General features: G+C 35.6%; 3 protein-coding genes across 3 annotated transcripts; 1 reads left to right on the top strand and 2 right to left on the bottom strand.

Annotated features, from left to right (window-relative positions):
• Positions 1-5,162: 5,162 nt before the first annotated feature.
• On the bottom strand, positions 5,163-35,926 carry LOC143613267 (homeobox protein knotted-1-like 2). The gene is made up of 5 exons (XM_077087023.1): positions 35,627-35,926; positions 35,214-35,333; positions 34,991-35,126; positions 6,114-6,355; positions 5,163-5,591 (listed from the first exon to the last, which is right to left on the bottom strand). Exons 1-5 carry the CDS (start codon positions 35,924-35,926, stop codon positions 5,430-5,432), a joined length of 960 nt encoding a protein of 319 aa, XP_076943138.1. The 3' UTR covers positions 5,163-5,429.
• Positions 11,998-13,769, top strand: LOC143613275 (ATP-dependent zinc metalloprotease FTSH 12, chloroplastic-like). The gene is made up of 6 exons (XM_077087029.1): positions 11,998-12,067; positions 12,718-12,998; positions 13,071-13,148; positions 13,229-13,471; positions 13,576-13,716; positions 13,758-13,769. The coding sequence occupies exons 1-6, from the start codon at positions 11,998-12,000 to the stop codon at positions 13,767-13,769; spliced, it is 825 nt and encodes a 274-aa protein (XP_076943144.1).
• Positions 35,927-38,830: 2,904 nt separating the features above from the next.
• On the bottom strand, positions 38,831-40,346 carry LOC143613274 (uncharacterized). The gene is made up of 3 exons (XM_077087028.1): positions 39,400-40,346; positions 39,195-39,245; positions 38,831-39,071 (listed from the first exon to the last, which is right to left on the bottom strand). The coding sequence occupies exons 1-3, from the start codon at positions 40,214-40,216 to the stop codon at positions 39,022-39,024; spliced, it is 918 nt and encodes a 305-aa protein (XP_076943143.1). The 5' UTR covers positions 40,217-40,346; the 3' UTR covers positions 38,831-39,021.
• Positions 40,347-61,285: the final 20,939 nt, after the last annotated feature.

The raw sequence follows: 61,285 nt of genomic DNA, 5'->3' as shown, positions 1-61,285 counted from the left end.
ATTGCATTCCCTGTAAACATATGAGACACATAAAAAGAACTGGGTTCCTATTTAGTTGTTAACTTTAAAATGATTAATTTAAATTCAACCATGTTTTGGGAACCTAATAAAAAATTTTATTATACAAACTCGTCTTTACCTTAACTTTGTTTGACGCATTAGCTTAACCGACCACCATAGAAGGAAAGCATGTATGAAGTCGGTTTCCTGTTTACTTATCAACTTGAGAGTTCTCTTTTGAATAGCTTCAAAATGTCGCCTTTTTAACACCATCCAAATCCACTTTTTATTATACTTTCTGAATCTTTCTATCCATGACGAAATCCTTGAATTGGCTGCAAAAGAGGTTGCAAGTGGAATGCCCAACTTACTGGCCTTTGAATAAACCTTGCCAAAATGCAAATCGTTGGTCATCATAGCCTCTGGGACATTAAAGAAGTTAAAGTCTAACCACACAATTGACAAAGGAAACCACAATAAATCAGAAAAATAAATAATTCCCAACATACACACCTGATTTAAATCGAGCATTTCATCAAACACCTATCGTGCATTGTTCAAAGATTGACATAAGACAATACAACTAAAAGATTTACACACAAGTGACATTGCTAATATGGCATTAGCACCAATCACAACAGAAAATAACTTTTATGCATGAGTGTGACGTGTTCATAAGTTGATGAAACCGATTTATAAAATTTAATACCTGTTGTTTGCACCAGCCTCATTCATTTACAGTTCCATCAAGCCCTTGAACCGTCAATTTTAGTTTGTTCTATGGGATTTTGTTAAATAAAAAAGATTAGTATGATCAACGAAACAAAAAACTGAGCTTGCACTTTAATTAACAAATGATGAAAGGAAAGTTAAAAAGTGCAAATGACACACCTTGCCAATCAAAGAAAGGGAGGGGGGGGGGGGGGGTTCCGATAATCGAGATGACTCATTAGACAAAAAAGATAATCAATCTTAAAAAAGTGAATTACAGATTCAAATACTACGCCCGTCAAACTAACCCCAAATCATCATAAAATAAAATTGTCATAACCCTAAAACAATAGTTAAATCAAACTGATGTTAGGACTCAATTTCAAGGTCGAAGTAGAATTAATGGTATTTGATTAAACTATAGATCTTAGCCCTATATAAATATTACCTTTTGTGTAACCAGTCTCAAGTGACTAATCAGTAGAGGAGGTTTATGCTGGATTGAGGTAACGACCCGCTCTGAATAAGAATCGTGAGACCCATTCAGCAAAGGTTGGCGATGGTGTATGTCGTGAGGGTAGGGTTTAACAAATAAAGGGTTATTGATATTTGATATGTAATCACCAGTATAAAGCTAAAACGGGTTAAAATCGGGTTAAATCAATAAAAATTCACCGTTTAGAAATAAAGCAATCTGGTGGCTTTCATAAAAACAGTGACGACCACATCGCGATACGTAGGATTTTAGGGTTTTCGTTTATATATATTATATAGATTATGGATTATAGATAAGTTGTAATTAAGTAATTAATATTTTAAATCTTTGGGTAGGGGTGACAAATGGGGATTGTGTGAAGTCAAGAAATTGTGTGAAGTCAAGAATGGGTATTACTATTGGGCCAATTTTAGTGTTCATAATTTTAGACTTTTAGTTTTACCTGCACTTTGAGCTTTAGTATTTAATTATAACTTCTAAGTGTGATACAAGAGTATTTTGCAAAATTGCAAAAACTAACATTTATTCTTCACTTTCAATATCTAAAATTAATAAATACTTCAATTATAGGGGAAGGGGCACTCATGGGTATTACCCAAGCACCAGCCAATCCCATACTACCATATCATTTCTACCCTCATGTACCCACAAATCACAAATTCACCGGCGGCATCTACCCACAAGTACCCTAAAACATTTTTATGTTTTTGTTTTTTAAAATAATAATTAATTACTCATTTATTTTTTCAATTGCTATATATTCTTCATGGCAAAGGTTTGCCATGAATTGCAATTTGACAATCTACCCACATAGTTAGGGGTGGGTTTGCTATGTGGTAAACTACCCATGAGCCTTACGCATATTAGTGTCCCTTTCCCTCTTATAAATATAGCCCTGTTATAATGAAAATACTAAATTAAAAATAGATTTAATGATTCAAGTGTATTTTTAGACTTAAAGCCAGACTAATTTAACTTAATTCCCTATTAGCTAATTTTGTGAATTGATCACTTTTCACCCTATTAAAACAGAACATAACTTATAACAATCGGCTTATTTATAGCCAAATAGACTGAAACTAAACTCTTCCATATACAAACACATACTATACAAATAAACAAACACCATACAACAAAACAAACACTTATACCTCATAACAAGGCGTTAGTCAACGCTTTGACCAGACAATTTGCATCAACTAATGACCAATCAACACTCTCTCTTTTTCATTCTTTCACAACGATCCATTCCATTTCTCCCATATAACAAGCATTACCTAAAAGGTAACCACCAAGAGATGCATTTTTGCTTCATTTGCGTTTAGTATGGAGATTGTTATATATTTTCTAGATGTGTAATCTCCCTATTTTGATTCAGGTATAGTTATATCTTGTTCTAAAACCAAACTAAAGTTGGAAACTTAATCAAACCGAACATGCATGTATGTTTATTATTGGATTTTTAGCCCATATCGAAAGTTTGAGCCCCAAGTTCATTAATAAGTGGTTATAAATATTTAAGCCAAATTTCTATGTCTAAATTTATTATTTTAGACCAAATTTTCTCAAACCCAAACACTTTAGGCTTAAATATACAGGGGCGGAGGTACACAATTGTGATTAGGGTCTCTCGAACCCAATGCTTTTTTCCGGTTATATTAAAACTGACCCAAAATCGCCTAACTTGTTTTAATTATTTGATTTAATGGCTAGATTCATATTTTGGACACACATTTTAGACCAAAGTTTATTAATAGGTGGTACACAAATTTAGTTTAAAAGCTTCACATCAAAATTCGTTATTTTGGGTCACTCTTTTCAAGCCTAAATGTAAAACTAAACTCGAATTGAAGAGATTACCTCAGAAATGGGCCCGTTAAGTGAGAGGAAGAAAGCCCAAAGGCGAGAACATGAGGTAACAAGCTCAAAAGAGGATAAACCAAAATGCCAAAGCATGACTTATGAAACTAGAGGCCTGGAGCTAATCAGCTAACCTAAGGAGGAAACTATATGTCTAATATCTTCAGTACACTGCACTGAAGAAAGTAGATGGGGACAGCCATGCTTGGAGATCAAACCCATGCTTACTTTCATAGATAGGACTTGTCAAGAGTATGGTGAATCAAGAGAAGATCTCAAGATTCTGGACCTTTGGGTTATAATTTTGGGATTGATCTCATGCGTAATAAATTCTTCCTTCCATTATATAAGGAAGGGAGATCGTTCACTCAAATGGGCAGAGGAGAAACATTCATAAACACTTGTAATAAAGATCATTCATGTAATTCCTATACTATATCAATAACACGATTTGGCCATTGATTAGAGCATCTCCTGAACCATCTCGGTTTTATTAGCCGATTCACTTAGGGTTTCAACATTGCCACCATCCGTGGGACCTTAAGCTCCGGCAAAAGGTTTCCACCCACAACCTCTAAAGGATGTCCGACGACCACCATCAAATACATCGCCGCCGCCGTTGTCTCGTCGGCGAAAGGTTCTTGGTGTTGTCCGTCAACTGTGTCGGTAAACAAGCACCAACCCAGTTCAGATTCTCCGACTTTGTCTCCGTTGTCGGAATCTTTTTTTGACTCTTAGGAATATTCTGTGAAGTCAAGAATCTTGAAATATTCTCCAGCGAGTCTTGAAAAGTCAGACATGACGACTGCTTTCAACCAACAAGATACATACCCGTCTTCTTTTACTAATTTCAACCACTCCGGCGACATGCCACCGCAATCACCGGTTCCATCGGAACTGGCATCGTCACTAAGTCCATAGTGCCCACAAGTTCACATCCGTACCCTGAAGGCATGAAAGACACCACTGGACTGGTGTTGATCGAGAATGAAGATGAAGAAGATGATATGGAAGTCGAAGGCGTCACCACAGAAAGACCGAAAATAACATCGAATTTCATACGAACCAATAGAGACGCCTTAAAGGCATACATTGAAAAACAAGAGCGTGAAGAAAAGCTATAAGCAGTGTGAACCTGGCTCTCTTTCGAAACCCCCCACTCTTCTAACCAGGCGTACAAGTTGTTTCGGTCCCTTTCGTACAAACGTGTTTAAGTCGTTTCTTACAAATGGCATATCTATCCGTTCCGCGGGTTCTACGCCACATTCAAATCCACGCAAGCCCAGGTTCATAATCTCCTAATCGTATAAGGTGCCATACACTATAAATGTGTGTATTATGTTTACTTATGTTTCACATCACATGAAGTAACAAGAATTGTTTGAGGTTATCATAGAAGCTTGAAGTTCCACCAAAACATATAAATAAGAATTTCTATCTGAAAATAAAATAAGAAGTAAAAGAAAAGAAGAGAAAATTATGGTCAAACTTTATATTTATCTATTTTTTTTGTAAAGTCATAACTTTTATGTATATTAAAAAGACATTTGGGGGAGACATAGTCACATGGTGGTGTAAGCTTCACGATTTTCCAGAACATGAAAAATTGATGGGAAATGTTGCTCTTAAAAAGGTGATGTGACCATACATACCTAAATACATCATTTTTAACCCTCTGGGTTAACTCTTGCGTATCTTTTGCATTGTTTAAATATTGTTTGTGTATTACATATCATACAAAACCTTTAAGGTGAGACATCTCTTAAGAAGTCTCTTCCTGATCATGTCTCTCAACAACGAGACTTTTATTGATGAATCATTTGATAAAAAGGCCCCGTATGAGCATCTCAAGCCAAATGTAAAATTGAGAATTAAATCAAACACATAGAACCGAAATATTAGAATCTGAAACCATAAATTTTTTTTAATAAAAAAAATGAATTTTAGCTTTACTTTGGTTTGCACACAAGATCGACACATTCACACAACAGGTAGTTATAATCCCACATAATAAAAGGATATATTCAAATAGTTATATCGTCAATGTGTTTTTAGAATCTTATAACAATAATTGTGTTTTCAGTGAATACGGAAAATATACTATTAAAACACCTAGATATGTAGTTATTGACCTAGTAAACAATCAAACAGATTTTAAACAAATATTCAACCTGTTTATAAGATAATGCATGATCATCCAAGTTAACCCATCTACATTTATTAAAACTATATTCAATATAAATATACTCTACCATTACTAGATTTAAAACCAGATTGACGATGGAAGTAGCCTAAATGTATAAGATTATTCATAATATTGATATGATGTCAAATTAAATAGATTCGGGATTGCCCGGCCTCCTCAGTTGTTGACCAGAAACGATGATCCACATAGATTATCCATGACTGCAAATTGCATATTCTCCGATGGTTTCCAATGATGTTTCCTTTGATTTATGAACCAGTTGTTTATTTGTTTTTGGTCCAGCCCTGTTGATTCCGCCAATGCTATTTTGTCTGCTTCCTGCAAGAACCCAACACGAAAATAATTTGTTTTAACCTTAACTAAACGAATTATGTTCAGTTCGAACTAAAACTAATAATGCCCCCACATTTAAAAATAGAATAAAAGATTAAAAAAATATGTAAGTTTAACTCGCCATCCAGTTTAATTTGTTAAGCACACCAACTTGTTTGACTCATTTAGATAAATGGTTCCTATCGGTCGTATTGTTTTACACAATTTTAAGTGTGTATGAGTTAGGGCAGATGCCCCTGACATTTGTAATTGATTGGTTTTGTGAATTGTACTAAAAATTAAAAGTCGACCTGTTTAAAAAAAGAGTGAAAAATGAACATATTTTAAATTGTAAGTATAATTTGCCAATCCGTTTGACATATTTAGATAAACACTTTACAAGATTTTAAGTGTGTACAAGTTAGAGTTAACGTGTTTGACATTTGTAATTGATGGTTTTGCTTTTATTATTGAATTTGCTAATTTCGGATATTGTAAAATTTTACAAGCTCAAAAGAAGTTACTTACAGTCGGATATGGCCATCTGTAGTGAATGTTCCACCATTCAAGAAGTAGTTGTCTAGCCTCTTTTGGCAGTTTTCCTTTCTTCTTCTTGTTCGAGAATTCATGCTTCAGAGAACTAATGTATTTGCTGTATTTTTTTAACAGTTTTTCTTTGAGAGAGCGGTCTTCATTTGCCCAGTCGGATTTCGGCTCTTCTGAAGCCTCCACCATACTTAAATCTTCCTCCGATCTCTCTTCAGTTTCATCTGGTTATCATAAAGTTTATGTAGTTTCTTCAGTAATATTGTTAAGACGAATATCAGTTATCACAGAATTTATGTAGTTTATTGTATTGTAATCATGTAGCAGGCAGTTCCAAAAGGTATCTAGACAGACATGCAGTTATATATGTTTTCTTGTAACGTTTTGATAAAGAAGGACAAACACCAAATTCACTATCTTAAACATTCCATACGGGTACGTTTTGAACATATGGTTCAGCTGGATGAACGCTAACTTAGCCCGTTTTTGGTCCCATGAGTAGAATAATGAAAACCAGCCGCGTTATGTATCTTATCTTATCTTACTCTACTAATAAACAAAAATAATTATGATGATGTGTCATAACCACATTAAATTCTAATTTCTAATCTTCATTCTCCTTAATCCATGCTATCCATGGGTTATGGGTTGAAATCATTTTGGCAACTGGGTTATAAAATAGTAAATTTACCATTCTAATATTCCATTTCATTCATACTTGCTTTCAATGGGTCATGGGCCAAAACAATTTTGACAATTGGGAAATAAAATAGTCATGAAATTGAAAGCAAAATATTAATTGAAGGTCAAACAAGTAGAAATATAAAAACAAGTAGAAAAAAATAAAGAACAATCTTTTCCTAAGGTTGCTTTGTATGTTGCATTTTTCAGGGTAACAACAGATATGGTCTAATTTTTTTATATTGGATGACGATTTGAATACTTGTGATAAAACAACACATGTTGTATATAAAGAGATTTTATCAAATTTATAAATTTAAGATTCCAGACTTCTTATTGTTTGTACAGTGTATTTCATTTATTTTTTACCTTTAGTTTTATTCATTTATTTCAAATAGCAAACCTTGTTTTTTTTATCATTTAACAAATCCCGTGTAATACACAAGTTCAAAAGCTACTTATTAATAAACTAACAAGATAAATAGAAGAAACATAATCAAATACTATATTTTTATTATGGCAACACTATAATAATCAAGCTCTAATATTATATTCTATAATATTCCCCCACAGTTAAAGCGGAAGAAAATTAAACGCTCAAACCAGTGACGGATCTAGAAAAAAAATTCAAGGGTAACCTAGTTTTTTTTTCTTTCTTTTTTTTTGTTTTTTTTTACCGTGCATTCATACAAGGCCTTCTATGAGAATTCAAAAAACCCTCAGGCCCTGTCGAGTGGAACAGCGAGTCCCTAATTTTTTATTTTCAAAATTTTTAATTGGGTTTAACGTCCAATGACTGGTTGTTTATAACATCATATTTGACCCAACTCGTTTTGAATAAAATTTTCTTTGAAACGTAGACTGGATTGCTTTAAATAAACTTTATATTAAAACATATATAAAAATAAGTATGTCGTAATAATATATATCAGAACATAGAAGACACTATGTTTTAAAGTTATAAAAAAATAATATAAACAATGTTTCAATATGTGGGCAAAACATAAATTTTTAACAAGACTAATTTATATTAGTTACAGACTTACAATGTGACAACACTTTTACTGAATTAAAAAAATATAAATAAAAAATAAAGTAAAAATATTAGAGTCTAGTCTAACTGGTCAGAGACATAGGGGCTAGTGATGGAAGACTTGGGGAGACCCAAGTTCGATTCTTGAAGCCAGCTTGTTTTACCACAGGTGGGATAGGGACCCTATTAAATGCCAGTTGCAGCCTATGGGTTCTCCCGATTTGAACGCCTTAGCCTTACCTTAAACCCGCGGGCCCGGTTCAGACAACGTAAGTGGTTAGGTGTGGGGTGTTGGGACTCTCGACATGCTCGGGGGTGCGATCCATCATATACGAAATTCGCCGTTCAAAAAAATAAATAAATAAGATCACCTATATTAAGGTAAAAATAACAAGTGTAAAAATAGATAATAAATTAAAGTAAAAATAGCAAGTGTATATAAATACATAATAAGTAGAAATCCAAATTCAAGATAAAGTTTCTCCCTGTTACCAATTAAAAATATTTTATACTAGTTTTAGAGCCCGTGTTACACACGGGATAATTCAAATTATAAAATTATAAGTAAAACAAATAATTACATAGCGTATATGAAAAAAATATATTACATCTATGCTTGTATTTATACAATGTGTACATAAATTGATTTTATTTACATCACAAAATGGTTTTTTTAAATGAACTTAATAAAAAATGTCTGTACAAAATCGAACCCGAGAATGCTTCTTTCTATTGAAAAATTCATTCTCAGTGTCATATATATATAATTGAAAGAATTTTGGTTATGAACCAATTTCGAAAATAAGACTTCTCATACGATAATAGTTCTAACCACTCAACCTAAATACAAAAGAGGCGTTACCTTTATTGATATATTTATCAATTTACCACCCATCAAAGGAAAGTAGGATATTAAATTGTAACAATGGATGTTCTTCAAGAACTATGTTTTTCTGAGCTATACCATAAAAAAGATGTTGATAAGTTTCAGAGGGCTTTTCGATTTTGTCATAATGACAACATAAAAAATAACATATTAACCCGTTCAATTTTGTGAATATTTTGTTTCATTTGAGCATAGTTTTGCATGACATGCTTCCCATACAACGTTTTAATCATCATTGAAGGAAAAATTAATGTTGACATATATAAATATTTGAAATTTGATAAAAGTTAGAAACATTGATAGGGATGGGGGTGGCATGTCGAAAGTGTCACAATCTTTTCTTAAGTTTTAATAGTTGAGGGAAAAATAGTCAATTTGCCAAATCCAGAACCTTTTGATTATTTCAAAAAATGCCCTTAAAAATAAACTTGAAACCCGAATCATGTTTAAAATTCTAACTTTCATACTTTTGACAATTTAAAGTCAACACTTTGAACCCATAACAAATTTGTCGATAAAGCTATTTTGTATTCTCAAACTTTTAAAAATACTCAAAATTTTCATTTTTGACCCGTAACAAATTTGGATATAAATGTAGTTAACTTGTACCAAACAATTTATTCACCAACTTTTGACCCATAAAATCAAATTTAACTTCCACAAAAAACCCGAAACAATTTTCATTTAAGAAACATGATTTGTTGTTGATTTTTAGAATTTACCAAGTATTTTGAAATATCTAGTAAAATAGTATGTTAATATTTATATTTATAAAAATATATAGATATTATATAAATATAGTGTAAAAGGAAAGTGGATAATTATTGATTTATTACATATATTAGGGTATATTAGTTTTGTATGGAAAAAATTATGAGAATTAACCAAAACATGGCAAGTGTCCTCATTTATTTTACTATATTAGAATATATAGATTCTTAATTCAATAAAAAAACAAACGAGTGGACATGAAAGCCTGAAAGGAAAAAGTTGTAGTCGTTGTTACATTTCTTTATCTCGATGAACTTAAAAAAAAACTCTAGAAAAGTACAAAATAAAACCCACCATCTTCTACCTTGTCATCTTCTTTCTATCTAATGAGCCTGTAACTATACATCACCTGAAAAAAAATTCTAATGAAGCGTTTCGTACTTCTCTCTTTATACAATGTTTGCTCAGAGGTAACCTAAGGTAGCGTTTGGTATACAGGAATGACAGTAGGAATGGAATGATTTATTACGTGGAATGAAAAAGTGGTGTTTGGTTGGTCAATGGAATGGAATAATCCATTACACATGGAATCCCATTCCATCAAAACCATTCCTTCCCACCCCCTTCTTTTTTTTTTCATTCCATTCCTCCTTCATCCTACTTTCTCAACAACACTACCACATAACAACCACCACCACCATTACCATTGGCACCACCACCAACTCCGCCGACACCACCACCGCCACCACCATTTTCGTAGCCGGAGCTACCACCATCACCATTATAGGGTTTTTTTTGGTTAAAAAATATTTTGAGATAGGAGTGTTCTTATTATTTGTATTTCATTTCTACAATTTTTTTGGATACCAAACAATAAAAATTAATAATTGATTTTATTCCTATAGGTTAACTAAACAAGACAAATGAATGGTAATGATCCATTTCATTCCCTTATCCATTCCATTCCTTCTCTCATTCCATTCCCCCTTCATTCCATTACCTCCAACCAAACATACCCTAATTGTCACTTGGGCGTATCCCGATATATAAAACCGTAAAAATAAATAAAATTTTGAACTGCGCAACAAAAGTGAGAGGTTACCCCTGGATATATGGTATGTCCGCCACTGGCTTAGACTATAGCCAAGGCTTTTAAAGATACATAATTAGCTATCACATAGAGCAGGAACTCTATAGATTGCATGGCTGAGTATGCATAAGCAACTTTGCAGCACACGAAGTCAAACTTCTTTCAATATTAACAATAACAATATATAAATAAACAAATATAAACCATTGTTTAATTAGACAAAATAAGCAAAAGACAAAAATTAGAAGAGAAACAAAATATTAAACGGAAAAAAGTACGAGAATAAATAATAAAAAAAAATGGTTCTACAAGTTTAAAAGTGATTCTGTATTACGCTAATCGAAAGAGAGAACTAGGCAGTTGGTGATGTGTGGTGTGGGGGGCAGCAGGGCCGGCTTTGGCATGTGCAGGCATGCAGCTGCGCAAGGTCAAATTCCAGTAGAGGCCCATGATTATTTTAAATAAAAACCCATTCATTAAAAACTAATGAAGAGACTCCTATAAATATTATATTGGGCTTGGCCCAAACATAAAATACATGGAAGAGTGGGGCTATGAAAACTCTGATGGTGAACCAGCTTTATTATTTCTACCTTTTCTTTTGAAATAAGTTGCATATATATTGGTTGTTCATTGTAAAATATATTTTCTGCAAGGTAAACATTTTGCTATAATAAATTGTTTTTAATCTAACAGTTGGAACTTTATAAAATGGACATACTGCCAGTGGTAACTTTATGGATTATGTGTATTACTTCAATAATCAAAATAGTTATTTTTTGTTGAGAAATGTTACTTGTTACAGATAAATGAATTCATTTAGGGGGTGTTTGGTAGAGGGAATTGAGGGGTGAGAAATGGAATTGGAAAGAATTCTTTTGTTTGTTTATGAAAGAAAGAGGCGAGAAATGGAAATAAACCATTTCCATTTCTCTGATTTCGTTTCTCTAAAAAAAGCGGAGAATTGGATTTCCAGGGTTCCATTTCTCAGTCTCATTCCAGGGTTTCCTCCATCGATCTGCTAGGTATGATTCTTCCATCCTCTCCTTCTTCTTTAACAACATATCTTTGATTTTTGAAACCCTACTTTACGATTTTGCTTGCTTCTGCTCCTTCACTCTTCCGTCACATTAACATGTTCTTTATAACTACGATTTCTTCATCTTCGTATCAGTTTCTCTGTATATCTATTTGAACCAAGGATGAAAGCCATTTTATATATGGGGTTTCAGTATATTACCCATGACCCAGGTACTTTTCATTCTTACTTGATACATAAAGTTGTAACATGAGTAAATGGTCGATTACAAGGGCTGTGTGCATCCGGCGATTTAAGTTCCTATCAAGTAACACGATTTAACTTAACTTCAATCTTCATCCAATTTGGTTAGAAAAAAGTCACACGTACATAAATTTATAGTTTTGTGTAATTTGTAGCTTTAAAGGTGAGGATGAAAATGAAAACATGAGCTTTCAGGTTGTGAAATTGAAGACACAGGATAAGAATAAACTTCAGGAAGAATTAGGGCTTTCAGGTTAGTTTTAGAAATGCCATTTTTGTATCTAATGTTTAGGCCTTTAAATGAATCGAATGAACACAAACGGAGCATGTTCATGTTCGTTCATTCATTTAGCTTTAACCGAACAAGCGTTTGAACACGAACAAATAAATGAACAGGGTTTTCTTGTGTGTGTTTGTTTGTTAAGAAAATGAACGTATTCGTCTATGTTTGTTTGTTAACAGCATAAAGTATAAACGAACGGTTCAGGAACTTAAACAAACAAACATAACTGAACATAGATGAACAACATAACTGAACTAAAACCTATTAAAAGTAAATGTGAACAACAATGTTTGTGGTCTAAAAAGTTATTTAGACTAGAGTAAACTTTAATGGGCCTAAAAATTTAAATGAATATGTTAACGACCTAAAAAATTCGTAAACCAACGAACATAAAATAATTTAAATGAAAAAACGTAAACGAACGTTCATGAACATAAATGAGCGAACGGGACAAGTAATCATGTTCGTTCGTTTAACTAAATGAACAAAACTTTGTGTTCATGTTCGTACGTAAATAAACGAACATAAACGAATGGTTCACGAACTGTTCATTGAGCGTTTGGTTTGTTTACAAGTCTACTAATGTTTAGTAAAAATATCTGATGGTTTTCTGTTGCTAGATAATAATCAAGAAACTAAAGGAACATGGCAAGAAAGCCTGCAAATATGGAAAGATATTCTGAGAAGGGAGCAATTAGCCGAACAGTTAGATTCATCACGTGCTAAATATGCAATTGAATTTGACATGAAAGAGGTTGAAAAAAGTTTTCGTGAAGAAGATGCAAAGGCGAAAGCCAAAGGCACACAAGGCGTTAGAGCACTTTGGATATCAAAAAGATGGTGGCGTTACCGCCCTAAACTGCCTTACACTTATTTTCTTGAAAAACTTGAACATTCTGAGGTCAGACATGTGACTTTTTCTTAGATTTCTCTTTCTGAACACCTCATTTTTCTCAATATAGAGCTTTGACAGGTGGCTGCTGTTGTGTTCACTGAGGACCTGAAAACATTATATGTAACAATGAATGAAGGGTTCCCTCTAGAATATGTTGTAAGTTTCATACTTTTAATATATTAAAAACTCTGCAACTTTTTCCTTTGACTTTGACTGATTCGGGTTGTTTTCTATAGGTTGATATGCCTCTTGATCCATACCTTTTTGAAATGATCACAAATTCAGGAGCTGAAGTTGACTTACTTCAAAGGAAGCAAAGCTATTACTTATTAAAGTTTATAATTGCATTACTTCCCGGAATCTTGGTTTTGTGGTTTTTAAGGGAATCGCTAATGCTTTTACACATTACTTCAAAAAGATTCCTCTACAAGAAGTATAATCAGCTTTTTGACATGGCTTATGCCGAAAACTTTACCATGGTAACGTTATAATCTTCATATAAAACTTACTTTCTTGTTAGATATATACATATTTCATGGCCAATTTTTTTTATTTTTATGTTAAATTTATTTTACAACTGCAGCCAGTTAGAGAAGTTGATGAAACAAAATCAATGTATAAGGATGTAGTGTTAGGTGGAGATGTTTGGGATCTTTTGGATGAATTAATGATTTACATGCGGAATCCTATGCAATATTATGAGAAAGAAGTCAAGTTTGTTCGGGTAATTTTAAATATTTTTGTATGATCAAATATTTGAAATAGGCCTGCAAATGAACTGAACGTTCAGTCATTTGTTCGGCAGGAAGTTCGTTTCATTACTAAATATTTGGTTGGAATTTATGCATCTTTTTATATGTTTTTTATTTTTTAATAAATATTTGTTATGAAAAAAATACTTGTGCTAATGATAAAGTTGATATAATTCTCTGTTTATTTCCTATGTACCAAACAAGAGAAATGATTCTCAGCTATATTTCTCTACTGAAATCTCTGTACTACCAAACAGAACAGTCAATTCTCATTCTCCATACCAATTCCCTTTCTCTGCAATTCCATTTCTCTATTCCATTTCTCTACAATTCCATTCTCTGTACCAAACACCCCCTTAAGGTAATAAAGAACTCATATTTAATTCTTTTAATTATGCCTTTTATAAATATAAAAAAATCATAGAAGCTTATTTTTACTATGCGTTTCTAGTAATAATAATTGATGGCATTATTCTTTTAAGGCAAATTGGATTCTAATAATCCCAACTTAATGCAGTTGGTCGATAATAATCTTAACTTAGAAAATAGCTGTCACCGGTCCCAACTTTCACACTATTTGTTTTCATAGGACCCCCGTTAAAAAAAATTTAACGGCGTTAAACTTTTTCCAAATTTCAAATTGTTGTTTTAGGGATTTTGATCGGAATGAGAATATGAATCGATTGATGTAAAACATAACTCAAAACGGTGCTCCAAACAACTTGATTTTTATTAAATAAAAGTTTAAACATCGAAATTGAAGCATCCTTTAGTCGTTTGGACCACCGTTTTGAGGTAAGTTTTACATCAATCGACTCATCTACTCATTCCGATCAAAACCTTAAAATATCAGTTTGAAATTTGAATAAAACTTAACGTCGTTAAGTTTTTTTTAACGGAGGTCCAATGAAAACAAATGATGTGAAAGCTGGGACCGATGACAACTATTTTCTAAGTTGGGATTATTATTGGCCAACTGCATTAAGTAGAGATTATTTAAATCCAATTTTGTCTTTTTTAAACATGGTTTTGAAAGATATAAAGGATATGCATTATATATTTAAGATGAAATTGTTTATAAAATAGTGTCTTACATTCAAAACCTTCAATGTGGGTTAGAGTACTATCATTTATGTAACTATTTAAAATAATTTATTTTGCTACAGTAGTATTGTTTTGTTTGATGTTAATATGCCATTCTTATCTTTCTATTACCAATTACATGTGCATATATAAGTTTATGTCAGAACTCATTTTTTTTTCAGGGTCTATGAAGACCAAGGTTTTCTAAGAGATGGCCCTGGTGGCAAGGGGCGACCAAATCTTTTTAAAGGCCTAAAGCGAAACGAGAATTCGATGCCTTATATGATTTTTAATGTTACAAAGCAAAACAACAACTAACAACGAGTATATTTGTCATTTTAAATAACTTAAGGGTAATTTTCATCATTTAGTATGTTCTTTTGTCTAAATCGGAGGCTCTATTCAAGTGGGGGGGGGGGGGGGGGGTATGACATTTGTCAATTTCGGGCCTTGTTTGTATTCGTTTTTGTATTTGTTTATTATGTAAACCGACCCGATTTGTAAACCGAAGCTTATGTTATAATCAACATGATGGATTTATGTTACAATATTGTTTCACACTTGTTGGGTCTTGAAAACATCCTACCTTTATTTTTATTTTTATTTATTTATTTTATCATTATTATTTTTTTGTTTTGTGTTTTTGTCTTGATCCATTTTGCATGAAAACTCTTATGTCTCACACCCATATTTGACCACCAACATTACCCTATATATACACCACCTTTCCTCTTCATTTTTGCTACAACTCCAAAAAAAAAAAAAAAAACTCTCTCAAACATCAAAGATTCAAGGTTATCTTCTTAAGTGTTCTTGAAGGTTTTTAGTCTTTCATCTTAATTAGTTTATGTAGCCTTATTAATACTTGTTTATGGTTGTGAAACATATATATAATATACACCCCCTGTTTACCTTTGGTAGTTACTTCTCCGATTCCGGTCGGTGAGGTTTCGAACCTCATAAAGCAAGGCTTCATGGCGGACTTCGTGTCCTTGATATATATACATCTATATAACTTGTTCATACATATTAATCTTGCTTATTTTAGTTTGTTGGTCATGTTTACAAGTTCCATGGTTATGGGTTTTTAAGAGTCTATGCTTCGGTTTAACCGTAAATAGCTCTAAACCGTAAACCGAACTTTGTTACTAGTTTTGTTAAATAATTGTTTAAACATGCTTATTGTTAGATCTAAGTTTCTAAAATCATTTTTACAAATTCTATGGTTATGGGTTTGTAGAATCTTACCTCGGTTTTAACCCGAAACACGATCCGAACCGAAAACCAAACTTTTGTTTAAAGACTTTATTGTTAACTTTTGGTTGTAAAACTTAAAGTATTTTTTTAATTGTACATTATTATACAAGTTCTTTAGTGGTTGGACATGTGGAAACCAAACCGATTCTTACTCGCTTAAGACACACAAGTGTGTTTTGATTTAGCCATCAAGACTTGTATATTTCTTTAAAAATAGTTACAAATTGATTTTTAAATATTTTCTTAAGTACTTGGAAATGTTGGATCCAACTTGATCCGGTTTCGAGCAAACTTACATTTTTAAAGGGTTATTATTATAAATTCTTAAATAGTTACATTTTAAACCTTGAACTTTAATTATTTACATTTGTCAACATTTATTTTGTTTAAAACCTTTCTAAATTCAAGACTTCTTTTCTTTTTAGGCATTGTGCGTTAAACTCGTCGTTCTGACAAATCTCCAAATTATCATCTTTCAAGTTTACTACTTGAAGGTGAGTACTTCATACCCCATTTTCCATCTTTTATTTTGGGGCTGACATTTCATACTTATTCAACAAAATGCTTTATATTTGAATCTTAAACCACAAACGTAGTTGTATACTTTACCTAAATAATTGCTCGATTTGGTGTTCTATGCTTATATGCGTATGTGTTTATCGCTTTTGGTTGGTGGAACTATAAAATCCTAGACTGTTTGGCATCCCCTTATAGCAAGGTGTCGTTAACGTAATGTAATTAACGATAACTATAAAATCCTAGACTATTTGGCATCCCCTTATAGCTAGGTGTCGCTACTGTGTTTAGCGATATCTATTTATCCAAATTACCACTTTTATTTATCGTTTCGTATGCAAGTTTTGTGGCTATCTTTATTATATACTAATATGATTAAACTTATGAATTGCTCACCAACCTTTGTGTTGACAAACTTTATTTTATGAAATGTTGCAGGTTTGCACCTTGGTTGATTTATGATTGTGAAAATAACGACATCAAAGACCTTAGGATATTAATAAAAATGAACAATATCAAATTTGCCATGTTTTGTGATATCTTGTTTATGGTTATTTTATGGATAATTGTTATGTGACATTTTCGATGTTGTGAAATGAAATGAGTTTATTAAATACTGTCACTTTAATTAGTGTCATGTGCTTAAGGACAATCGTTACACCTCGGCATGTTCCGCCGCCTTTGGTCGGGGTGTGACGAGGGGGGGGGGGTGCTAAAGACTTGGCTTGAGTTTATTCTCCCTAGAGCGCAACTTAGGTGGAAGGCGAAGAAAACATCCTTGCACCGGGAGGAGGGGGGACAATTTTCTAATAAAAATGTTAGAAGAAAAGAACCCCCCGTTGATAAGTGAAATAGAACAAGAAACCACAAGCTCCCAAGACCCGTGTGAGGACCATGGAGCTCTGATCGCATGCCTGTTGAAAAATGAATAAGCGGAACTTTAGGTAAAGGAATTGCTCGAAATGCTACAAAGATATAAGTATTCTATTTACTTATTAATTTTATTGATCAAATTGCATTTTTCTCGCCTTTTGGAAAGAACTGCTAACTTGAGTGATGAATGCTCCTTCTATTTTTCCAAGCAAAGTGTGACATTTGTCAATTTCGGGTTATTTTATACTTGTATTCTTAATGTAAACCCGACCCGTTTTGTATCCCGAACCTTTCGATATTATCAAAATGATGAATTGTATGTTAAATATTTGTTTTATAGTTGTTGGGTTAAAAAAAACACCCTTTTCGGTTCTTAAAATTCCCCGAAAACGCTCAAAACGAACTCCGGGGACTAAAACTACCAAAATGGAGACTTGAAGGACCCGTAGTTTGTGATTTCTTGGGTCTATAACTAACCCATTTTCATGAAACACCCTTTATGAAAGACCCATTCAACTTACTCTATATATACACACCCATCTTCTTCATTTGTGCTTGCTCATTTCTTCATTTCTCTCTCAAATTCTTGAATTCTAAGGTTGTTCTTCATAAGCTAATCTTTCATTTTAACTAACTTCTCAATACTTAAAGCTTGATGTTACAACATATATATAATATACACTCCTTGTTTACCTTCGGTCTTTCATTTCTCCGGTCTCGGCCGGTTGAAACGTCGGACTAGTAAGGCAAGGTTACATGGAGGACTTTGTAGTCCTTGTTTATATATTTAACAAATCTAACTATATAACTTGTTATACTTCCTTAAATTCTACATATTTTAGTTTATTTTTCATATTTGTCAAGTTCCATGGTATTGGGTATGTGGTGACTAGCCTCGGTTTCATCCCGAGTTGAGAACCGAACCAAAAACCGAACTTTTGTTTAAAAGCTTTATTGTTAACTTTTTGAATGTAAAACTTGAGTATTATTATTTATAAGTTATTTTACAAGTTCCATGGTAATTGGGTATGTGGTAACCATCCTCCGTCTTATTCCGAGTCAAGGACCGAACCAAAAACCGAACTAAACCGAGTTCACTCGCTTAAAACAAGTGTGTTTTTAGCCACCAAAACTCATATTTTTCTTCAAGATTATATTTTAAATCAATTTTAGTTAATTTCTAAACATACTTGGCATGTCGGTAACCAACTTGATCTTATAACAAGTTCGAACCGATAAGGTCGTATACTCGCTTAACGAACGTTAAGGTTCTTCACAATAGAACTGCATACTTGGTTAAGTCTATTTTGATTTTATTGAGCTATCTCATAACATTTATTATTTTGGGAAGTTAACTGTGAGCTTGGTCAATTATCAAGTCTCGAACCGACAAACCCGAACACTCGTTTAAACTTCGTTTTGGTATTCTTATAACCAAAGGTTTTGCAATATCGCATTTTAACCCACATTATTACTTAACATAGGTTGAGTAAAAAAAGAAAAAAACTAATGAATAGAATACCGAGACCCGGTTTCGAGTAAACTTATTTTACAAAACGCGTTTCTTTAATTTCTCAAATATTTACATTTTAAATCCTAAACTTTATTTATTTACTTTATTTGTCATGTATTTTATTTTAAACCCTTCCAAGACTACCTACTAACACAAGACCCGTTTAATATAGGTCTTGCTCGTTAAACCGATCTCTCTGATTATTCACGACACTATCTTTCAAGTTACTTGTTAATGAGGGTAATTTTTCATCCCCCGTTTTCCATCTTTCGTTTTGGGGGTGGCATTGCATACTTATTCAAATTCAAATGATTTATACTTGAGTCTTAAACCACAACACGTATTGTATATGTTTACTTAAATAAATGCTCGATTTGGTGTTATATGCTTTACATGATTATGTGCAAATTCTTGAATGCTAAGGCGGGTAGCCTCATCAAAGTATGATCATACGTTAATTCCGAGTATATATGGTATCCCCATATAGAAAGGTGTCGTCAATGTATTCTTATTGACGATTTCGTTATTGTCGTCAATGTATTCTTATTGACGGTTTTATTCTCTAAATTGTTGCTATTATTTATTGTTTTCATATACTAGTTGTGGATTTCATACTATATACTTATTGTCCAAAACTATGAAAATTGCTCACCAACCTTCGTGTTGACAAACTCTATTTTATGCAATGTTACAGGTTTGATGTTAGCTTGATTGGATTACTTAAAGAAACTTATTATCTTGGCTTTAGGATATTAGAAAATAAAAGAACAAGTTATTTGTTTATCTATCTATTTGGCATTTTGTATGAACAATTGTTATGTTATTTATGATGATATGGATTTAAATGAGTTGTTTAAATATTGTAACTTTATAGTGTCATTGTGCGATGAGCAATCATGTCGCGCCTCGACGTTTCCGCCTTCATTGGTCAGGGTGTGACAGATTGGTATCAGAGCCATCGACTATAGGATAGGTGGTTAGACGTAACAGCCTAGTATAGTTTATGCTCTAGGGTCCCTATACGTGTGCTCATACGTGTTTACCCTACTTGATTGTTTATTGCATTTATTAATTATTTATAAACTTGTTTAAAAATTTATCTCATCATAAATGTACACATACACACACTTTCAATAGTATTCTAAGGTATTTTTACCTTAAAACAAAACATTAGTTTTTATATTGTGTTTTATGGATCACAAGCTTAACTTTGATCTCGTTGTTTACAATCTCCTTAAAGCTAGATTCTATAATTTGTTTTGTGATGACCGTAGGGAACGAAACACTTGATTCGATCATTTGACAAAAAGATTCCAAGAATCAAAGGTGATTTACTTACCTGGGATGATTGGGTTTAGTGTTGGTTTCTAGGTCAAGCAACTCGAGTTATATGAGCCGACACTTTAAGTTGTCGTATGCGAGCGTTCCGGTCGCCTCCTTATTTTTGGTGTTGAAAACATAAAAGCCACGGTGATACGTGGACAAGTGTTTTTAACATCTCGTTGTATCTCCGTTTTATTGTATGTTATTATCATGATTTGAGTCAACAACATGAAAGACGCGGTGATACGTGCACATGTTCGACTCCATATATATTACTTTTACATAAGTTTTTATTGCCGGGATATCAAATCATGGTGGTTCATGTACGATTTTTCCAACTATATATATGTTTACAAGAAATTTTGTTGTTTTTTTTTCAGAATATCAAATCATGGTGGTTCATGTACGATTTTTCCGACTATATACAAATTTCAACATTTCAAAACGTCCAAATTTTAAATTCTCGAAACTTTGAAACATATACTTATATATACGTTTTTATCATTTGGTTTATGTATAAACTTTATTTCTACTAACATTCTCATCCTTATGACACTAGGATTCACGTAAAAAAAATAGTTATATACATCTTCTATTTTAAACTCAATGCCCTCAAACTCACTACAATTCTTTATAATTTTTAGAATGCCTCCGCTACGACGCCACTACCGCAAGGACTCTAGATGCAAGATGGCCGCTTTAGTAGCCGAACAATTCGCCGCTGTGATTCCCAAACTCCTAACTCGCTTGCAAGCAAACCAACCTCCACCCGTTGTAGCACCCGTTGAACCCACACCCGCTCCCTACTTGTATAAACAATTTACCGGTGCTAACCCAACCAAATTCCTTGGTACGAACTGTGCGACTACCTTGTTGCAATGGTTTGAAAAGATGGAAAGTGTGTTCCGACACAGCGAGTGCCCTGAAGCGAAAAAAACTAATTTTGCTTCGAGTATGTTTGAGGAAACTGCTCTTACGTGGTGGGGTAGTGTTATGCATCTCCAAGGGGCGGAAATTGCCATAGCGCTTCCATGGACCGAACTTAAGGAACTCATGATGAAGAAGTTTTGTCCCAAACACGAGCTCCAAAAGCTTGAAGCCGAATTTTGGGAATTGAAACAAGAAAGTGGTGATAATGCCACTTACTCGCTCCGTTTTCATGAATTGAGCACCCTTGTACCTCATTTGGTTACCCCGCTCGAACGTAAAATCGACAAATACATCGGGGGTTTACCCATGCTAATTCGGGACTCAGTCATAAGTAGCAAACCCGAGAACCTTGAGGATGCAATTACTCTAGCCGTTGCGCTATCGGAAAACCATGTTAAGGCGGGTACCCTAACGATCAAGAAGAAAAGTGATAAAAGCAAAACCGAACCCGCACCTCAAGCCAAAGTTGACCCACCACCTCAAGCCATCAACTACTCAAACTCTTCCCGCCACAACAACAAAAAGAAACCCAAACAAAACCACCGAAACTATGCCGTTACCCAACCGCAACCGCAACAACAACCCCAAGCTCCCCCACAAAATCGAAAACCCTATACCGGTACTTTTCCACTATGCAACAATTGTCAACTTCATCACCCATCTCACTTACCTTGTCGCCATTGCACCATTTGTAACCGTTTTGGCAATCTAGATAACACATGTCGTTCCGCACAACGTACTCAACCCAACAAACCAAGAACCACTCCACAAAACACCCAAAACAGCTTTGCACCTTACCCGCAAAACCCTCCTCAACAACCCCGAGCTTGCTTTAACTGTGGTGACCCAAATCATTTCCGCAACAATTGCCCATGACTCACTTTTGCAAACCACGCCCAAACCGTAACCATACCTTACTATCAAACCCAAGCCTACCAAGTCCAAACCTACCAACCTCAACTTCCCCAACTCAATGTACCACTCATCCAACCCATGCAAGCCATCCAAGCACCTCCTCCTCCACCACCTCATGCACCTCAAGGAAATCCCGGTAACCAAGGACAAGCTTTTATGATGAATGCTAATCAAGCTCAAGGGGCAAACGATGTTGTGAACGATATGTTTTTAGTGAACGAGCATTTGGCTTCTATATTATTTGATACGGGTGCCGATAGAAGTTTTATTTCATTAAAGTTTGAATCTACTCTTGCCGTACCTCGCACTAAACTTTCTCGACCCTTTTCTGTCGAAGTAGCCAATGGAAATTCTATCACCATAAACTCGGTCCTTCGTAATTGTTCTCTCACTCTTTGTAAGCGTAAATTCTCCATCGATCTCATTCCGATGCAAATGGGAAGTTTCGATGTCATAGTTGGCATGGATTGGTTATCTTTGCACCGTGCCGAAGTCATTTGTTATGATAAATTCATTCGGATTCCGCTTGTCAACGGTAAAACTCTCAAGGTCTACGGCAAAATGTTTCCTAAAAGGCTCAATCTCATGTCGTGTTCTCAATCGCAAAAATATTTACGCCAAAAGTATGTTCTGTTCCTAGCCCAAGCGGTGGTAAAAGACCACAAGGAAAGAAAAATCCAAGATATCTCCATTGTTTGTGATTTCCTCGACGTCTTTCCAGATGATGTTACCGGTCTTCCACCCATTCGTCCGGTTGAATTTCGAAACGATCTTGTGCCCGGCGCAATGCCCGTGGCCAAGGCTCCTTACCGTTTAGCCCCGTCGGAAATGCAAGAGTTATCAAACCAACTCGAAGAACTTTCCGACAAAGGATTTATTCGTCCAAGCTCCTCTCCTTGGGGCGCTCCCGTCCTCTTCGTGAAAAAGAAAGATGGCTCATTTCGCATGTGCTTCGATTATCGTGAACTCAATAAACTTACTATCAAAAATCGTTATCCTTGCCACGAATCGACGACCTCTTCGATCAACTCCAAGGCGCAACGTGTTTCTCCAAAATCGATCTTCGATCGGGATATCATCAGTTGCGTGTTCGCGAAGAAGACATTCCAAAAACCGCATTCCGTACTCGATATGGACATTTCGAATTTTTGGTCATGCCCTTCGGGTTAACCAATGCACCCGCGGTATTTATGGATCTCATGAACCGCGTTTTCAAACCGTTTCTAGATAAATTCGTTATTGTCTTTATTGATGACATTCTCATCTTCTCTAAATCCAAAGCCGAGCATGAGCATCACTTGCGTTCCATTCTCGAAGTCTTAAGAAAAGAACGACTTTACGCCAAATTCTCAAAATGTGAATTTTGGCTAGAGGAAGTTCAATTTTTGGGACACATCGTCAACGACAAGGGTATTCATGTTGATCCCGCAAAAATCGAAGCCGTCAAAGATTGGAAGACTCCGACTACACCCACGGAAATTCGATCTTTCCTCGGTTTGGCCGGATATTATCGGCGTTTCATCCAAAATTTTTCCAAGATCTCTTTACCCCTCACTTCCCTAACTCACAAAGGACAACCTAATGAATGGGGATCCAAACAAGAAGAAACATTTAATACTCTTAAACACATGCTTTGCAATGCTCCCGTTCTAACCCTTCCCGATGGAAACGACGACTTTGTAGTATTTTGCGATGCTTCTCATCAAGGTCTCGGTTGCGTTCTCATGCAACGAGGTCAAGTTATCGCGTATGCTTCAAGGCAACTCAAGGTCAACGAGAAGAACTACACGACTCACGATCTTGAACTTGGTGCCGTCGTTTTCGCACTCAAAATTTGGAGACATTACCTTTACGGAACGAAATGTGTGGTTTTTACCGATCACAAAAGCCTTCAACACATTTTTGACCAAAAAGATCTCAACATGAGACAACGAAGATGGGCTGAGTTACTTAGTGACTACGATTGCGAAATTCGCTACCATCCCGGTAAAGCGAATGTCGTGGTCGATGCCCTTAGTCGAAAGGTTAATGTCAAATCCGTCTTGCTTCTTAGCGTCACCGTTCAAACCGATCTTCAAGCCAAAATCTATCAAGCCCAACGTACCTCCGTTGACGAAGGCAACATGTACGACGAAATGTCATGTGGAGCTGAGCTTCAACTCGAAACAAAACCCGATGGCTTATTGTATTATCTCAATCGTTTATGGGTTCCCGATCGTGATGACCTTCGTACTTGCATACTCGATGAAGCTCACAAGTCACGATATTCTGTTCATCCCGGTGCGGATAAAATGTATTTCGATCTTCGTTCTACCTTTTGGTGGCCGGGTATGAAGAAAGACGTAGTAACGTACGTTTCGAAATGTCTTACTTGCTCTAAAGTCAAAGCCGAACATCAAAAACCCTTTGGGTTACTCGAGCAACCACCAATCCCCATATAGAAATGGGAAGACATTGCTATGGACTTTATAATGAAACTACCCACTACACAAAAAGGCAACGATAGCATTTGGGTGATTGTTGACCGACTAACCAAGTCCGCTCACTTTATTCCAATTCGAGAAAAATACTCCGTCGAGCAACTTGCCCAAATCTACGTTCGCGAAATCGTGTGTCGCCACGGTTACCTTTGACTATCATCTCCGATCGCGATGCTCGATTCACGTCTCATTTTTGGCGATCACTTCAAGAAACCTTGGGAACCCGTCTTGATCTTAGCACCGCTTATCATCCTCAAACGGATGGACAATCCGAACGTACGATTCAAACACTTGAGGACATGCTTCGAGCGTGTGTACTCGATTTCGGTGGGAATTGGGATTCTCACATTCCTTACATTGAATTCTCTTACAATAACAGTTTCCATTCTAGCATCGGTATGCCTCCTTTCGAAGCTCTCTACGGTCGCAAATGTCGTTCCCCGATTAGTTGGAATGAAATCGGTGAAGCTCAAATTGCCGGACCCGAAATGGTCCAAGAAGCCACTGACTGTATCAACCAAATTCGCAAGAACCTACTTGCCGCTAGAAGTCGACAAAAGAGCTACGCCGACAAACGGCGAAGACCGATCGAATTCAATGTCGACGATCTCGTCCTTCTCAAGGTATCCCCTTGGAAAGGAGTTGTTCGTTTTGGAAAGAAAGGAAAACTAGCTCCCCGTTTCGTAGGCCCATTCAAGATTCTTGAGCGAGTCGAAAAAGTAGCCTACCGACTCGAACTACCGGAAGATCTCACCGGTGTTCATCCGACCTTTCATGTTTCAAATCTCAAGAAGTGCTTAACCGAAGGTAGTCTCCATATACCTCTTGACGAAGTACAAGTCAATGAATCAATGATTATGGTTGAACGACCCGTTGAAATCATGGACCGCAATGAAAAGAAAACCAAGCGAAGTCGCATTAAGTTAGTTAAAGTTCGATGGGAATCACGGCGTGGCGCGGAGTTTACATGGGAACGAGAAGACTCGATGAAGGAGAAATATCCATATTTATTTACATCATCTTAATTTCGGGACGAAATTTCCTAAAGTAGGGGATACTGTGACATTTGTCAATTTCGGGTTATTTTATACTTGTATTTTTAATGTAAACCCGGCCCGTTTTGTATCCCGAACCTTTCGATATTATCAAAATGATGAATTGTATGTTAAATATTTGTTTTATAGTTGTTGGGTTAAAAAAAACACCCTTTTTGGTTCTTAAAATTCCCCGAAAACGCTCAAAACGAACTCCGGGGACTAAAACTACCAAAATGGAGACTTGAAGGACCCATTTGTAGTTTGTGCTTTCTTGGGTCTATAACGAACCCATTTTCATGAAACACCCTTTATGAAAGACCCATTCAACTTACCCTATATATACACACCCATCTTCTTTATTTGTGCTTGCTCATTTCTTCATTTCTCTCTCAAATTCTTGAATTCTAAGGTTGTTCTTCATAAGCTAATCTTTCATTTTAACTAACTTCTCAATACTTAAAGCATGATGTTACAACATATATATAATATACACTCCTTGTTTACCTTCGGTCTTTCATTTCTCCGGTCTCGGCCGGTTGAAACGTCGGACTAGTAAGGCAAGGTTACATGGAGGACTTTGTAGTCCTTGTTTATATATTTAACAAATCTAACTATATAACTTGTTATACTTCCTTAAATTCTACATATTTTAGTTTATTTTTCATATTTGTCAAGTTCCATGGTATTGGGTATGTGGTGACTAGCCTCGGTTTCATCCCGAGTTGAGAACCGAACCAAAAACCGAACTTTTGTTTAAAAGCTTTATTGTTAACTTTTTGAATGTAAAACTTGAGTATTATTATTTATAAGTTATTTTACAAGTTCCATGGTAATTGGGTATGTGGTAACCATCCTCCGTCTTATTCCGAGTCAAGGACCGAACCAAAAACCGAACTAAACCGAGTTCACTCGCTTAAAACACACAAGTGTGTTTTTAGCCACCAAAACTCATATTTTTCTTCAAGATTATATTTTAAATCAATTTTAGTTAATTTCTAAACATACTTGGCATGTCGGTAACCAACTTGATCTTATAACAAGTTCGAACCGATAAGGTCGTATACTCGCTTAACGAACGTTAAGGTTCTTCACAATAGAACTACATACTTGGTTAAGTCTATTTTGATTTTATTGAGCTATCTCATAACATTTATTATTTTGGGAAGTTAACTGTGAGCTTGGTCAATTATCAAGTCTCGAACCGACAAACCCGAACACTCGTTTAAACCTCGTTTTGGTATTCTTATAACCAAAGGTTTTGCAATATTGCATTTTAACCCACATTATTACTTAACATAGGTTGAGTAAAAAAAGAAAAAAAAAACTAATGAATAGAATACCGAGACCCGGTTTCGAGTAAACTTATTTTACAAAACTCGTTTCTTTAATTTCTCAAATATTTACATTTTAAATCCTAAACTTTATTTATTTACTTTATTTGTCATGTATTTTATTTTAAACCCTTCCAAGACTACCTACTAACACAAGACCCGTTTAATATAGGTCTTGCTCGTTAAACCGATCTCTCCGATTATTCACGACACTATCTTTCAAGTTACTTGTTAATGAGAGTAATTTTTCATCCCCCGTTTTCCATCTTTCGTTTTGGGGGTGGCATTGCATACTTATTCAAATTCAAATGATTTATACTTGAGTCTTAAACCACAACACGTATTGTATATGTTTACTTAAATAAATGCTCGATTTGGTGTTATATGCTTTACATGATTATGTGCAAATTCTTGAATGCTAAGGCGGGTAGCCTCATCAAAGTATGATCATACGTTAATTCCGAGTATATATGGTATCCCCATATAGAAAGGTGTCGTCAATGTATTCTTATTGACGATTTCATTATTGTCGTCAATGTATTCTTATTGACGGTTTTATTCTCTAAATTGTTGCTATTATTTATTGTTTTCATATACTAGTTGTGGATTTCATACTATATACTTATTGTCCAAAACTATGAAAATTGCTCACCAACCTTCGTGTTGACAAACTCTATTTTATGCAATGTTACAGATTTGATGTTAGCTTGATTGGATTACTTGAAGAAACTTATTATCTTGGCTTTAGGATATTAGAAAATAAAAGAACAAGTTATTTGTTTATCTATCTATTTGGCATTTTGTATGAACAATTGTTATGTTATTTATGATGATATGGATTTAAATGAGTTGTTTAAATATTGTAACTTTATAGTGTCATTGTGCGATGAGCAATCATGTCGCGCCTCGACGTTTCCGCCTTCATTGGTCGGGGTGTGACACAAAGCTCTTCGCATTGCAATGCCGTTTCCAAAAATTGAAGATACAAATCAAGAGATTGACCCTATTTGCCTTCTACCGCAAAAAGAACATGTCCAAAATCTTATTCAAATCCAACATAACTTCCATTCAATACATAAGAAATGTATTGAATCGATTCTTTTTACGGCCCTGGCGTAGGCGCAAGACGTGGCAATTTGCGGCAAATCATGGTTTGCATGGCTTAGATAGCCATGATGTACACAGTGGTACGTACTACATCAGTGTTGTATATTGGTAAGCGGAACCACCGAAAAAGGTATGTAACAAGTTTTAAATCAGAAAACTCTAGCGGGGAACATAGACATGTAGATACGAAAAGCACGGGTTTTTTTTCTTTCTTTCAGTTTCATTGATAGCAGAATATCCTGACTCTATAGGTGCGCTAGCGCTTTACTAATAGAATAAAAAAGAAAAATATAAGAGAGAACGACAACGAGAAAGTAAGTGGTGACTGGGGATAGACCGTAGTCTATTGCGACGACAGTGCATTGTAATCTATAGTGGCTGACTGGAAAGCGACGTTGGGTAGACCGTAATCAATTATGTGTGTGTGTGTATAGTGTTCTCGGGGTAGGACAAGAACGAGAAGAACAAAAAAATAAATGCAAGGATCTTAAGGGTCTGATTCCATGTAGAATAATGAAAATTCTGTAAATTGTTATGTATTATTAATCAATTATATATATATATATATAAGTAAAATGAGATAAATTCAAGTAAGCATAATTAAATACCATCTCATAATTATGGTAGCTATATAATAATCAAACTCTTCTATTATATCTACAATACTCTAATACTATCAACAATGCTTTCCTTTTGGTGGTGAACAATACTTTGGCTGACGAATAATGTTTCCAGCCTCTGATGAACAATACTTTAATCTAATGAGCAATACTTTCCTCGATGGACATTATTATCAGGGCAGATAAACATATACGCTTGATGAACAGCTCAACGAAAGTGATGAACAGTTCGCGAACAGGAACAATACAATGGATCACTAGGGGTTGTAACAAATTCGAACAAATATCACGAATCCAGAAAAGAAACAAGAATAAACAATCAAGAATAAGAACTGAAACGTGGAACCAGATCAAGGACAGGGTCGTAACAACTTGTCACCATGTCTATAGTTTGTATTTTAGAGCCTTATCGTTGGACCTAATCCTTGTTTGGTTCACATATGAAGTGCCAAATTGGAGGTGTGTGGGCCATGGGTCCGACAAATGGGTCAAAGTGTTTTTTTTTTTTTTTGTCAGCTTTATCATTTTAGTATTTATTTGATATATTTAGTTTATATCATGATGTAGTATTTGATAAATTTATTTTAGGGCTTTATTTACCTTGGAGGCTAAGCAAGGTATGCTTGTTTAGGTTACTCATTAGGTGTATATAATAGGGGATTAATGGTTTGTCTTGGATGCAATTACTTGATAAAATTGTCATTCTTGCTTTTTCTTGGTCCGTGATTTTGGTTTATCAAATGAAGGGTCTTGGATTTTAATTGGTATCAGAGCTATAGGCTCTTGATATTTGTGTTTGCAACAACAACAATAGATGAAGGAAAATGTTTTTCATTCGTTTTTCTTTTTTTGGCCTATGGCAAGAATAGCACAAGCGATTGGGCACTAGGTTTGTTGTGATCAGTTTAGAGCAAGGGAGTACAAGTTTTAGGCCAATAGTATGTAGGGAAGCGAGCAACGAGTTCGTTTTGAATCCATGGTTTAGAAGCAAGATCATTTCCAACATGCTAAAAGTAATTAGCAAAGACAAGTCAGTCAGTTTTTTAACCAAGAAAAACACAATAAGAATCAAAAAGAAAGAAAATAAGAGCATAAACAACAAAAGATCATAAATATTTAGCAAAAAATTAAAAAGGGTGGGGGTGGATAGCAAGAAGCAAAGAATGATCAATAGCAAGTTCAGAAACAAAAAAAACTAGAAAGTATGGAAGATGATACAACAAAGAGCATTTTACCGGTCCGAGAGCAAGGGAACGTATCACTTTAGTGTTTGAAGTTTATAAGAATCAAATTACACGATGCAGATAGTTTTGATGAAAATGATCTTGAAGGATTATGGCATTTGGGAGACGGTTCTTTTAGCAGAAGTAGTACATGAAAAAGTAATTCATACAACAAAAGCAATGATCTTCCAAACATTTTCAGGAGATGGTTAATTTGATGCAAGTTTCACAATACCTGAATGCGAAGGAAGTATGAGATTTTTATTAAAGCTCGATAAATGGGAGCATATCTGGTTTAGAATGAGCATGTTTACAAACTCTGAGGAGTGCCCTAGAAAGTTTAAAGATGAAAGAGAATGCGCAAATGTAGATGAGCTTGCAGTTAAGTTAATTAGTACAAGAGCAAAAATTTAAAAGCCTTTGGTCTAATCTCAAAGACAAGGTACTCAAAAGAAAACTACTCAACTAGGTTCCTAAAAAGTTTCTTCGCATCATAGCATCGATCAAGTAGTATTAAGAAGTTGACAAGATGCCATTTGAAGAAGTAATTGGAAGTATAAAGCCTTATGAAGATTTGACCCGAAAAACCTAAACCTAGAAAGCCGTAAGAGATTTTGGTGGATTTCAAGTTTAGATTTAAAACTTTCAAACTCTAGAAACCTGGAAAAAAAAATCCAAAACTCGAAGAACAAACCCGAATAACATCCCAAACAAGTATCTCATTAATATGAAAAAAAAAGGTGAAAAATTGGGAATCAAAGATTTTAAGGTAGATTACTGAATTTTTAAATGGAGGACTCTCATTAATTTAACCCAAATTCATGGATATGGGTCTTACCAAAACCAGATAGCTCTTAAACAGTTATAACATCTCATTAAATTAAAAATTAATCTTACCAATTATTTGATGTGAAAATCCTATAAAATGGGGATATACTACAATTTAATATCCAATTTAAAAAGAAAAAGATATTATTTATAATTAATAAACGATTTTATAGTAAAAAAACATAAGCGGGTCATGGGTCACCAAATCCAGATAGTTTTTAAACGGGTTATAACATATCATTTATTTATGAAACCCTTTCATCATCAAACCCTAAGTATATTATTAACTTTCTTACAATAAAGAAAATTAAAATCCCAAAAATAAATATTAAAAAACGAAAAATGTAAAACAACAATTCTCTCAAACCATCATATTGCTTAATTTGTAAATGAAAGTTTCTCACGCATTTGATCCGAATTCACGGGTAAATGTCTCACCAAATCCAGATAGCTCTTAAACGGGTTATAACATCTCATTATATTAAAAATTAATCTCATAAAATATTTGATATGAAAATCCTATAAAACAGGGATATACTAAAAATTAATATCCTATTTTATTTAAAAAAATATATTATTTAAAATTAATAAATAATTTTATAATAAAGAAAATAAACGGGTAATGAGTATCACCAAACCCAGATAACTTTTAAACCGGTTTATAACATATCATCTATTTGTGAAACCATTTTATCATTAAACCTCAAGTATATTAATTATTAATTAAATTTCTTACAATAAATAAAATTAAAATCCAAATAGACATATATAAATATTGAAAACGAAAATGTAAAACAACCCCCGTAATACGGGGGATAAAATCTAGTTACTAATAAAATAATTCTAAATTATAACATTCAACTTAATTACATTTAACATATTTTAATCTATTATAATATTATTAATACATGTGTTCCTTAATGAGTTTGAGTTTTATTTCAAAGTTTCATGGTAGTTATTTTTTATTTTGGTTTTCGGTTTCTGTTCGGTTTTAGTTTTTATAAATTTGTTTCGTTTTAGTTTCGTTTCGGTTCGATTTTGATTTCTTTTTCGTTTTAGGCGGGTTTAACTTTACTCAGTTTTTCGTTTTTGTTTTTACAGCTTTTATTTTGGATCGTTTCAAATTTATCAGTTTTAGTTTTTCAGTTTGATATCGGTTTTTTGTTTTACTTTTATTGGTATTTGGTTTTATTTAGGATTTCGGTTTTGTTTTTTTTTAGTTTTTTTATATTTAGTTTCATTTCAATTTGTATTTAGTTCGTTTGGTGTTTGGTTTTAGTGCCTATCGAAAAATGAAAAACATATGGAGGATTCACTAATTAAGTGAAAGGTTCACATGAGTTTCAACTTTAAAGTGGGTTGAAGTCATTGAAGCTTTATATATATATTTTTATCTTCATAACCAGGAATAATGAATTTGCATTTGGTCTAAAGGATTTCAAAAGCTAAGAGCGTTTTATGTGCTACCCTTCATTTTTCTTCTAAGTCTTCAAGTGTGTTATTTCAATTTTCATTTATAAAAATAGGTAATTTTATAAATGTTTTGATTTACTTTGGCCTGGGTCAAAATGGGTTATTTTAAAAGGGTATCGGTTGTTTAGTTCTGGTCAACGAGTCAGTATAAAAAGGTGCCGATTTTTTTTGGGTTTCAACGGGTCTTTTTAAAATCGTATCGATTTGGTTCGGGTTATAACGGGTCAATTTTAGAATATATCGATTTGGTTCAGGTTAAAAATGTATCATTCTCAAAAAGTAGCAATTGGATTCTGGTCAAAACATGTCATTTTAAAATGATTTCGATTTGGTTTTGGTTCTTAAATGCGCTTTGGACGTGCCTTAGTTTATTAGGGTGCAAAACTTTTCATATGAAATGCAAAAACAGTTTTCGTAGTCAGTTAGTCACTATATTTGTTAGATTGGTGTATGAATGTTTATGTCATCAACTGTGTTCCTGGTCTAGAAAAAAAAGAAGTCCGAATAATTCTTGGATACTTATCGGGAATCTTTTCTGGATGCTTATTTTTTGATTTGCTTGCTTTCAAGACTAATGTTAGTGTAGTTTGTTTTCTGTTAATATTATTTTTAAAAGTTATGAAGTTTATGTTTTTAAGTTTTAATTTTTTTTCGTAAACATTCTGCTATGTAAAGTCATTCTTTGTAAGTTTATATATTTCAATACTTTGTTTGCATATTAATATGAACTGTAATTAAAAATCATTTTGTTGTCTCAAAAAATCTATTAAAAAATAACTTGTCGTTTGAAATTATATATATGCTTATTTGACGATTTTTATCTTTCCGTCCGTGTCGTATACGAGTCAATAACCTAGTATCTATAGATTGCAGCAGTATAATTTATGCCGAAACATTTATAAGATGCAATATCTACATGTTAAAGATAATTGATTAATTGTTAAATAACAATCCGTTTAAAAAATTTGTTTATAATAATAACTAGAAGCAATGACTCTTTAAGTGTACGTGTATGAAAGATAATGTAGTGAGAAAGAGAATTAGAATAGAAAATTAAGGTAAACAAATTGTTTTATATGCTATATTTATAGCCGTTTCGATATATATGCATTTGATTCGATTTCGTTTTAAGTAAAATATATGTCGGCACTAGATAAAAATAGGCACGTTGAAATGATATCTTCAAAATTTATAAAAATATATATTTTAAAAATTATAATAGAAAAACTAAATATAAGTAAACTTAATTATATATATTAATATAATATTCAAAACAAAATTTTGAAAAAATCTAGTCAGTTCGACTAGTGGCACTTGGCATTTTCTGATTGGATTAAAATTCATTCGGGTGATGATTAATATTCAGATTAATAGACTGTTTTTTGGTAGACATTCTTGAGAGTTGATCATTCAGATCGACAAAATGTGACTTTAACAAACTAAAATATACATTTTGGAAAATTTCCCTAATCTTAACAAAGTATAAAGAGATTCTACAAGCAAAGGGGATGCTAATTCCTATGAAAACAAGTCAAAGATTGTTTACGAGTCGGGCCCGAGTTAAGCCAGGATGGGTTCGAGCTCGAGCTCAAAATTAAACGAGATCGCTTGGCTTAGCTCGAGTTCGAGCCTGAAGTTAAACAAGTCTATGATCGAGCCAAAGAGCCTACCGAGCTTAGGTCGAGCTCTGATTAGTTACAAAAATGAGCCATTTTGGCTCAGATCGTTTCAAATCAAGCTTTTTTTAGATAATTTTGTTTGAGCTTTTATCGAGTGAGCTACAAGCCGCAAGCTTTTTAACAACCATTAATTATTGTAAGTGTAATCTCATATCTTGAACATACCAAATACATTCTTTTAATACTAATTAAACCATCACAACATTTGGGTAAATGCTGCACCTCTTCTCGAAAGGGTATGTCGATTAAGGTATGTACAATCGCCAACACTCTAGCAGTCTCATAAGTGGAAACTTTATCATAATTAAGACTAAATCTCATCGATGGTCATGTGGCTTGTTTTTATTGGTCTCAGCTTCTCCCTCTTTTTAGCGCCCCCCCAACATACTAGCGCCTCCCCCATTGGTGCCCTTGACGCGCATGTGTTCAGTGCACTTGACATTATCATGTGTGACGCCCCTATGACCTTCCACAACACATAGTCTAAAGTTACCACCACTCTAATTAGTTAGTACTAAGCATCTTTGCCACTCCACTTAAGTTACTAGTGGTTAGTAGTAACATATCACTTACATCAAATGCCACTTCTCTAATACTAAGCTGCTTGCAACTACTATACCAAGTTGCCATTGAAGATTAGTATCATGTATCCACTTATCTTAGTTATACCATTGATGATGAGTTCCACTCAAATTTTCATAACCCATGCAAATCTTAAACTTTTCACCACCGGCGGCACCGCTACTTGAAGCACAGCAGCGTTGTTTCTTGATCCCTACTGGGGCATCAACTTGAACCTTGCCAAGGTGCTGCTTTAGAAATCGCCAAGGAGACAATGCCCCTTGGAACCCTTATCGTAGGGGTTTCGTTCCTTAGAACCGTTAGAGGTTTCATACGGAGAACTACTTCAAAGGAGGCGTCATCGCCGCCGAAGACCGGTGAAACAAAAATAATAAAACAATAAACGAAATTCCTATGGACAAAGCATATATGACTCTATACATGAGATGCATGATAATTATCCTTGATTGTAATTGTACGGAGAGAGATAGAGAGACCTGTATAGTTGGTTAAAGAAGTTCCATTGCATAGATCGGAAAGCTGTGTCTGCATATCGTTCAAAAACATGGTAGCTTCATCGAAAGGGCGAGCTAATTCCGATTTGTATCGATCCAGCATCTCACAGTAAGTTTCCTTCAAAATAGAAGTCGCAAATTAATTTAGCAATAAATTAACACACACAAACACACAGTATGTAGTACGTCAATTCGATCTAACAACCATGAATTCGTCAAGCTCTGGATCGTCGCCTATGCAAGAACTCGCACTGAACCTCCGACTGAAATTATTCTCTCTTATAATTTCGTTAAACAAATTCTCCATATCCGGTGGAGCTCCGACCTGATAACAATCAAACACGCATGGTATATATGTGATTCTTCATCAACCCTAGCAAAGATTTTGTTTACAACAAAACGGATACGCTCACAAATTTTTTATAGATCTAGATGGTTTAATAAAACTAGCTAGATTAATTAATTATAGGTGGTTTTGTTAATCACTTTGTCAAGTCGCACGATGGATTTTGCTACCCCTCATGCGACTTGACTAGTTTTCAAGCTGCCATGTGATTAACAAAATCACCAAGGTCTGTAAAAAAAATTCCGTACCCTTTGTCACACGCATACTCGTACCTTTTGACAAGCGATATACGCGTGAAGCATCTTAGGGTAAAGTGGATGAGACATAATTTTGTCTCGATTTGTAGATGAAAATTCGTCTTCCACCTCTTCAGATAATCTGTTACTCTTATTATTATTATTATTATTATTATTATTATTATTATTATTATTATTACTAATTCGGGTTTGAATATTGGAGCAGGATCCAAATACCGCTGGAATCTTCCGCTTCTGGCGAACATCCGGTGACTGATCATCATCATGATCCCGTACATGGTCATGATAACTCATTACTCCGTACATGTCCTCCATTATCAATCGATCAATAAATAAGGCCTTGGGACATGTGATTGAGATGTGATTTTGAAAAGAAAGTAATATGGGCAAGTTTATTATTATTATTATTATTATTATTAGCGTACAAACAAGGAGAAGAAAGTCCCAGCAGCAGCACCTGAATGTGTAGTCTCGTCTATCATGATCATCATGCACCACCTCCTTCCTTTTTTGGTTAGTTCCACGCGCCACTCACGCGCGTTGGTTACTTGATTCAGAAAGTGCGTTTACTAGAGTTCTCATCCGTTGGATGTGTTTTAAGGTGTGGTTGATGGGGGTACTTAGGGTTTCCATGCCAGCTATCTTTATTTATTACAAAAAGAATTAAGAGCATATTTAATTAAGTTCACACTTAATTATAACTTTAAGCCATTCCTACTTTACTAAGATGGCAAAGTGGTTAATGATTTTAATTCATATCAAACATAAGGGGGTGTTTGGGATTCATTTTGAAGCCTGCTTTTACATTTTTAACTTTTAGAAAAGAGTTAATGGTCATTTTTATCCTTGTAGTTTGCTACTTTTACCACTTCAGTCTAAAGTTTGAAATTTTGTCAATTTAGTTCTTATAGTTTTTTAAACATTAGTCAATTACGTCCCCTCCTGGTCTAAAGGCATCCAACTCTGCTGTTAGTCTAAGGAGATTTTTTGTCTTTCTTCTTTCTATGTTGAGTTAATGGTCATTTTCGTCCCTGTGGTTTGATGATTTTTGCCACTTCAGTTCAAAGTTTGAAATTTTGTCAATTTTAATATTTATTTTATTTTTGTCTATAACGCCTAAGAGTATAATTCAAGCCCAAAACCATCAAGCATTGACCAAAACAGGCGTACATTTACTCTGTCGACAACAATAATCATACCCCCCTCATATTTACCTCTCATATTTAGTTTCTAGGCATTTCCTAAACTCTCCCCTCCCCCCTCCCCCCCTAGGGGAATTTAATGGTAAAGTGGTCAGGGTAATTCCCTGAAACCGAACATACCGAAAAACTAACAATCGTTTCTTTGATTAATGCATAATAGTTAGGGTTTAGAGATTAACATATCGTAGCACACATCTGGATCGAAATCAACATCAGGAGGTCGAATATCCCACATTTCCATGTTTGCTCAAGAAATCGATACACTAAATCGCATGTGTTTTCTTCAAATCGTGGTGTTGTTTTTGAATTCGTTGAACTCTAGGGTTTTCTATGGCTAAACGATATTGATGATGTCTAAAAATACGATTATAACCCTCACGTAAGGGAACATGATAAAAAAGTAACGGCATAGTTAGATGCCGTTAGACGGAGGAACATAATTATTGGCTAATGTTTAAAACTATGAGGACTAAATTGACAAAATTTTAAACTTTGGACTGAAGTGGCAAAAGTATCAAACCAAACGGACGAAAATGACAATTAACTCAAAATAAAAAGGAGAAAGACAAAAATGCCCTTAAACTAACGGCATAGTTGGGTGCCGTTAGACGAGGGGACGTAATTAGCTAATGTTTAAAACTATGAGGACTAAATTGATAAAATTTCAAACTTTATACTGAAGTGACAAAAGTAGCAAACCATAGGGACGAAAATGACCATTAACTCTTTAGAAAAATTTATAAGATTTTTGGTAGTAAAAAGTTGAGTTGGGAAAACAAGACTTTGGCAGTAAAAGTTGAAAAGTTACAACATTGCGACTTTTTTAACTTTTGCCAAAATAAAATGAGGCTTCAAAAAGGAATCCCAAACACCTCCTAATATTTAGCAGTTCAAAAAAATATGCTTTTAGTTTAGATCATTTCTAAAAGCTAGCAAGTTTGTGTACTAATCAAATAATAAGTTGGGTTGTTGTTAGTTAACTCGGAAGCCCACATGCTTAACACGTGAGGGTATTAAATGCCCCATACAATGTTTAACCATGTCTTCTTCATTTTCTAGCTTTGATATCGTCGATCTTCGCCATCTCTCACCTACAAATTCGTCAACGATGGTTTTTTTTATATGTAGAAGGCCGATAATAATCAAAACATCATGAACTAAAAGTAAACGTGGACGTCAATTTTATAGCTACTCCCAACTAGTAGTATTCCAAAACCTAAATTCAACCATGATTGAACTACAATCATCTTTAAAATTTCCATTTTTGTTCAAGCAATTAAAGTGAGATATTAAGAGCATTGTGGTAGTACTTACGATATAATAAAATAATTAAGTATTAGTTGACCGGAAGAAGTTATGTATTCCGAGCTCACTGATTATTAGTTCTACTACAGGCAACGATTCTTAAATGTCATTTGTTGGTTAATTGCAAAATAATTTGTTTAATCTGTAATGCTATAATTATAATTTTATAATAAAAATAATTAAACATTAGTTTTTATTTGTATCTTTATATTTTTAATATTTTTTATGTTATTTTAAATATTTTTTGTATTGGTTTTTTGATAATTAATGAGAACATAATTTATTTGTTAATATTTATTATTTAATTTTAAATGAAAAAAGGCAGGGAGTGGGTTGAGCTAGGTTAGAGCCACCCTCACTCAAGTTGGGTTGATTAATTGTGTTGAAGTAGGCAATCACCTATCACGTTTTGATTGGTTAGTGACACGGGTTCATTTGGGAACACGATGGAAAGTACCCTTTTCGGCCTTATAAGACCTCGGATGTGTAGCTTGTAGGTGGGACGAAAAAAACCGAATGTATATTAGAATACTATCTAAAACTTTTAAATTAAAATAGACATACAAGTATACAACTCATGATTCGGTTTCAATTTTAACTATTTAAGTTTTAATATCACTTTGAGAACGTACATCCAAGCAAAAACTAGAGCTAAACTTTCATGTATCGATATATATCTTATATTTATTATATCAATATTTGTATGTTTTATCTAAAAACATGAAAAGTAAAAAAGTAAAGCAAACAAAACTTAGACTCAATAAGATACTCCCACTCAATTAGGTACAGCTTTCTTTTTCTATATTTGGCTTACAAATAGGCCTCACTTTAAGCATTCAATATTGACAAGGACGACATAATTTGGTATTTCTTCATTTTCTTGCTTCTTTCTCCGAAGACATTTCACATTTGAAAAGACATCAACCAGAACACGATTGTAGCAATCAATGATCCTATAAATCATGGATATCGACAAAATCATTATATATGTATGGATTCGAATACCCATAGAATTATTGTAGTGTGTTATGGCCTATTTGATAAAAATAAAATAAAATAAATAACATTATAATAACCTGGTAAACTGTCCATTGCTGAAATAGCCCCTCCAACCGATACTTTGATAACTACATGAATCATAAAAATTAATTATTATTTGTATTTGTAAATCTAAAAAAGCTTTGAATATTTTGTATCATATAACAAAATTCGTGTATAACATGTAACTTCATTGTACTAGGTTTTTAATAAGGTGCTTGGCTAGCTAGAAAAGAAACTTACGTGTGTCACAATTTGAAGTAGAATTCCAACTCCCACACATACACAACTGCCCAAATCGTCCCACATCATGCCCACAAGATCCACCCGTTGCCTCGCACGCTTTACAAAATGAATCATTACTCGCCTCCACATCATACTTGACTCGTATTCCATAAGACCACTCGGATGGCCCACTAACTCGTAGAGGTGCGAGGGTATATGCACTACTATACCCTTGGCACTCTAATTTACTAAGATTTACACTCTTAATTTTATCAAAAGGTAAAGCACAACAAACAGGTGGGCCCACCCCATAAGATAAGCCCATACGAGCGAGACCAAGAGCCATCCAACCTTCACAACCATAATACTCTTCGCAACCCATGCCCGAAACATTTCTACATGGTACATGGTTTCCAGCTGGAAAGCCTTGAAACAGTGGTGACTGGGTCGAACAACCTAAAAGCATGAAGACATTATCTGCACTTGGGTTCAAGTAAGGAGCCCGCCAATGCTCCACCACGAACCCATTTCCTCTGCCTCCTAGCACAATGGAGTCACAAGTAGACAAATGTGGATCGTGTAATGTCAGTGACCGATAAGCATAATCTATATTTAGAACCCTGTAAGAGCCTGAACTAATATGAAACATAAGAACATCATTGATGCAAAACAAGAGGTCTCTAAAACCCGAGTGACCACATCCCGATTGAAGAGCAAACGGGTAATCTATAGTTATATTGCCACAATAGGACCGACATACATGTGACGCACCGAAACTATACACTAATGGAACAAACAATACTTGTAATGAGATAAAGATAAGTAGTCTGGACATGGTGTGGGAGGTTGACAAGATTAATTTGACTCAAAAGAGCATGGATTTGGGAATTGAAGTAGTAATTGAGTAGGGATACTTTGCTTGTGATGGTCGAAAGTGGTATGCTTTAGTAAAGAATCTTGGTGAATTGTTTATGGTTTTTCGGTTTGTCTTTTTGGGTTTTTTATTGTTTTGGGCTGGCCCAACTTTTGTGACTTGTTTTTTTGCTTTAGTATGCTTTTTAGCTTATATGGTGCACTCGAATATGCTTTTTGCAACAACGGCCCGTGCTTGTTTGGTAACTATTTTAATTTTCAACTTACAATTCACACACACACATATACATACATACATACATATATATATAGGAAAGTTAACAGACAAATGAAATTAACGCATTAATTGTAAGAATCATGTAGAGTAATTACATAATTACTCTACTTGATTCTCACAATTAGCATGTTAATTTCATTTGTATTTGATCTAAACCCTATATATCTACCTATACTAATAAAAGAAAATAATTCTGGACACATGACATTCTTATGTTAATTCTCACTAACAAATTCCCGCCTAAATCACTTCTCTTCTATTGATGGAAAGGAAAAAAAAAATATCTTGGTTCTAAATATAGTATTGATTATAAATTCAACATACCGTATTAATTGGTCAATCATCATTGATTGAATTATTAATACTATAAATTATATTGTAAACATACTTAATATAAAAAAATATTAATATATATAAGAATTATGTGTCATAAAGATATTTTCTTTAAAATTAAAATGTATATAAAAGAGTTTATGTTTAAAGAGTACACTAACATTTAATTTTTGAGACATCTTCATATTGAAGAAAACCATAACAATTTTGTTTACTTTTTACAAATATTCAATGTTTAATAAGTCTTAAAAATTACAGACAAATTTTCTATTTTTTTATATTTAGTATAAGACTATTGTGACAGTTAAACAACAGTGCATTTAGAAGGACATCATGAAAGCTGTTTAAAAAGGAAGATCTTGTGTCTTTTTTGGTTTATGGTTTAGTAGGATTTTGGGTATGAAGTGAAAAACATTTTTGTAAAAGACTTTAACTACATCCTTCAGATCTAAAGGCCTCGTTGTTTTAAATATTTCTTCCAGTGGCATTGCTTCATTATTGTATATCGACGGTAGAACAACCCATTCTCGATTTAAAATTCAAATACATTTGATGATATAAATCGACTATATTTGTAATACATTTTTTACATAATATTAAGAGACTTAATTATCTTTTATTTTATCTATATCAAATTATTCATTTAAATTTATACATTAACTTATAACGTGTAATACACGGGTTTCTAAAGCTAATATATATATATATATATATATAAATATATATATATATATATATATATATATATATATATATATATATATATATAGAGGATTAGGTTAGAATAAAAACCCACTTGAGTTGTGAAAACTCTAGAAACCCATTATCAACCACATGCTTTTAATTAAAGATTAAATCTTGTGGTCCACAATTAAAGTTAATAAAAATATAAAAGTTTATTTATATTTTCTCTCTCTTGAAAGCATATATAAAAATTACTAAAAAAATGTAAAAAAAATAACAAAACATTTTTTTTATGTTTTCGATATCTTGTATTAAATGTAACAACATATATTACATGTAACAAAATAAAAAAAAACGATGTGACATAGGGTTTTCACGGGTTTTCTCAACTCAAGAGGGTTTTCAAAATATATACTTCTCCTATATATATATATATATATATATATAGGATCAGAATCATGTGAGAACTTTTTGGAAATTGAGAACTATGAGAACCATTTTGGATCACAAAAAACCCAAAAATAAAAAAAAATCATAAAACAAAAAAAAACACAAAAATAAAAAAAGTAAAAAAACCAAAGTTCTTATTTATCATCCCGGTTTCTAAAAAAAAAAATTCTCGTTTTAGCTAAATTATACATATACATATATGTTTAATATGTACATATATGTACACACATGTTTTTTTCCTATACACATATGTATAATTTAAGGTAAATGATAATGTACATATGTGTACATTACATAACTAGAGATTAAATGAAAGTATACATATGTGTATAGGTATAATACGAATTAAAAAGAAAAAAAAATCGGTTTTTTTTATTATACATATATGTATAATATGTACACACATGTTTTTTCCTATACACATATGTATAATTTAAGGTAAATGATAATGTACATATGTGTATATTACGTAACTAGAGATTAAATGAAAATATACATATGTGTATAGGTATAATACGAATTAAAAAGAAAAAAAAATTTGGTTTTTTTTAATGAAACCGGAATGAAATATAAGAATTTTGGTTTTTTTACTTTTTAAAAATTTTCGGTTTTGTTTGTTTTATAATTTTTTAAATATTTTTTAGAGGGTTTTTTTAGTGGTTCAAAATAATTCTCAAAATTCTCAATTTGCCAATGGTTCTCTTAGGACCCTTACCCTATATATATATATATATATATATATATATATTGGATTGTAACAGGCACTATTATAACAATAATAATGATGACAAGGCAAGTATCGAGTTAACAATAAGCAATTAGATGAGAAAATGTATTATTTTATGAGAAAATGTATTATTTTACAACATTTTGTTGTGAGCTTTTTTTTTCCCTGAGTTTTGATATAATAAAACCGATACGTGGTTAGATAACTTACACATCTGTTATTTTTTCAGTACAAGTATATCTTCGTCAAAAACTTAGAAATTAGCTCTATTTTATGTATATCTATTTTTATTTTAATTCGACCTTTTTTTTTATTTGTTGAAAAGGTACAAATTGTGTTTCTTTGTCATCATAGCGACTAAATTCCAACAATACGTTTAGTACTAAGGGGTGTTCGTTGGGTTTGTTTTTCGGGTTTTGGGTCGGGTTCTTCGAGCTTCAAAGTTTTAAATCCAGACCCGAAACCCAACCCAAATCTCTCAAGGTTTCTTCGGATTCGCTTAATTCGGGTTCGGGTTTTTTCGAGTTGGGTTAATTGGGCTTCAATTAAAATAGAAAAAAAAAAACTATATTGTTAAATTTAATGTAACATATTTTTCTTTACTCGTAATGTAAATAAACCAATAACAAAACAAAAATAAACCGATAAAACATCCTTAAAAGTATAAAATTTAACAAAGTTCGACCGTAATAAACAAGACCGACATAATCATCTTCAGTATAGTGTGATTAGGGTGTTAGATATAGTTGCTTTTAGTCACAAACCGAAACATTAATAAACAATAATTGATTCATAACAGATGGAATGAGAACAATCGATTTGGGCTAAATTCTGAAAACGTTAGCGGAAGGCTTAGCCTATAATATCTAAAAATACACATGGTTTTAAAACTAAAAGTTTATTCGAGTTGACACGAAACTTATAATTCGGACCCAAGAACCAACCCGAAGTACTTCGGTTTTGGGTTCGGGTTAGCCTTTTCACGGGTTTGGGTTCGGGTTAGCCCTATTTGGTATATGCTCTTTGCTCTATATGTATCATGTACCGACTAAGAGGCATTGAGATACCTACAAATTGTACCAAGCTTTAGCCTTTAGGGGTGTTGTTCAGGTAATTTTTCAGATTTCCGATTGTTCATATTGGAACGTAATATAAATTGATCCAAGAAACAACCCAATTAAGATTGGGTTATCCGGGATTCAAGTTTGACAACATAGAATATATATATATATATATATATATATATATATATATATATATATATATATATATATATATATATATTCAACATTCATAAAACATAAAACCACATCTTTCAAACCTTCATAAAACCATAGTCAAGTTTAATGTAAAGCCATATTCAAATTTAACAAAATAAAACCTTCAGACCGGTCGTTATGGACGCCATCTTGGGCGGTCTTGGGGGCTGTGGGTGGGGGCGCGGAGAGGGCAGGCGCGGAACTAAAGACCGGCGCCTTCTCTTTCTCTCTCTTCCTGTTATACACACACATACACACATACATATGCATTAAGCCATAGCGGGGCGTTATGGAGAAGGACTTTGAAGCCCCCGATGCCCACGTGGCGCTGATATGGCACTGTGGAGGGGCTCCGATGCTCCCACCATAGCGAATAGCCTCATAGTTCATAATTCCAAATGGTATCAAATGATCGTGCAAACTAAACTTTCTTTTTTGACTTCTGTAAATCAAAAAGGTGCATCATAAACATACCATAAAAATTATCATATACAATAGTAATATTGTTACGGATCGTTTAGTGTTTTTATTAATTATGTTGGTTTACGTTATGTCTCAATTGTCAAGGACCATTATGGCCTTTATTACTTTGTGGGTGTCATGTGTAACTTTGGTTTTGATAGTTTGATTTAACCTAACTGCCGATCTCATTCTGGGATATGCAGAAAATTGGTTTTCTTCTATCTCTTAGAAAGTTCTTTTTGTTTAATCGGTTCTAACCTTATCAAAGGTATCAGAGCTGTTCCGATCACCGGTCGGAATCCCTCTCGTCATCATGACAAACACTCGCAATCAGGATGTTGACAAAACTCTCAAGGAGCATGACAAGGCAATCTCGGAGATCTAGGGTTCCTTATCGGCTCTAATGAAACAACAGGAAGAGATACTCAAGGCGGTTAAGGAGAAATCGAGCGCTAGCAGCCCAAAAGGCAGCAATGGTAGCTCGGGTTCGTCCTTCTCTTTTGCCGACGCAGACTCGAAGGGTACTAAACCCATGCGGGTCAGGAAGGTGGAATTCCCTAAGTTCTATGGGGAAGATGTGGAGGCGTGGGTTTATCACTGCGAGCATTTTTTTGAACTTGATGAAACGCCCACAGAGTTGAAGCTCAGATGTGCGGTTGTTCACCTAAAAGGGGATGCTATACAATGGCATCGGTCTTTTATGCACACTCGTAAGGCTACCGTTGCAGATATTTCATGGGATGATTATGTTCGGGCTATCTCTAGCAGGTTCTCCAATGCCATGTTCGAGGATCCACTGGAAGAAATCGCTTACCTCACTCAAAAGGATCTCACTATTGACGCGCTTCACGCATTCAACTCCTTGTTTGATTTGCTATTGAACAAGGTAAATTTGAGTGAAACACAAACCGTTAGTCTTTAACTTAAAGGTCTTATGCAAGAAATCAGGGGCCCGGTTAAGATGTTTAAGCCGTGTACTCTACATGAAGCTTATGGGTTGGCTAGGATCCAAACAAATAACACTGAAACTTAAAATAGTGAAGGGAAGCATAACAAATACAAGAAGTAATACTGATACAAGGATTAACCCTCCTATAAATGCAACCAAATTACCTATTCTGCCCACCCCTAATAGGCCTGCCTCGATGGCTTCTAAACCAATCAGGGGGTCGCGTCGCTTGACAAGTAAGGAGTTGGAACAGAAACGGGCGAAAGGGGAGTGTTTTTGGTGTACGGAGAAATTTGTACCGGGGCATAAATGTGCCCGAAACAGAAACCAGGTGTACATCATCGAAGTCGATAATGAGGATGATGTAACGGCAGAGGAAACAGTAACCGAAGAGGAAGAAAAAGAACATCAGATCTCCATACACGCATTAACAGGTCTTCCTTCATACTCCACTATGCGAGTGCAGGGCTCGATGGGTACGCGCCAACTCCACATTCTCATTGATTCGGGGTTGACACATAACATTATTGACGAAAGGTTGGCTAAAAAGCTGCAATGCCCGGTTAGAGATATCCCACTGATTAACGTAAGTGTGGCGAATGGTAATAAACTTGTTTGCAAACAAGTTTGTTCGAACTTTCAATGTTCGATGCAAGGCCATTGGTATAGCACGGAGGTGTTGCTTATTTCCCTCGAAAGCTATGACATGATTTTGGGTATCCAGTGGCTCATACCCTTACACGACATCCTTTGAAACTTCCAAAAGATGACCATGCAGTTTCAAATCGATGGTAAACCATGTGAATTAAGGGGCATGCAATAACAAAGTTTCGGTTTGCTCGGTAGAGAAGGTTGAAGAGTTACTTTAGAAACATTCCTAGAATGGCTCCATACAAATGTTTAGTCTTCAACTCACAGGTATGTCGGCCGGACCCATGTTTCAATCCAAGATGGTATGTGATCAATTTCAAGACAAGAATTCATGCATGTGGCATAAGGTGGTGCATGAGTTCTCTGATGTCTTCCAAATGCCAAAAACCTTGCCTCCGGAGCGGCCATTTGATCGCAAGATTCTATTGAAAGAAGGTACCACACCTATAAGCCAACGATCATATAGATATCCCGCCATACAAAAAGACGTCATCGAGAAAACCACACGTGAGCTCCTAGATGCCGGGGTTACCCGTAACAGTCAAAGCTCATTCGCGGCTCTGGTAGTATTAGTTAAGAAAAAGGACGGACAATGACGAATGTGTATAGACTATCGCAAACTCAATGAGGTGATGGTTAAGGACAAGTTTCTTATTCCGTTAATATAAGAATTACTAGACGAATTGGGGGGGAGGCTACATTGCTCTTGAAATTTGATTTGCGTTCCGGGTCCCACCAAGTTCGAATGGCTCCTGATGATGTTTTAGTCGAAAATCAATCTAAGGATCAAGGAACCAAATTCGTATGTAAGGATTGGTGCTTGTATGAACAAATATGATCAAAGTAACAATTATATAAAATGAACATGAAGATTTATACGAGGAAAAGCCCTTGGTAACTAGTATACCGTCGGCATAAAAACCTCGGGCAGTGAAAACTATCACTACCGATTATGTTAACTTGAAAAGATTACAAAATGATAGAATTATAGTCGATCGTGAGTACAAAGTATTTGCTATAAGTTCTTAGTGTTAAAGTGTTGTGTGTTGTGGTCAGCTACAACTCAATATATAAATAAATAAAATTACAACGGCTATAACTACTTATGCTACAATCTCGGCCACGTTTGCTTTACTCTTTCAACTCGACCGTTAAGAGTGTGGACGAGAAGGGAAGACCAGATAAAATACTTCGTCCGTAATAATAGGAATTCCAGTAAGCACGTGTTATACCTGCAAAAATAGATCGTAATATATTTGAAATCAATCGTTAAGGATCCTTAAACCATTGAGGATCCTCAGTCCTAGAAACAGCTACCACAGATAACTGATTTACAAGGATCAAGAATCCTAGTCCCAACAATTGCCCCCAAACATGATAGGTGTGAATGGATAACAGCTGTCATGTTTATCCCGAAAAAGCCACATCGCAACCGTCGATTAGAATTAGATGTGACCGTCGCCTGCCACCATATGATTATGCCTACTTAATATAGTGGAAGCCCTTATATCTTCCTTCTTCAGCGGATTATAAGTCTGATTCCGGCGTCATAATCAGGTATCCTTCTTTCTCTTTCTATTGTTTCCTTCATTTCTCTCATTCTTCTGCCGCAATGCCTAAGAGAAACCAAAGAGCCTCCTTTAGCTCAAGCCCCAGGGACATCATCCCTGAACCTCAGAGCCAAAATCTTCTCAAAGATCCGGCCTCAGAGATTTGCAAGTTTACTGACAAAGAAATACGTAATATCTCTAGTTGTTTTCCTGCTGGTACAGTGTTTAGACCCTATGACCCCCAAATAAAGAGTGACTATATCTCCACCGATTGGATTTACTTTCCGGCACTCCCGTTCCTTCTGGGCTTTTCATATCCGTTCCCTGACCTTACGACTACCTTCTTCTCCTTCACCGGTATTAGCTATATTCAAGCTATGCCGATGATGTGGAGGAGCTTACACACCATTGAAAGGCTGATTGCAGAACAAGATCTCGATTTCACTCTTCCGTCCCTTTCTTACTTGTACAGCCTCGTGACCCATGGTTCTAACGAATTCCTCTTCAAGAGCAAGCCTTTTTAGCCTCTTCGATCAATAAGACCACCCACAACGATCAAAGTTGGAAGAACCAATTCTTCTTCATCTAAGAGATAGTATTCAAAACGTGTGACATTTGTCAATTTCGGGTTATTTTATACTTGTATTCTTAATGTAAACCCGACCCGTTTTGTATCCCGAACCTTTCGATATTATCAAAATGATGAATTTTATGTTACATATTTGTTTTATAGTTGTTGGATTTAAAAAACACCCTTTTCGGTTCTTAAAATGCCCCGAAAACACTCAAAACGAACTCAAGGGACTAAAACTACCAAAATGGAGACTTGAAGGACCCATTTGTAGTTTGTGCTTTCTTGGGTCTATAACCAACCCATTCTCTTGCAACACCCTTTATGAAAGACCCATTCAACTTACCCTATATATACACACCCATCTTCTTCATTTGTGCTTGCTCATTTCCTCATTTCTCTCTCAAATTTTTGAATTCTAAGGTTGTTCTTCATAAGCTAATCTTTCATTTTAACTAACTTCTCAATACTTAAAGCTTGATGTTACAATATATATATAATCTACACTCCTTGTTTACCTTCGGTCTTTCATTTCTCTGGTCTCGGCTGGTTGAAATGTCGGGCTAGTAAGCAAAGGTTACATGGAGGACTTTGTAGTCCTTGTTTATATATTTAACAAATCTAACCATATAACTTGTTATACTTGCTTAACTTCTGCATATTTTAGTTTATTGTTCATATTCGTCAAGTTCCATGGTATTGGGTATGTAGTGACTAGCCTCGGTTTCATCCCGAGTTGAGAACCGAACCAAAAACCGAACTTTTGTTTAAAAGCTTTATTGTTAACTTTTTGAATGTAAAACTTGAGTATTATTATTTATAAGTTATTTTACAAGTTCCATGGTGATTGGGTATGTGGTAACCATCCTCGGTCTTATTCCGAGTCAAGGACCGAACCAAAAAAACCGAACTAAACCGAGTTCACTCGCTTAAGACACACAAGTGTGTTTTTAGCCACAAAAACTCATATTTTTCTTCAAGATTATATTTTAAATCAATTTTAGTTAATTTCTAAACATAATTGGCATGTCGGTAACCAACTTGATCTTATAACAAGTTCGGACCGATAAAGTCGTATACTCGCTTAACGAACGTTAAGGTTCTTCACAATAGAACTACATACTTGGTTAAGTCTATTTTGATTTTTATGGATTTGTCTCATAACATTTATTATTTTGGGAAGTTAACTTTGAGCTTGGTCAATTATCAGGTCTCGAACCGACAAACCCGAACACTCGTTTAAACCTCGTTTTGGTATTCTTATAACCAAGGGTTTTGCAATATTGCATTTTAACCCACATTATTACTTAACATAGGTTGAGTAAAAAAAAAAGAAAAAAACTAACGAATAGAATACCAAGACCCGGTTTCGAGTAAACTTATTTACAAAACTCGTTTCTTTAATTTCTCAAATATTTACATTTTAAATTCTAAACTTTATTTATTTACTTTATTTGTCATGTATTTTATTTTAAACCCTTCCAAGACTACCTACTAACACAAGACCCGTTTAATATAGGTCTTGCTCGTTAAACCGATCTCTCCGATTATTCACGACACTATTTTTCAAGTTATTTGTTAATGTGAGTACTTTTTCATCCCCCGTTTTCCATCTTTCGTTTTGGGGGTGGCATTGCATACTTATTTAAATTCAAATGATTTATACTTGAGTCTTAAACCACAACACTTATTTTTTATGTTTACTTAAATAAATGCTCGATTTGGTGTTATATGCTTTACATGATTATGTGCAAATTCTTGAATGCTAAGACGGGTAGCCTCTTGAATGCTAAGGCGGGTAGCCTTATCAAAGTATGATCATACGTTAATTCCGAGTATATATGGTATCCCCATATAGAAAGGTGTCGTCAATGTATTCTTATTGACGATTTCATTATTGTCGTCAATGTATTCTTATTGACGGTTCGTCAATGTATACTTATTGACGGTTTTATTATCTAAGTTGTTGCTATTATTTATTGTTTTCATATACTAGTTGTGGATTTCATGCTATATACTTATTGTCCAAAACTATGAAAATTGCTCACCAACCTTTGTGTTGACAAACTCTATTTTATGTAATGTTACAGGTTTGATGTTAGCTTGATTGGATTACTTGAAGAAACTTATCATCTTGGCTTTAGGATATTAGAAAATGAAAGAACAAGTTATTTGTTTATCTATCTATTTGGCATTTTGTATGAACAATTGTTGTGTTATTTATGATGATATGGATTTAAATGAGTTGTTTAAATATTGTAACTGTATAGTTTCGTTGTGCAATGAGCAATCATGTCGCGCCTCGACGTTTCCTCCTTCATTGGTCGGGGTGTGAGAAAACGGGAATTCATTACCAACTCGCTGGATCCTGAGTGGTAGGATGGTGGATCCTGAGGATAGGTGATCCTTATTTTATTGTTTGTTGTTCCTTATGCAGTGTCCAACTTCTCAGATCTTGCTATTGATCCAGATGGTGTTGAGAAGGCGAAGGCGTTTCTATCTCTTGATCCTTTTGATAGAACCTTCAAGATTGTAGGTGAAGAGTTAAGCGACACAGACGAGAAGACTGCAAGTTCATCAGAAACAATGTCCAGTAAGTTAGAATTGATTTATTTATTATCAATAAAAATAAAGAAAAACAATAGACTATAAGGAACTTATCTTTTTTTTTTGGGCAGGTGCACAGAAATCATCATCCAAGCCATCCAAGAACTTACTGGTTCAATTCCAGTTTGAAGACGTTGATAGCCTCATTTCCTCCCGGTCTTCTGAGAAGAAGCCCATGAAGAGTTCCAGCCTCGCACCGCCAAAGACCATGATGACTCGTTCCAAGGCCACCGTGAAGAGAAAAAGGGACCCTAATGCGGAAGTCCATAGTGCCCAGGATGTGTTCGACCAGCTTTCGGAGGTAAGGATCCTTTGTCCACAAGTACAGACGGTTTGACTATTTTATTAACTCGTTGTCTATCTGTAGGCCGTGGCCAGCTTCAAGGCCTTGTATGATGAGAACGTGGCCAATACGGAGAAGAAATTGACCAAATACCGTGCTGGTATAAACTTGAAAGACAAGCTCAATGCATCACTTCAAGCGGAGAAGGAAGCTTTGGAGGACAAGCTGGCCCTTGCGGGCATCCGAGCTTAGGAGTAGGTGGTGGAGGTCACGGAGCAGGCCAATGTGTGGGCTAGTAAGGAGGTGCTCACAGCCAGGATCAAGATGGCTGCAGACGCTGAGGATCCCAGCTTCGATAGGTCCACTTGGAATGTGGCTATATGGGAGAAGGCGTTGGCTGGATTTGGTGATGACAGCAAGGATGTTGGGGCCGAGAAGAGGATCGAGGATGCTGGGACGAGCAGGGTCAAAGATTATGTGTTGGAGGTCAAGGAGGCTGGTGAAGGTGATGGAGGCGTGGCTAAGGAGTAGGCGGGGCAATGGGCGATGATGGATATGAAGATAAGGCCGGAGCCCATTTTTTTGATATTTTAATGTTTTTTGTTGGTGGTTTGTGTTCGCACAATAGTAGTTGTACTCCACAGGATCGATGATCCTTAAGACAATTATCAAAGTTGGTTAGGGTGGAGGATCCTTAGCTTTATGGGGATGAAGCCTTAACCGCCTTTGTCTTTTTAATTTCTGCATGGATATGTGATAATTATGACGTAGCTTGATCTGGGTGGATGGTCCACGTTTTGCTGGTGAAGCCCGGATCACCTTTTTATCTTGCTTATAATAATATAACTCTTCCGGATTTTGCTTTATCATCTGTGTTGCTAGAATAAAGGATTCCTTATCCTTAGAACTTTCCGTTCAAATTATTCACCTGTTTGAACAAATCAGCAAAAGATAATACAATAGTTAGAAAAGTTTGATTAAAATCCAACTATGCTGGGGTCAAGCCCAATAAAACGCGGGGACAAGCCCAATAAATCATGGGGACAAGCCCAATAAATACGAGCGACGAGCCGATCCTTGGCGTTGGCCCAATTATACGCGGTGACGAGCCTAACCCGGTGTTGACTTTAACTTATGTATATGGTACGTCTACCATTTAATTCGTAGGATCCAAGATATGATTTTTACATGAAATTTTCAGCCACGTATAGTGCACTAGTCTCACAGCCTCCAATCATACCCGGATAATCGTGCGCTCCAGGTGAGGGTGTCAAAACCCTAATTCGGGAGATAAGGTGAAAACCTTATAAACCTGGCGACAAGGCCGATTAAACTTAGGAGAGAGTTGGCCAACCTGTTTTTTTCACTTGAGGGTCCTATTGCTCAGCATTTCTGCAACTTGACATACTTGACAAAACAAGAATCTAACATAACGTATATAAATATAAACATAAAGTAAAATTTTACCAAGAAATAGACTGAAGTAACTGACTAGAATCCAGGATCTTGATCAACAAAAATACTTTTTCAGATGAATCGCATTCCAAGCCCTTGGGAGAATGTCACCTTTCGAATCCATTAAACGATATGCCCCCTTTCCAGCTTCGGATTCAATCAAGTAAGGTCCTTCCCAGTTAGGTGCCAACTTTCCGTTGGCTAGTTGTATTTTGGAACGCCTTTCGAAGAACTAAATCTCCAACTTGAAATCTTCTGATCCTGATATTTTTGTTGTATACGACGGCTATCTTTTGTGGGTAGGCGGCCATCCTGAATCTTGCTTGATCTCTAAGTTCTTCCACAGTATCTAGGTCTTGGACAAGATTCTCGTTGTTTGTCTAAGGATCACGGATGCTTGTTCTGGCTGTTGGGTACACCATTTCGGTGGGGATCACTGCCTCAGCTCTAAAGACTAATGAAAACGGCGTTTGTCCAGTGGCATTCTTTGGAGTTGTCCTATCTGCCCAAAGCACATAGGGTAGTTCCTCAGCCCATTTGCCTTTCTTCGTTCCAAGCTTCTTCTTCAAGTTGTTGATGATGATTTTGTTGCTTGATTCTGCTTGGCCATTTGCTTGTGGATGGACTGGTGTTGAAGTGATCATCTTGATTCCACAACTGTCACAAAAGTTAGTAGTTCTTTTCCCAATAAATTGGGAACCATTATCACAAATAATTTCAGAAGGGATTCCAAATCTAGTAATAATGTTACGTTTAATAAAGGATATAACTTCCTTTTCCCTAACTTGAGGGAAAGCCTCAGCTTCGATCCATTTAGAGAAATAGTCTGTCATCGCTAACATGAAGACTTTTCCCCTGGAGCTGTAGGAAGCTTGCCTACTATTTCCATTCCCCATTTCATGAACGGCCACGAGGAGACTATGGGATATAAGGGTTCTGCCTGTTGATCTAGAATGTTGCCATGCCTTTGACAAGCATCGCACTTCCTGGAGTACTCCATAGCATCCTTCTTCATCGTAGGCCAGAAGTATCCGGTTCTTAGAATCTAGGAGAATAATGCTCTGCCCCCTGTATGGTTGCCACAATCTCCTTCGTGGAAATCCTTCAGCACTTCTTGGATCTCGGATCCTTCGATGCACCTAAGATATGGACCTGCAAGGGATTTCTTATATAGCATATTATGTACAATGGTATATTGGGATACCTTAGCTTTAAAAGCGTTGGGGTTCTCTTCTTTTGGGATTTCTCCATCTTGGATATACTTCATTATCGGAAGGATCCAGGATGAATGATTAAGAGGATGATCCTCAGGATCCATGTGTAGATTCTCATCTATTTCCATTGCTTGGCATTCCTCAATTGCAGGGGATAGAACGTGGATGATCGGAATCTTTATGTTCTCTGGGAGCTTCAAGGCTAAAGCTAGGTTTGCTAGGGCATCGGCCCCAGCATTTTCTTCTCTTGGTACCTGCGTAATGTTAAAATAATCGAAGGATCCTGCAAGATCCTTTACTATATCTAAATATCTAATTAATTTCTCACCTTTGACTACATATGAGCCATTAAAGTGATTAGCAATTAATAATGAATCTACAAAAATTTGAAGATATCTAATTCTCATACCTTTGGCTAGTTGTATACCTGCGATGAGTGCCTCATATTCTGCCTCGTTGTTAGTGGCGTTGAATTCACAAGCTATCAAATGGGGTAGTATGTCCCCCTGTGGCGATTTTAGTAGTATTTCCAATCCTGTTCCTTTGACATTGGAGGCTCCATCAGTGAAGAGTGTCCAAGGATCCTTGGTCTCTTCAAGCTGTTGAACTTCAAGATTGGCTTGTTCTTCTATGTCACTACTGAAATTAGCCACAAAGTCTGCTAGTGTCTGTGACTTAATCGCATTTCTAGGCTCATATTGAATATCATACACACTTAGTTTCACAGCCCACTTGGCCATTCTACCCAACATTTCCGGTTTTCTAAGGACATTCTTTATGGGATAATTAGTTTTTACAATAATAGTATGAGTTTCAAAATAATGTCTTAACTTATTTGAAGCCATGATTAGAGCAAGAACAAGTTTTTCTAAATGAGAGTACCTGGACTCGGCATCGAGGAGACTTTTACTTACATAGTAAACAGGATGTTGGTTACCTTCGTGATCCTTTACCAAGACTACACTTAAAGCAGTGAGGGAAACAACTAGATAAAGGATCAATGGTTCTCCATCTATAGGTTTCATCAAAGTGGAGGCCGAGGATAAGTAGTCCTTCAGAGCGGTGAGAGCAGCCTCATGTTTCTCCGTCCACTCGAATTTCTTGTTTTTCCTCAGGATGTTATAGAAATCTTTACATTTTTCTGAGGATTTCGATATAAACCTGTTAAGTGTTGCCACCCTTCCTGTTAATTTTTGTACCTCTTTGACGTTTGTTGGGGAATTGAGATTTGAGATAGCTTGGACTTGCTCTGGACTCGCCTCTATCCCCCTTTTGGTCACCCAATATCCAAAGAATTTTCCGGCCTTAACATCAAATACACATTTAGCAGGATTCAGCTTCATGTTGTATTTGTCAAGGATGTCAAACGCTACTTCCAAATCCTGGAGGTGATCTTCCGATTTCTTTGATTTTACCACCATGTCATCGATGTAGACTTCCATGGTGTCTCCCAACTGTTCCTTGAACATCATATTGACTAGTATTTGATATGTAGCACATGCATTTCTAAGACCAAACGACATAGCAATATAACAATATATGCCTATAGGGGTTATAAATGTTGTGTCCTCTTGATCAGATGGTTCTATCTGGATTTGTTGAAATCCTGACAAAGCATCCATAAAGGTCAACATTTCATGCCCTGCGGTAGCATCCACTATGGAGTCAATGTGGGGAAGAGGGAAAGGATCCTTGGGACATGCCTTATTTAAATTAGTAAAATCGACGCATAGCCTCCACTTTTCTTTTTTCTTTTGAGTTAAAACCACATTGTTTAACCATTTTGATATTTTACTTCCCTAATCATACCTGCCTTTAGCAGTTTATGTACCTCTTCTTGGATGATCGCGTTTCTTTTCGAAGCAAATTTCTTTTTTTTTTGATGAATAGGCCTGAAAGAAGGATCAATTCCAAGTTTATGGGTTATAACATCTTTAGAAATACCTGTTATATCTTCGTACTTCCACGCAAAGGTTGACTTTCTTTGTTGTAAGAATGATACTAGATCCTTCTCAATGGACTCTTGTATTACAACACCTATTAGGACTTTGACGCTAGGATCCTCTAGGTGCAAGACCACTTCCTTAGAGTCTTGTTCCCTAGTCTCCATGACATTTCTGCTCGCTTTCTGTAATTGCTATGCTTCCCTCAGCTTTTTTGTAGGCTTCATTGAAGAAGTATACCAATCCTTAGCATCTTGCTGGTCGCTTTTGATCTTCGCTATTCCCCATGGGGTAGGCAGCTTTACACATTGGTGGTAAGTAGAGGGAACTGCCTTCATTTCGTGTATCCAAGGCCTGCCAAGAATAACATTGCAACAAGACAAGGAATCGATAACACAAAATTTTTGAATAGAATTTATTCCCTCTATATATGGGTAGTTTGATGTCCCCCAATGTATTCTTCGTTTCTCCATTGAATCCTACAAGAACTGAGGATCGTGGGACAATTTCCGACTCTGGGATATTCATCCTTTTGAGTACTTCCAATTGGATGATGTTAACTGAACTTCCTCCATCAATGAGTATCCTGCAAACATAATGGTTAGAAATAAATAAAGTAATAACAAAACCGTCATGGTGAGGATCCTAGACATTGACTCGATCATCCTAATCGAAGGAGATAACTCTTTGCTCGGCTGTTGTAGAAGTCTTGATCGGCCTTTCACCATTCTTTAGTTTGCATTCTTTGGCGTATTTCTTCGCAGCTGAATATGAAGTTCCGCATATATCAGATCCTCCAAAGATCATGTTGATAACTTGAGCATCTGGGGGAGGTGGAGCAGCCTTTTCCGGGATTGGTTCAGGATCCTGGGTCCTGGACTTTTTTCTTCCGAACAGCTCCTTAAGGCAACCCTTTCTGAGGAGGTAGCTTATCTCCTTTCTCAAGGCTATGCAATCCTCTGTCATATGGCCGAAGTCTTCGTGAAAGGCACACCATTTAGATTTGTCTTTGGGGGGTGTTGCCTTCTCATTTTTCCTTGGCCATCTTTCTTTATCACCCAAGTTCCTAACAGCAAGCATTACTCCTGCCATATCTACAGAGAAGCAGTAATAGGATATTCTTGGACAATCTTCATCGTCCTTTTCCTCTTCCACTGCATTGATCTTATGTCAATTCGGTTTATTGTATGGTTTGGAGTTGTTATTTCTGAAGTAGGGTCCCTGCTTCTTGTCTAGAGATTCATTTTTCACCGGAGTGCTCAGTTGATCTTGTATTCTCTTATCCTCCTCCAACCTGATGAATCTTAAAGCTCTGTTTTGGACTTCATCTAAATTCCTGTAAGGGGTCATCACAAGATCTTAATAAAACAGAGATTCCTTCTGTATCCCAATCTTGAATGCCTTAACAGCTGTCGGGACATCCAAATTTGGAATTTCCAAGGCCTCACTTCCAAACCTAGTAAGGAACTGCCTAAGAGGTTCCCCACGAGGTTGGACGACTCTATATAAATCACTAGTTAATTTTTCAAAGGATCTACTGTATGAAAACTTACTATTAAACAGATTGATCAAATGAGAAAAGGAAGTAATAGAATAAGGAGGAAGACTTAGCAGCCATTTAAAGGCGGATCCAGTGAGGGTTAAGCCAAAGCCCTTACACAGGCAAGCTTATTTCAATCTATCTGGGATTGGGTTAATTTCCATTCTCTCACGATATAAGGCCACATGTTCCTTAGGATCCGTGGATCCATCATATAACTTCATACTAGGGGCAGTGAAGCGCTTTGGTATCTCAGCATTACAAATTGGTGGAGCGAACCTGGATATGTTATGGCTCCCTGCTGGTAATTCAGGAATGGGTTTGATGACTCCTGGAGTCCTGGTACACTTGATATCATATCCTTGAGCTTTTGTAGCTCACGGGCTATGGTTTGGTTGACCCCGATATCCTGCATACCACCATGATTAGTGCCAAAAGATAGATTATCACAAATGTTACCTCTTGCGTGATCAAAAAATCTTGCTCCATGGCTGCGTCCGGGGTATACTGTTTCAGCATCAAGAGTTGGTCCAGCAGGAGCAGTGGTTTACATGGGTATGAAGTCGCCTTCATGGACCTCCAGTAGCCTGGATCGTGGTTCCTTCAGAGGTTCCTTCCCATAAGGATAGTAGGATTCTGGATGTTGATGGATGATGGATTCTGTTTGGAAACCCAAGGATCCTGGTTGAAAGATAGAGGATCCTTGAAGTTGGTGGGTGAAGGATTCTTGACGGAAATCTGAGGGTCCAGATTGGAAGGCCAAGGATCCTTGTGAATGGTAGTTGGAGGATCTCAAGTGTTGACCTGATGATCCTTGTTGAAGGATAGATGATCCTTGCACGTGCTGGTCAGAGTATCTCTTCTGGAAGAGGTTAGAGGATCCCTGCTGAGGATAAGTGGATGTTGGGCACCTTTGACCCGGGAAATCCGGAGTGCTGAAGTCAAGCATTTTCGGCATAATGGGACTTGTGTCTTCAGCAGTCTTCTTAGTCCTCTTGATTTCCTCGATCTCGTGGAGGATCCTCTAGTTTGTCTTATTCTGCTGCTCCATATAGTTCTTCATCTGTGAACACAAAACGAAAACATCATTGTTAGCAGTTACCATTTGGGAGACAGTAGTGGATTTTGGTCCGGAGAAAACAGCAGTCTCCTTCTTCTGAGCAACAGTTGTGGCCTTTTGTAGCTTCGTAGAGCTAGGTAGTGGTGGTAAAGCCATTTGAGCTGAGACACTTGAAGTAGCGGTTGTGGGAACATTCTTTCCTTGAGAGGCCATTGAGTGAGTGATAGTAGGATTGAATAAAGGTAAGGATTTTTTTTTTGTGATCAAAGCACCAAAGGCCCCACGGTGGGCGTCAAATTGTTTTGGTCGAAAATCAATCTAAGGATCAAGGAACCAAATTCGTATGTGAGGATTGGTGCTTGTATGAACAAATATGATCAAAGTAACAATTATATAAAATGAACACGAAGATTTATACGAGGAAAAGCCCTTGGTAACTAGTATCCCGCCGGCATAAAAACCTCGGGCAGTGAAAACTATCACTCCCAATTATATTGAACTTGAAAAGATTACAAAATGGTGGAATTATAGCCGATCGTGAGTACAAAGTGTTTGCTATAAGTTCTTAGTGCTAAAGTGTTGTGTGTTGTGGTCAGCTACAACTCAATATATATATAAATAAAATTACAACGGCTATAACTACTTATGATGCAATCTCGGCCACGTTTGCTTTACTCTTCAATTCGACCGTTTAGGAGTGTGGACGAGAAGGGAAGACCAGGTAAAATACATCGTCCGTAATAATAGGAATTCCAGTAAGCACGTGTTATACCTGCAAAAATAGATCGTAATATATTTGAAATCAATCGTTAAGGATCCTTAAACCATTGAGGATCCTCGGTCCTAGAAACAGCTACCACTATTAACTGATTTACAAGGATCAAGAATCTTGGTCCCAACAGATGATATTCGCAAAACTGCATTTCACACCCATGAGGGGCATTATGAGTTCCTTGTTATGCCATTTGGACTAACAAACGCACCGGCAATGTTTCAAGCATTGATGAACCATGTCTTTCGACCTTTCCTAAGAAGAGGGGTCCTCGTATTTTTTGATGACATTTTAGTCTATAGCCGAGATGAAGAGCAACATATTCAACACCTACATCAAGTCCTGTCCACCATGCGGGAACATCAGTTATATGCTAAGGAGTCTAAATGTGTGTTCGGCGGTCGAACGGTTGAGTATTTGGGTCACATCATATCTGGTGAAGGGGTCAAAACGGATCCATCTAAGATTGAGGCTATTCAACAGTGGGCGCCTCCCAAGTCTTTGAAACAACTCTGAGGGTTCTTAGGACTAGCCGGGTATTATCGTTGTTTTATAAGGTCTTTCGGGCTCATAGCGAAACCACTCACTGACCTGCTAAAAAAGGATGCGTTCCGATGGGGGAAGGAAGCACAAAACGCCTTCGAACAACTTAAGGGGGCTCTTACATCGGCACTGGTACTTGCTCTACCAGATTTCTCTAAACAATTCATGGTAGAAACCGATGCGTCCGCATGTGGTTTGAGGGCTATTTTAATGAAAGAACATCACCCGATCTCTTTCCTTAGCAAAGCTCTATCTCCAAAACAACAAGCTTTATCCGTATACGAGAAGGAGCCTCTCGCAACCATGTTGGCTGTAAAGCAGTGGCATTTTTACATTGTTACAAGCCCCTTTATTATACGCACTGATCAGAGAAGTCTTAAACACCTCTTAACCCAAAAAGTCACAACACCGTTACAACATAAGTGGCTCGCGAAACTCATGGGATACAATTATACCATTGAGTATAAAAAGGGCCCGGAAAATGTTGTCGCTGATGCATTGTCACGAGTCCAGGGGATCACGCTATTCACCACCGCCATTTCACAGATTAAACCCCTATTGTTGAAAAGGGTACTAGACAGCCAGGCCCAAGATGTGCAGGTGCAAAATTTAATTCACAAACTAAAGGTAGGTGAGAATCTAAAAAAGTTTGCATGGACTAGTAAGTGGATAACAAGGAGGAATCGAATGGTGGTAGGGGAAAACACAGAACTTAGAATGGAGATTATTAAAGTGTGCCATGAGTCTCCAATCGGTGGGCATTCGGGTGTTAAGGCTACTGTGCAAAGAGTGAAATGATTGTTCTATTGGAAGGGGATGGCAAAGGGGGTTAGACAATTGGTAAGGGGTTGTGACGTGTGCATGAGAGCTAAACACGAGAACGTATCATCACCGATACTGTTGCAACCATTGCCTATTCTCGACACTATATTCACCGACATTTTGATGACTTTGTAAAGGGGTTACCGAAGGTTGAAGGAAAGGATACGATATTTGTGGTGGTGGATCGCTTAACTAAATATAGCCGTTTTATGGTCCTCGCTCACCCATTTTCGGCTAAGGAAGTAGCATAGGTTTTTCTAGATAACGTGTATAAGTTACATCGATGTCCCAACTCTATAATTTCATATCGTGACCCGATATTTTTAAGCTCGTTTTGGAAGGAATTCCTAAATTTACAAGGGGTGGCCGCCAATTTGTCTACGGCTTATCATCCCCAAACCGATGGCCAAACGAAGGTTGTTAACCGATGCTTGGAGAGCTATTTAAGGTGCATGGTAATGGAGCGACCCCACACGTGGGTTAAATGGGTCTCGTTAGCCGAATGGTGGTATAATACCACCTTCCACTCTTCCTTGGGTAAGTCGCCTTTCGAGGCCTTATACGGGTTTTCCCCGCCTTTACACATTCCGTATATCCCTAAGGACACGACCGATAAGGATGTAGACGAGTTTATGCAAGACCAGGAGATGGCGGTAAATTACTAAAACAGTCCCTACAGAAAGCGCAAAACCGAATGAAGTAGCAAGCAGATAAGCACCGAACTGAAAAAGAATTTGAGACGGGTACTTGGGTTTATCTCAAACTCCAGCCATACATGCAAAATACTCAAAGGGTTCACAAGCATTCGAAGCTCGCTCCTAAATATTTTGGCCCATTCTTGATCGTGGAAAAAGTGGGGAATGCTGCGTATAGGTTGGA

This window comes from Bidens hawaiensis, unplaced genomic scaffold, assembly GCF_021521415.1.
Source record: "Bidens hawaiensis isolate Kalapana, Puna unplaced genomic scaffold, B.hawaiensis_p1.1 tig00036989_1, whole genome shotgun sequence".
Lineage (NCBI taxonomy): Eukaryota > Viridiplantae > Streptophyta > Magnoliopsida > Asterales > Asteraceae > Bidens > Bidens hawaiensis.
This window is presented reverse-complemented; position numbering and strand designations above follow the sequence as displayed.

What these genes read in the sequence shown, in the direction of transcription:
- LOC143613267 (XM_077087023.1), bottom strand. Translation starts at nt 35,926, where the DNA reads ATGGAGGACATGTACGGAGTAATGAGTTATCATGACCATGTACGGGAT. An exon ending in CGTATATCGCTTGTCAAAAG is followed by an intron (nt 35,334 to 35,626) that starts GTACGAGTATGC and finishes GATTGTTATCAG; the next exon opens with GTCGGAGCTCCACCGGATAT. An exon ending in ACAGATGGCCATATCCGACT is followed by an intron (nt 5,592 to 6,113) that starts GTAAGTAACTTC and finishes GGGTTCTTGCAG; the next exon opens with GAAGCAGACAAAATAGCATT.
- LOC143613275 (XM_077087029.1), top strand. Translation starts at nt 11,998, where the DNA reads ATGAGCTTTCAGGTTGTGAAATTGAAGACACAGGATAAGAATAAACTT. An exon ending in GGAAGAATTAGGGCTTTCAG is followed by an intron (nt 12,068 to 12,717) that starts GTTAGTTTTAGA and finishes TTCTGTTGCTAG; the next exon opens with ATAATAATCAAGAAACTAAA. An exon ending in AAAAACTTGAACATTCTGAG is followed by an intron (nt 12,999 to 13,070) that starts GTCAGACATGTG and finishes GAGCTTTGACAG; the next exon opens with GTGGCTGCTGTTGTGTTCAC.
- LOC143613274 (XM_077087028.1), bottom strand. Translation starts at nt 40,216, where the DNA reads ATGTCCAGACTACTTATCTTTATCTCATTACAAGTATTGTTTGTTCCA. An exon ending in TACTTCAAATTGTGACACAC is followed by an intron (nt 39,246 to 39,399) that starts GTAAGTTTCTTT and finishes TGATTCATGTAG; the next exon opens with TTATCAAAGTATCGGTTGGA. An exon ending in AGCAATGGACAGTTTACCAG is followed by an intron (nt 39,072 to 39,194) that starts GTTATTATAATG and finishes CATGATTTATAG; the next exon opens with GATCATTGATTGCTACAATC.